Source organism: Lolium perenne, chromosome 2 (genome assembly GCF_019359855.2).
Source record: "Lolium perenne isolate Kyuss_39 chromosome 2, Kyuss_2.0, whole genome shotgun sequence".
Taxonomy (NCBI): domain Eukaryota; kingdom Viridiplantae; phylum Streptophyta; class Magnoliopsida; order Poales; family Poaceae; genus Lolium; species Lolium perenne.
The window spans coordinates 142,747,434-142,819,522 of record NC_067245.2 but is presented as its reverse complement, the minus strand read 5'-3'; the positions used below and the strand labels follow the sequence as shown (position 1 = coordinate 142,819,522).

General features: G+C 46.2%; 1 protein-coding gene and 1 long non-coding RNA gene across 2 annotated transcripts; one reads left to right on the top strand and one right to left on the bottom strand.

The window, feature by feature from the left end:
• Window positions 1-8,430: 8,430 nt before the first annotated feature.
• LOC127333397 (uncharacterized) lies at window positions 8,431-9,389 on the top strand. The gene is made up of 2 exons (XR_007871117.1): window positions 8,431-8,849; window positions 8,954-9,389. It is a non-coding gene; the product is annotated as an uncharacterized lncRNA (long non-coding RNA).
• Window positions 9,390-34,627: 25,238 nt separating this feature from the next.
• On the bottom strand, window positions 34,628-35,824 carry LOC127330154 (uncharacterized). Its single transcript, XM_051356475.2, has 3 exons — window positions 35,328-35,824; window positions 35,169-35,243; window positions 34,628-35,106 (listed from the first exon to the last, which is right to left on the bottom strand). The coding sequence occupies exons 1-3, from the start codon at window positions 35,423-35,425 to the stop codon at window positions 34,797-34,799; spliced, it is 483 nt and encodes a 160-aa protein (XP_051212435.1). The 5' UTR covers window positions 35,426-35,824; the 3' UTR covers window positions 34,628-34,796.
• Window positions 35,825-72,089: the final 36,265 nt, after the last annotated feature.

The following is a 72,089-nucleotide window of genomic DNA, read 5'->3' as shown; positions in this document are numbered from 1 at the left end:
AAAAGAGACTTACCGAGGCTCCACTTCTTGTTCTTCCGAACTTCGCCAAAACTTTTGAAATTGAATGTGATGCGAGTGGACTTGGTATTGGTGGAGTTCTTATGCAAGATGGAAAACCCGTGGCATACTATACCGAGAAGTTGGATGGCGCACGCCTCAACTATCCTATATATGACAAGGAACTTTATGCTTTGGTTCGTGTTCTTGAAGTTTGGCAACACTATCTTTGGCCAAAAGAGTTTGTTATCCACTCCGACCATGAGTCTTTGAAATATTTGAAAAGTCAACACAATTTGAACAAACGACATGCAAAGTGGGTTGAGTTCATTGAGTCCTTTCCATATGTAATCAAATACAAGAAGGGCAAGGACAATGTTGTTGCAGATGCTCTTTCTCGCAAGCTCACCCTCTTACTCACTCGTTTGGATATCCATGTTTTGGGTCTTGATGAAATCAAAGACTTATATGCTTCCGATACTTTCTTTGGCCCAATCTTTGCAAAGTGTTCTAGTGATAAGGGCATCGATGATTTCTATTTGCACCAAGGATTCTTGTTCAAGGGCAACAAACTTTGTATTCCCATGTCTTCGCTTCGCCTTTTGCTCTTACAATAATCGCATGGTGGTTGTCTCATGAGACACTTTGGACGAGACAAGATGCTCTCCATGCTATCTACCCATTACTATTGGCCAAGAATGAAGCGAGATGTGGAGCGCCTATGCAACCGTTGCACGACATGCTTACAAGCTAAGTCAACATCCAACTCCTATGGTCTTTACACCCCATTGCCTATTCCTCATGCTCCTTGGTCTGATATAAGCATGGACTTTGTGCTAGGATTGCCTCGAACTAAATATGGTCATGATTCAATTTTTGTAGTGGTTGATAGATTCTCCAAAATGGCTCATTTTATACCATGCTCTCGAACGGATGATGCTTCACACATTGCCTCCTTGTTTTTTAGGGAAATTGTGAGACTCCACGGTGTACCAAGAAGCATTGTTTCGGATCGAGATGTCAAGTTCATGAGTTACCTTTGGAAGACACTAATGGCCAAGTTCAACGTCAAGCTTTTGTTCTCGTCCTCCTCGCACCCACAAACCGATGGGCAAACCGAAGTGGTGAACCGAAGCCTATCCACTCTACTACGAGTCCTTGTCAAGAAGAATTTGAAGTCATGGGAAGATTGCATCTCGCATGCGGAGTTTGCCTACAACCGCGCCAAGCATTCTACAACAATGAGAAGCCCATTCATGGTTGTCTACGGGTTTGAACCACCTACGGCGATTTACCTCCTTCCTCTTCTGCTACATGAGCAAGTAAACATGAACATCGACAAGCGAGCACAATACATGAAGAAACTACATGAAGATACAAGGGCAACAATCGAGCAAGAAGTTCTTCGTCAAGCAACACGCCTCAACATGAAGAAAAAGGCACGGATCTTCAATGAAGGGGACCTAGTGTGGATACATCTTCGCAAGGACCGTTTCCCTCAAGAAAAAACTCCAATCTCAAGCCCCGAGGCAATGGTCCCTTCAAGGTCCTCAAGCGAATCAACGACAATGCCTACGTCATCGACATACCAACATCCAAGTACTTGGTGAGCAACACATTCAATGTGTCCGACCTCTCACCATATCATGAAGATGAAGAGACCATAGAGTCGAGGACGACTCTTTCCAAAGGGGGGAGATGATGTAGCCCTACCCAAGGTCGATACTACATCAAGACCGACAAGCCCTCCTCATGGTCCAATGACACGAGCTCGAGCCCAAGCCCTACACCAAGAGGTGAATTCGCTCCTTTCCACGTATGCTTTTGACACCCCTTTGGATGGCGTGCTACTTCATGCAAGTACCCTTTGTTCAATCAGGTACATCGACCAAGACGCGAGCCATGGAGACCAAGCCAATGGAGAGAAAGCTGGAAATGATGAAGATGGAGCTACAGCGCCCAGGCCGGAACTTCCACCCCCCAGGACCGGAACTTCCAGCCAGATGCCCTCCAGATGCCTTCCAGCGCCCAGCGAAATGGATCAGGCCGGAACTTCCGCCCCGAGGGCCCGGAACTTCCGCCCACCGGAACTTCCGCCCAAGTTCCGCTCAAGTTCCGAAATTGCGCCAAAACGCCCCTGGATGTTACTGCGAGGAAATGGGCAAATTCAGAACAAGGCCGGAACTTGACCGGAACTTCCGCCCCGACCGGAACTTCCGGCCCACAAGACCGGAACTTCCGCCCCTGACCGGAACTTCCACCCAGGACGATCGGAACTTCCGCCCCATCGAACTTCAGCAAGACAGCACTTTTCAGCGTGTAACTTATCCCTTCGCCCCCACCTATAAATAGCCTTGTTGGCTCAGATCTGATATTAGACTTGATGTAAGAGAAAACATGAGCTATGCTCCCTCCCGCGGGAAACCCTTCTAGATCTACGAATCTACGAAGTTATCTACTCTTCTAGGCGGTTGATCTCTTCCATTCTAGGAATTCTAGTGTTTTGGATCTTTTGCTTTTGCAATTCTATCTATTTACACTCTTTTCCTCTTTGGAACTCTGTCAATTGCTATTGCCAATCTTTTGTGAGGGATTCTACTCCTTGTGGGTCTTTTTCTTGCAATTCCATTGGGTTGGTGTATCGGGCCAACGAAGAACAACCGGTTGTGTGTGTGTGTTGCGTTTGTATCTTCGATCCACCCCGCCATCCACCCACGTTCTTCGTGTTCATCAACCTCCCCCACGAATCCCATCCAAATCCGTGAAGATCGGGCACATCCTTGGACTTAGTCCTCATCAAGAGGGTACACTCCTACTATTGTTGTAAGAATTACCATAACCATTACTATTATTAGAAGGATATGGCCTATAGTTGTTACCAAAATTATTCCTATAAGCATTGTTGTTGAAATTATTATTTGTAATGAAGTTCACATCAACATCCTCTTCTTGAGCAACCAATGAAGCTAAAGGAACATTATTAGGATCAACATTAGATCTACCATTAACAAGCATAGACATAATAACATCAATCTTATCACTCAAGGAGGAGGTTTCTTCAACAGAATTTACCTTCTTACCTTGTGGAGTCCTTTCAGTGTGCCATTCAGAGTAGTTGATCATCATATCATCAAGAAGCTTTGTTGCGGAACCCAAAGTGATGGACATAAAAGTACCTCCAGCAGCTGAATCCAATAGGTTCCTCGAAGAAAAATTTAATCCTGCATAAAAGGTTTGGATGATCATCCAAGTAGTTAGTCCATGGGTAGGGCAATTCTTTACCAAAGATTTCATTCTCTCCCATGCTTGGGCAACATGTTCATTATCCAATTGCTTAAACTTCATTATGATACTTCTCAAAGATATAATTTTAGCAGGAGGATAATATCTACCAATGAAAGCATCTTTACATTTAGTCCATGAATCAATACTATTCTTAGGCAAAGATAGCAACCAATCTTTAGCTCTTTCTCTTAAGGAGAAAGGAAACAATTTCAGTTTTATAATGTCCCCATCTACATCCTTATACTTTTGCATTTCACAAAGTTCAACAAAATTATTAAGATGGGCAGCAACATCATCAGTACTAACACCAGAAAATTGCTCTCTCATAACAAGATTTAGTAAAGCAGGTTTAATTTCATAAAATTCTGCTGTAGTAGCAGGTGGAGCAATAGGTGCGCATATGAAATCATTATTATTTGTGCTAGTGAAGTCACACAACTTAGTGTTCTCAGGAGTACTCATTTTAACAATAATAAAAATAAGTAAAGCAAAACCGAATTAAATAAAGTAAAACAAGTAACTAATTTTTTTGTGTTTTTGATATAAATAAAGCAAGCAAAACTAAAAAAGAAATAAAGTAAAGCAATACAATAAACAAAGTAAAGAGATTGGATGTGAGAGACTCCCCTTGCAGCGTGTCTTGATCTCCCCGGCAACGGCGCCAGAAAACAGTCTTGATGGCGCGTGATGCACACGTCCGTTGGGAACCCCAAGAGGAAGGTGTGATGCGCACAGCATCAAGTTTTCCCTCAGAAAGAAACCAAGGTTATCGAACCAGTAGGAGATGAAGGCCACGTGAAGGTTGTTGGTGAAGGAGTGTAGTGCGGCGCAACACCAGGGATTCCGGCGCCAACGTGGAACCTGCACAACACAATCAAAATACTTTGCCCCAACTTAACAGTGAGGTTGTCAATCTCACCGGCTTGCTATAAACAAAGGATTAAACGTATGGTGTGGAGAATGATGTTTTTTTGCAAAGAGCAGCAGAGAACAATGATTGCAGTAGATTGTATTTCAGATGTAAAAGAATGGATCGGGGTCCATAGTTCACTAGTGGTGTCTCTCCAATAAGATAAATAGCATGTTGGGTGAACGAATTACAGTTGGGCAATTGACAAATAGAGAGGGCATAGAAATGCACATACATATCATGATGACTAATATGAGATTTACTTAGGGCATTACGACAAAGAACATAGACCGCTATCCATCATGCATCTATGCCTAAAAAGTCCACCTTCGGGTTAGCATCTGCACCCATTCCAGTATTAAGTTGCAAACAACAGACAATTGCATTAAGTACTGTGCGTAATGTAAACAATGCAAATATCCTTAGACAAAGCATCGTTGTTTTATCCCTAGTGGCAACAGAACATCCATAACCTTAGAACTTTCTGTCACTGTCCCAGATTCAATGGAGGCATGAACCCACTATCGAGCATAAATACTCCCTCTTGGATTTACAAGTATCAACTTGGCCGGAGCCTCTACTAGCAACGGAGAGCACGCAAGATCATAAACAACACATATATGATAGATCAATAATCAACTTGACATAGTATTCCATATTCATCGGATCCCAACAAACACAACATGTAGCATTACAAATAGATGATCTCGATCATGATAGGCAGCTCACAAGATCTAAACATGATAGCACAAGAGGAGAAGACAACCATCTAGCTACTGCCATGGACCCATAGTGCAAGGATGAACTACTCACGCATCAGTCCGGAGGCGGGCATGGTGATGTAGAGCCCTCCGGTGATGATTCCCCTCTCCGGCAGGGTGCCAGAGGCAATCTCCTGAATCCCCCGAGATGGGATTGGCGGCGGCGGCGTCTCTGGAACTTTTCTCGTATCATGGCTCTCGGTAATAGGGTTTTCGCGACGGAGAGAATATATAGGCGAAGCGGCAGAGTCGGGGGACGCTCGAGGGGCCCACCCCATAGGGCGGCGCGGCCAGGGGTAGGGCCGCGCCCCCCTAGGGTGTGGCCGCCTCGACGCCCCTCTTCGTCTCCTCTTCGGACTTCTGGAAGGCTCCGTGGAAAATAAGACCATGGGCTTTTGTTTCGTCCAATTTCGAGAATATTTCCTGTGTAGGATTTCCAAAACCAAAAACAGCAGAAAACAGGAATTGGCGCTTCGGCATCTTGTTAATAGGTTAGTGCCGGAAAATGCATAAAAATGATATAAAGTGTATATAAAACATGTGAGTATTGTCATAAAACTAGCATGGAACATAAGAAATTATAGATACGTTTGAGACGTATCAGTGGCTGCAGCGACGAGGACGTCCATTGCTATGGCCTCGACTACTGGCGTCGGTCTACTTTAACTGTTCGCGCTGAGAATGGCCTCTGGCGTGAATGTCACCGACGTCCCTGCCACTGACGTGTGGGTCCTACGTAAGTTTCGGCGGTCACTTGGCGCGTCCGCGCAGCGTCCAGCGAGACGCAAACTCGACGCTGGTTTGGACTAGATTTGCATCGCCGCTGACAGTCCAGACACTATGTGTCGGGCCGCTAGGCCTGGTCCCAGATGCATTTTTCGTCCGCGCGGACGCAAATGGTCGTTCAGCGTCCTTGCAATGTCCCGTTGGAGATTCCCTAAGGAGACCTTGTTCGCGATGGTGGAGTGAGATGCGTCAAAACTTGGGCTTCATATGTGGACATTGTCGGTGGTGAGGGCTGGGGGTGCCATGCTCAGCAATGGCTAAACTTTTTGAACTCAGCCATGGCACTATGGGCGACTTGACCTCCTCGTATTGCAATTTCTAATCCTAAGTGCTAAAAAGTGCTTGGATGTTAGTTGACACATCGAGCACTCGTTTCTGAGCCGTTCGATTGATTTTGATCGACTCAATCTGCACGCGTTCGAGCCAAGAGGTTCCGACAACAGAGCATCTGGGAAAGAGTTTCTGGATTTCCCCATCCCCCTTTCGCTCACCTACAGTACCTGAGGGTTTCCTCGATGGTGCCGGGACGATCCGAAGCTCATTCGCCGGCGTCGCCGGTGGAGATGGGCGGAGGAGAGGCACCGTGGTAGGTAGTTTAGCTAGGGTTAGCGGCATTTTGCCGCTAGGGGGCTCTATGCCCAGTAGTGGAGGTGGAGGTCGAGATCTGGCCGCCTGGATCTTGGTTGTTCTAGGGTCCTACCTCCTTCTTCTTCTCCTCCGGTGGTCGGAGGGGAGAGTGATGGAAGAGGCTACCGCTTCCTTCAATAACGAAGCGGTGGAGCACCACCTGATGAAGTGCGGAAGCAGCGGGCGATATCCTTTCCTGGTCGGCCTCGGCGGCGAGGGGGAAAGCATGCGCCCATCGGTGAAAGGCGTCGTCGAAAAGCTCCTGGCCGGCTGTGGAGGCGAGGAGGAGCGCACACACGTCGCCGCCGCCAGTTCTTCGGCATCATCCAGGAGGTCTTACCTGCACTGGATTTGAGCGGTGGTGGCCAGCCATCGGCTCGGCTTCTCCCTGGCCTGCCGTGGTGGCGAGGAAGGAGAAGCTGCCGATACGCCGCCTAACGCCTATCGAAGCTAGCTATTGCCCAAGAGGTGCTTTGGAGCTGCGTCTTCTTCGTCGTCGCTGTTGCTGATGCAGCGTTCATCCAGGGAAACTCTCTAGCGGGGGACATATGCCGGCGATGCCTTGCCCCTGCATCATATGGCCGATTGGCGGCCCTTCTCCTGGAGATCTAACTTCCCAAGGACCAAGAAGTCCAAGGGGAAGAGCTACTGCTTCCACCACGATGCCGGACCAAGCGGTTCGTCCCCGGCGCCGGCGTTCGTTCTCTGGCGGTGCGGTGCAGGGCGAGGACCTGATCACGTTTTTCAAATCTTTTTAGGGTCTTTCTGTAATAGTTTGGTCCTTATCCAGAAATCCCCTGAACTGTAGGGTTTTTCTGCATTTTGTACCCACCGCCTGTTTAATACTAGCAGCTTCTAGGGTCTTTGGACCCTACCTAGCTTGTTCAAAAAAAAAGATATCTCTTTCTGAGGGCATCTCCAACGGTGCGATGGAAATGGACGCTGAGCGACCGTTTGTTTCCGCCGGGCCGAAAAGTGCGTCTGGCACCACCTCCAGCGGGGCGACGCAAAGTGACCGGGCCATCCGCGACGACGCAAACCTGGTCCAAATATGCGCCTCAGATGTGTCTCTGCGGACGCGCAAATTGTCCGCTCGCGTCTAGCGAACGTTTCGTCTGGCCCGCCTGGCAGTGACCCAACATCGATGTGCCTTCTCAACGGCGCCAGTACTGGCGCCGAGGCGTCGCTTCGGCAGTCTGCGACCGCGTAAATGGCGATGCCTCGCGTGGCGCGCAGCCATCGCCTACCTCTGCGCACGAAGTAATGGCGATTCCACGCGTGCCGCGGCCGTCGCCATGCCTCCGATCTATATAAACAGGGGCGTGAGCATCTCATCTCCTCCCCACAAAACCCTAGCCGCCGCACAACCTCCACCGTAGCGCCGCGGACGCTCAGCCTCCACCGGAGCTACCATGAGCAGCCCCGGCCGCGGCCAGGCTGCCGCGCCTCCACCTCCACCTCCAACCCCACCTTCCCCGGCCTTGAGGTTCGACGAGGAGTTTGACGACGACGACAGCACCGACGTGCTCGACCCGGTCAGGGACGCCGAGGCCCTGGATGAAGCGGAGAAGGAAGCAAAAGAGGAGCGGGCGACCCTTGCGGCGGTCGACGCCGAGATGGAACATCGCAGGGTGGCGGCCACCGCAGCCGCAGAGGACTCCGACTCCGACATATCATGGTGTTCCGATGACCCTGATGCGCCTACCCCGAAGGAGTGGGCGGCGGAGGAGAGGACTATAGTCGAGTCCTTCGAGACGCTCAAGAACGACGGCGCCAACGCGAGGCTACGGCAGTGCCTGCTAGAGGACGCGGCGGCGCACCGAGCCCTAGCGGCCGCACGGGAGGCGGTGGAGAAGCAGGCGAGGGAGCGGCGCAACGACGGGGCCGTCCTATCAGACATCAAGTAGTCTAGTCTTCTAGAACTACTTCGTATAGTTTAAATGTACTACTTTCTATGCTTTTAAATATGTTGCAAATTTAAAAATGGATCGCCCCGGTGGAAGCACATCTAGACATAAACGGTCATGCGGATAAAATATGTTCGCGAGGCGACGCAAACGGACGCTCGCGGTCACTTTTTGTCATCCATATGTCTCACCCAGTGGGAGATGCCATGATTCCCATATCCCCACTCCTTCCACCTCTGGCTAGGGTTCGATCTCGTGCAGGAGGTTGGTGGAGAGAGGGACTCGCGCGGGAGGTTGCCGAGCTCGTCCGCGGAGAGTGAGGCACGCCGGAAGACGGTGAGCTCGTCGGTGGAGAACAAGCCGCGCGCGGGAGGGCGGGAGTTCGTCGGCGGTGAGCGAGGCACACTCGAGCTTGTCGACGCGGAGCAACCAGCGCATGAGTGCGGGTAGATCGGCGATGAAGAGGGAGGATCGCTAGAGGGCATCAAGGTTGGGGACGGAGGGCAAGGTGCTGAAGAGCTCGGGGGCGGTAGATCAGAGACGGTGAGCAAATTTCACAAATCCTGAGGTCTTGAGGTAATTCCCTATGAATAAATCCCTCATATTGACCGATTTTATCAAGTATAATTGTGAATCCTTCTCCATTTAGGTGGATTTTCAGTGTTAATTTTCATCTGTAGCTCTATACACTTGATTCCCCTCGAGGTATTTCACCTTCCAAGGAAAGGAGCAATTCTGGCGTGTGGACATTCTCCGCCATGGCAGTAATCTAAAGCTTGAGATGGTCTTGTTTGTGCCTCAAGACACCGTATGTATTTCTAACTGACATCTTCTTGTCTGTCTCAATGATTGAGCCAAGGCTGCCGGCCCTCGCCATGTGAGGTCGAAGAATGACATTTATATGTCAAAATCGAGCGGTTGCTCTATATTATCGTGTAGAATACCAACTGCAGACTGGACGTGTGTTAATCACTACCAGCAACATGTTAGTTCAGTTTAATTACCGTTTTTTTCCTGATGTGCCACTTTATTTCGATTCATAGCACTTTGCATGACTAAGGCCAAATTGTATTTTTGGTTGAATGTTTTCATGGCATGTCAGTGTGCATCACTTCACACCTTAAAATTTCCCGGAGAGCTCGTGCTTCTCCAACAGATTATTGCAAGTAGTGGTGGCGCAGGGGATGTTGTATATATTCAGACCAACATACATGCACTGCCATGTGAACTGCGCAAAATAGATAGGAGCACATGTAAATATCCTGCATTTTTTTTTTTGCTTCTACGGTCTAAAGTAATTATGCCGCTGCGTAAGCTGTTATCGTGTTAGTACTTAACTAGTAAAAGTGCCCGTGCGTTGCTACGGTTTATTTTTATTACGATTTGTTTGTTCATCTCATTTCATTGACTCTCACGAGTGGGTCTGCAAAAAGCGCATTCGTTAACCAAAGTGCCTCCTTCAAGTATCCGATGCATTCAAATCTCTTCCTGAAACCGCACGAATTGTTGGACTCCGCGACAGCGTCACCATAGCGTCGGAGAAAAGAGCTAAGAAATTTGAAGGCCAAGCGCAGGTTATTCGGCTTAACAGCGCTACCGTTCAATTTCGTTGTGCAGTTTCAAAACATTTTGAAGCAGTGCACAATTAAAGAGAGGGCATATGAAAACATGCATTTGCACATCTACTATATAAGATTTTAGGGTAGCAAATTATCATAAGAAATAATTTTTTGGTAATTCTTCTTTCTTTTTGGTTGTGTGCATCCGTAATGCCGCTAGGGCAGTGCGTTGTTGCAGAGGCTGGATGTAATTGGTATCTCCGTGATATTAATATATGCTCTTTGTCGAAAAATATAATTCGAACAAACATAATGCTTCAACAATCTCGGGTCATCAAGGTTCTCTACAAAATCAAGTAACAAGGAAACTTAATTGAGCAATTTCTAATATTTAGTGTTTTCACATGGGTGACAAATGCAGTAAAGAAAATTATCATACATGTTGTAATATTGAATAGTTAAATACCAAAAAATGCTGATGGATCTAACTCTTCAAGCTTCAGACATCTGATTTAACCACTTCAATTCCTGAAGCCCTCGTCCCTCGTGCCAGTCTTCCTACTCATCCTTAGCACCTTTTAATTTTTTAATGTTGTCTGACTCTATATTCGTGCAACTGCCAAACAAATCTAAACTTGCTTGTAAAACAGTGCATCTAATCGACCTAATTTTGTTTACTGGGATGGAACTCCACCTTGCCCATCCTCCTGGGAACACTGGCAATATCTGCCACCATGCCTTGATGGCTGCCGTGCGGACTCGTTGGAGTTGGTCTCAGCGGTGTTGGATTGGACGGAGGCCGTGGCACCGCGTCAAACTCCTCTAGTACTCCAATTCCCTGCCGTCGTCCCAGTGAAAGGCGCGCGTCCTTGTGTCGCCATCGCTCACGTCCTAGTCTTGGAACCCTAAGATTGGTCGCGGTAGTAGCACCTCCTGCACGCCTTGCGGTGCCAGCCTAGCGTCCACCATGGTTTGTTCGAACACTCGGCAACGGCACGCGATGTGTACACCACTGGTGCTTCCGCATATCGATCGCGCGCCATGGTGATCCTCCCCTTCCACTACCATGTGGTCGTGCTGATCTTCATCGCGCGCCCTCTTGCCGCTGTGATGCCGTCAAGGACGACCCTCTTGTTCGATCGTCACCTCGGCACCTCCGCCGACTCCATCGTGTAGCACTGTAATGATGCACTCGACAGGGCATTGCACTTCGTGAAGGTAGCATTAGCCCAGTCCGAGACCTCCACAAGCACCTACACATCGGGCGTGATGGTCTGGCTCTTGGTGATTGATGATGGTAGCCGATTCACAGCGTCAGTCATGCAAGGTAACCATTCACTTCTGCACGGTGTCCCATAGTGGCAGGCAATCACCCAAGATGTGAGCCTCAGAGGAGTCAGCGCAGGCCTCGCCACGGACATGCATCATAGACGGGAAGCACACCCATCTGACAGGAAACCTTTCGCGACTTGCCGACCACCCAGTCTCCGCATGTCGCGAGTGTTTCTCGGCTTCGCGTGGGCGTCTCCGACACCCATCCGGACGCGCTCCGGCGACAGCTCGTGTCTTCTGCTACTATCAGCACGAGAAAGAAGGGGACGTCGAGCATGGTACATGAGGCTTTGAGACCAGCGAGCGGGACAATCACGGTCAACGTCTGTCTAGATAAAATTTCTTGCACACAGCAAAGCTAGACTTCAATAGAGCCTTGAATCGTTCAGTGGAGGATTGATGGCTCACGCTCACTACCTGCATAGCACAGCAGCAACGCAATGCTCCTTGCCGATTCAGCGGAGGTTTGGGAAGCCAGCGTCCCCTGACCACAGCAAATATTCGATGATGTCCACCGTTCTCACGAGGCCGCACCTATCGTTGTGCTCAATGACGCGTCTTCCCGGGCAACGGTGTTGTCTCAGACCGCTGCGTGGGTCAGCCCAGATGCAGTAATTATTCATGGAGGACGGGGCCTGGACGCTGGCGTCGATGCATGGTCAAGGTGTCCATGGCTCCATGGCTCCATGCCTTGGCGGGCGAATCCGTTGAGGTCTAGGCCCCCATCCCCGCCGCCAACACGCCGCACACACCGGTGTCCGGATCGCTGGTTCTCATGGTGATGGTAGCCAACGCTTTGTTGTCGAATACTCCTCGCGCCAGAAAATCAGTGAAGCGTCCGTCAGGTAGTCTCCGGTTTCCCGTTTCCCTCGGCCGGTGGTGGCGCCGGTTGCCGGGATCAAGCGGGTGGTTAGCGGTGAGGAGCGACGAAATTGGGCCAGGCCAGGGTACGCCGAAGCCAGTTTCGTCTCGATCGGATCCTCCATATATGTCGATTTTCTTACAAAATTTGATTGATTTCTACCATCGCTCAATCAGGAAAATTTGATTGATTTCTACCATCGCTCGATCAGGATGTGTATATATGCACGAGCGTTCAGGTCGAGCAAGCGTGTGCACATCGGACCAGGACTCCTTTTGGAAGGAGATCCAGAGACCCACGGTGGTTGACGTACGGACAAAATTGATTTGTTCGATTCCTACCCTGGATCGAGAGATTGGCGCGGTAACTGCTGGTACGGACGGACGAAAAAGATTTAGAACGGACCAAACCACGGAAACGTTATTTTCTTTATTATTAGGTATAGATGGATGCAAGTTAATATTGAACAAGTATAGAAAAAATGTCCCTGGAAACGACCAAAATCAAATATCCAGCATAGTTCGGCGAATTTGACCAGTTTTGCCAATATTTGGCTTATTTTTAGAAATAAACATTACAGTTCAACAAAACAAGACAAGTTTTTAAACAAATCAAATGGAAACTAGTTGGTGTTGCCTCGAAGCGTCCATGTGTGCTCCACCAGATCATCCCTCCACCAGATCATCCTGCAGCTGTTGATGCATTGTGGAGTCTCGAATCTCCTAACACATAACTATGAATGCAGCCCATGATGCCGGCACCTGGTGGTTAGGCTGTGTAAGAGGACCCTCTCTGTCATATGGTGCAGCTTGCTCGCTCGGAGGAACCAGATACTTCCGCTCATTCTCGATAATCATGTTGTGTAAGCACATACAACAGTTTATCACCTCCCACATCTGATGATGAGGACATCCCTACCACATTACTACCTCCTTCATTGCAAGATGAAGATGAAGCTGCTGTGAAGCTCAAGTCCAATGAAGTTCGGATTGGACCTATTACAAGGGCTCGTGCGAATCTACTTAAACAACATATGAACTTGTTCCTAAACGATAATTTGATTAATAAGAACTTTATACTGCCTAAGTCTTGTTACTTATGTATAATCAGGTATGAAGAGGAGACAAGCATCACACGAGGAGGAGAGGAGCAGCTGGTCAAGGTAGTCAAAGTCGGGATTCGGAGTCGGATCGATTTTTGTCAGGAAGAATCGAGTCGTAGTATCGAATCGTAGAATCTGGGATCCTAACATACTCAGAGAAGATCTTCTTATCACACAGAAAGTTTATGTAATAGTATAATGAAGATAAAAATTATAATACATAAAGTTTCTAGCAATAATGTTCTAGCAATAGATCATTTGAGATTTGGTAGGTAATAAAGGGTAGTAAAGCAAGTAAAAAGGGGGTGGAGTATTTTAGTAGTATCCTTGTATGGTTTTGCGGATGGGAAAATAATGAGTTTGTAGAATCGGAAAAATCCATAAAAGGGATCGAGATTCTACATTATTCTAAAGGATTCTATGATTTGGATCGGGACTCAACATGGATTCTATGCGATTGGGATTCGTAGTGGGATTTGGATCGATACGGTGATGTAAGATCGTCAAATCGTAGGATTCCAGTAGTAGGATCGGGATTCTGACTACCTGGCTGGACGTGAAGATGGACGTGAAACTGGACATGGAGTTGGACATGAAGATATTCCATGGACGCGCGAGGGAGGAGCGGGAGGCATGCGCGAGAGGAGACATCACAGTCCAGGTCGGCCCAGCATCCGGTTAGACCGGTCGCCACGCCGGCGCGGCCGGTCCCTGGCCCGGTCCGACCGGGCGGTACGCCGGATCCGACATGGCGCCAACCGGACGCTCAGTTGATGCCAACCGCATCGGACGGGCTACTGCAGAGCAATTACTTCGCCCGGTCAGCACCCGGTCAAAGGCCTGGTTTGAACCGGCATGCCCGGTCCCAGGCCCGGTCGACCGGCCCTAGACCGGCCGAGTCCGAGTCTGTCTCGATCAGATCTATCTTCGGTCGGTTATTTTCGTACTATTTTGATTTGAGGTCATCCCGGGCGCCCATATAAGTGCCCAGGACGCCCCCAAAGTTACTTTAGACCACGTTTAAGATAAACCCTAGTTCTTAGTTGTTTGCTATGCAAAACTATTGAATCCCAACTCTCCAATTCGTTGCGATCTGGAGTTTTATGCTACTGAAAGTTTGTGTGATCTGCTGTTCCATTGGGGATTAGAAGATTGCAATCTACCGCTTCGTGGTCGGCGGCTACGTGCGCAAGTGTGTGGAGTTGCAAATATCTTGCAGGGTTGAGAGCTGTTGTATTGGCGACAGGAATCAATCGAGAGACTTCGTCGGCGTCATACAAGTTATCCTCCTCATATCATCGATTCCATCCGCTGCTACCATCGCGTGTTCATCACCACCCGCCGCTTACCGAGAAGATCGGGCAACCCCTTATCATCTTGTTATCAGATTTCAGCGTTTCCTCGGTAAGCCATCCACATTCCACCCCATAGTTGAGTTGTGAGTGTTTCCTATCCAGAAAAAGCCATAAAAAGTTAGGGTTAGGGTTTGCCATAACCTTAGATTGCACTAATTTCGAGTTTTAGTTGCTTTTCGTAGTTGTTTTTGCGTATCTTTTTCTTCCATCTAGTTGTTAGGGTTTGTATTTCCACTATCATTGGTGTCAGTTTTTGGTTACTCCGAGTCCACATAGCGTACAATGTGCTTGTTCCCAACCATAGACACAGCCTATCGATATAAGTGACTAGGAACTTTCCCAGAAGAGACTAGTTTTACCGCTCGACAGGCTGCTCGTTAGGTTATTGGTGCTTTGCAATTTCTATTGGCCGTGTTATCAAGGAGTTGAGTCATAACATCAAAAAAAAAAAAAGAAGCAAAAAGAGCTACATAGCTGCGTGTTATACAAAAAGAAAATCCAAAAAGAAAAGTGAAGTGCTAGTACAATCAAGTGAAGGCCTAACTTTGCTTTACTGCACCTGTAGTTGAGAAATCTTGTGCCTGTCTCGTTGAGCTTTGCTAGTGTCTCTCGAGTGCATTGCAACCTTTTCTACATATAGTTGCATTGCCACATTTATCGCCTTGGGTGAGTATCTTTGGTTGCCTACGGTCAGCGCTAGAGCTTGTTATTGGTGCAAATAGGTAGCCCACCTACAGCCCCACATATATCCTGCTTTGTCGTGTGATTGTTCTTATACCCTTGATATTCGCTTCGCTACATCCGTGCACTAGTCCGTCAATCCAAGTTGGTGAGCAATACTAATTCACTTTGGAGCGGTAAGATTTACCTATCTTATCAGTTTTGAGTGAGTTGTGAGAGTACAACCAAAGATTTTTGTTTAGTGCACTAACCTACTAATCATGTCTTTTGAGGATGTTGATGTGATGCAGAAAAAGGATCCAACTGCAATAGTTACTTGGCTGGAGTATGAGGCACTTCCTGATCATCTACAGCGTGAAATCCGTGTTGCTACTGAAGCGTTGGACAAGGATATTCAGGGTGTCCACTTGAAGGTCGATGAAGCTACTACTGCTGTTACCAACGTTCAAACATCAATGACGACTCTTCAAGCGTCTATACAAACTTTGACTAACGCCGTTGGTGAGATACATACAATGGTACAACCACAACAACCCCCACCTGATGAAGATGGCAGTGTGCAAGGTGACAATGCAGAAGCTGCTAATGCTCAAGGACGTGGTATGGGTCGTGGTATTGGCCGTGGCGTTGGTGATGGTCTCCGTGGTCGTGGTTTTGTCCCCGTCGGAGCCCAGCATATTCTTCCACAACAACAAGAAGATGGTTTGGGTAAGCCCAAGTTCTCAATTCCCAGATTTGAAGGAGATACTGATGTTGAAGAATGTCTTACATGGGAACTGAAGATTGAGAGATTATGGCGTTTACATGAATATACTGAAGATAGGAAGATCAAGCTTGATTCCTCTGAATTTGATGGCTACGCTTTGCGTTGGTGGGATGGACTTGTTCGTGCTCGAGAAGAAGATGGTGAGCTGCCTATTATCACATGGCGTGCTATGAAGGCGGCAATGAGAGCCCGTTTTGTTCCTACCAATTACTTGGGTTCAGTATTTGACAAGTTGACCCAGTTGAAGCAAGGTGCTATGACGGTTGATGCTTACTACATGGAGATGGAGATGCTTATGCAGCGTGCCCATGTCTGTGAGTCTCTTGAGATGACACTACAACGTTTTCTGAATGGTCTCAAGTTTAACATCAACGGCATTGTGCGTCATCACAATTATACTACTATGAATGAGCTACTACATCATGCAAGAGAAGCTGAATCACAGTTGGTTGAAGAACTGCAAATGAAGGCTCGTGCTACGGGAGCTGGGTGTTACATGCTGACATAGGCATGCCAAATGGGCCTGCCGAAGATAGTACCCGGGGTTTACTGGAGGCCCAATACCTGAAGAATAAGAAGATTCGGGAGCCCAAGATTTACTAAGGAAAGATAGAGTTGTAATAGGGAGTGTTGTTTGTAATCTGGCGGGATGAGTTAGAAACCGTCCCGGACTCTGTAAATTTGTATAGCACGAATCCCTCGGCTCCACCTCCTATATAAAGGGGGAGTCGAGGGACGAAGAATCAATGGAATCATTGTCTGCAAACCCTAGTTTTCATAATCGTCGAGTACTTTTCGGCTGAAACCTTCGAGATCTACTTGCCCTCTACTTCTAACTAAACCCTAGCCTACAATCCATAGGCATTGACAAGTTAATCCCTTGTCAATTGGCGCCGTCTGTGGGAATTAGAGGCGTAAGGAGCTGATCTCGATGGCACGCTCAAGATCTTCGACATCGTCAACCGCAAGCAACACAATGGATCGAGGTAAACAGATCGCTACTGGTCTTGTCGATTTTGTTCCTCACCCACCCTCCCGTTTGGATGCATATGCGTATCTGGCGGAACCCATGGAGATGACGTTCGGAAGGTTCCACTTTCGCGTCGAGAAGGAAGGATCGTATCGTGTCGAGATTCCGATTTCGTCGGGATTGTCGGTGGTCGATTCCGATTTTTCAAACTATGCATCGTCAATCGAGTCAGGAGAAGAAGAAACCTCGGCGACACGCTACGTCAGCACCAGAGCAAGAGAGAAACTCGCCAAGATCTTCAACGACATGTCGTTTGAGTCATCTGCGGATTCATATATAAGCGATGGTTCAAGCAATGTCGACAGTTACGACTTCATCGACAAATCTTTGACAGTGGGCAAGGTCTTCATCAATCTCAACGACGATGTCACCAAACCCAACATAGATCTGAGTACAAAGTATCATCAGATTTACGCCATTGAAGATCAAGAAGAGACATCTGAGGCTTTCGACAGTTTGGGAAATCCATACGTCGATCCCTCCAATCTGCGACAAGGCTTGGGCAACAAATACGTCGGGCCAGAGCCGCGAGATAGAGTTCAACTTTCACAAGCAGCGTGGGACGAGGCTGCGAGAGCTATGAACGGCACAGAACCAATGGCTACCACAGCCACACCGGAAGAATTGCAAGCATATCAATATAGGCTCGCACGAGCTGCCAGGGAATTGGAAAAACAGATGAGTTGAACGGGAGAAAGGAGGCAGCTTCGCATCCCGGCGGGAGAAGGGCAGATCTAAGTCGACAATCTAGAACTACGGGTGATAGCCATCGGGAGGCGCGGAACAGAGCAAGGTCAAGACTGCAACACATACCCGAAGCGGAAAGAGAACACTTGGTTCAAAACCTCGACATGTCCTTTATGTCGATAGATACAAGAGGAAACATCATCCCTAAGACACCAGAGGCTGGGTATATGGCGACACATGCTTTTATCCTTGCATCTAAACCACCTCCGGGTGATCCAAGGGAAACATTGTACAATATGGCGGTAGCAGGAGTTGGAGCTATGGGGACAGCGTTTGTATCAACGCCTCCCGAAGGAGCGGCAAGGCAAAATAGTCCACGACCCGCAGCAGCAACGACGGCGGCTTTGAAGGGCCAAGTGGAGCAAGAGACACAGCAGCACAAGCAAGAGTCGACAGAGCGCGGCAGAGCAGAAGGGATCATCGGCAATCCCCAGAACTTAATGACGAAGATATGTGTGGCTTACCATGCTTCACGAGAAGAGTCCGAAAAACTCGAGTCCCTTCAGGATTCAAACTACCCGATAATTTCAAGAAATTCGACGGCCTTCAAGATCCAGAGGATTGGCTAGTCGACTATCTGGAGACGGTGAAGCTGACAGGAGGAACTAGGGCAACAGCCATGCAAAGCATCCAGGTGCACCTGAGTGGTGCCGCACGATCATGGATAAAGAAACTCGCTCCAGGATCCATCGACAGCTGGGAAAGTTTCGAGGACGTGTTCGTCAAGAACTTCAGATCCACGTGCAAAAAACCCGCATCGTTAGAGGAGTTGAGAGCGTGTCGACAAAAGCCAGATGAGCCAATGAGAAAGTACATCCAGAGGTGGAATATCATCAAAAACTCGGCAGAAAACATATCTGACGAGAGAGCAATAGATGCGTTTGTCGCAGGAGTCAGGCGTGGAGACTTTGTCGAGGATTTGGGAAGGACCAATCCAAAGACAGTATCCGCGTTAATGGAGATAGCAAATAAATGGGCAGATGGAGAAGACGCTGTCCACAACAAACGACACAGGTCGCCAGAGGAGGACCGTGGTCGAAACTATCAACCGAGGCGAAGATTTCCTCGGACGTACCAAAACTACGACGCTCCAGGACAAATTTCGGCAGGTTTTCGGACAAATACAGGAGGCAACAGAGATGATTACCAGAGAAGCAGTGAACAGCGAGGTGATAATAGGGATGATTCACGCAACAGGCAAAATAGTGGGCCGAGGTTTCCAAGACCTTTCGTGTCCCCCGAGGAAATGCTGAACGGACCGTGCCAGATGCACTTTTTCCTCGACAGCAACGGGAAAAGACAGTCAGGGCACCTGCAAAAAGACTGTCGAAATTTTCAGGCAATGTTCAGATACGCAGAAAATGCTCACGCTCGAGCAGCACAGAGAAACCCTCGGGAGCCTAGGAGCGAAGTTCATCTACCGCCACCTCCCGCGATTACAGAGGACAATCGACACCAGCTAAGAATAGCGGCAGCACCTGCACCACCACCCTATGTTGATCCTAACTCCAACGGAGCAGTGTCGATGATTCAGAAGGGAAGGCCGTCCAATAGAGCTCAAAAAGTAATCTCACGACAGGTGTTTATGGCAGAGAAAATGCCTCCACCAACAGTTGAGTACCTTAATTGGTCAGGACAAGATATCGGCTTCACAATAGCAGATCATCCGCAGCAAGTTCCTAGACCAGGGCAGTCAGCACTTATCCTGCCAGCAGTTATCGCAGGATTTGATGTCTCTCGAGTGTTCATAGACGGCGGCAGCAGCTTGAACCTCATGTATGCAGACACATTGAGGAAGATGAACATATCCTTAGCAAACTTGAAACCAACAGACACAAGGTTCCACGGCATCACACCGGAGAAACCAAGTTATCCATTGGGAAAGATCAATCTTGACGTTCAGTTTGGGACCCGAGAAAATTATAGAATCGAAAGGCTCGAGTTCGAAGTTGTCGATTTTCCATCACAATATCATGCTCTGTTGGGACGACCAGCATATGCTCGATTTATGGCAGTGCCACACTATACATACCTGTTGTGGAGGTTGCCCGGACCAAAAGGACCAATCACAGTCAGGGGAAGCTTTGCCTTAGCCGATAAGTGCGACAAGGATTTTCACAGGTTGGCAGAAACTTTCGGGATGCAAGCTGAGTACTTGGCGTCAAAAAGCATGACTGATTACGACGTACTGCCAGACGTTGGAAGACCAAATAAAGAATCAACTTTCAACACAGAGAAAAATTCTAAGGAGGTGCAGATTCACCCGACAGATCCAAAAAAGACGACATCTATAGCAAACGACATGGATATCGCATAGGAAAGCGCGCTCGTCAAGTTCCTCCGTGAGAACTGGAAAATCTTTGCATGGTGTCCAGCTGACATGCCAGGAGTACCCAGGGAACTTGCCGAGCACCACCTAAATTTGGATCCAACGGCGAAACCAATCAGACAACCTCTGCGGCGTTTTTCGGAACCAAACCGCAAAGCCATGCTTTCAGAAATAAATCGACTCGAAGAGGCTGGTTTTATCAGAGAAATATCTACAGAAGCCACATGGGTAGCTAACCCAGTGATGGTGCCGAAGAAAAACACGACAGTCCTTCGCATGTGCGTCGACTTTACGTGTCTCAATAAACATTGTCCTAAGGATCACTTTCCCCTCCCAAGGATCGATCAAATTATCGACTCCACGGCAGGTTGTGAACGTCTTTCCTTCTTGGATGCATACTCTGGTTATAACCAGATCAGATTAAAAGAAGATGATGAAGCCAAGACAGCGTTTATTACACCTTACGGCGTGTTTTGCTACAAGACAATGCCCTTTGGTCTAAAAAATGCGGGAGCAACATATCAGAGGATGATGCAGAAGTGTTTAGCAACACAGATCGGGAAAAACGTGCAAGTATACATCGATGATGTCGTCATAACATCAAAAAAGGGGACACCGCTGATCGAGGATCTCAAAGAAACTTTTGACAACCTCGACAAATTCTGCCTCAAACTGAACCCGACGAAGTGTTCTTTTGGCGTCCCAATGGAGAACTTACGGGGTTTCTAGTTTCGGCAAGAGGGATTGAAGCAAATCCCGACAAAATACAAGCCATAGTAACAATGAGAAAGCCAACAAAGTTGAAAGAAATACAGCAGCTAACTGGGCGAGTCGCAGCTTTGAGCAGGTTCGTCGCCAGGTTAGGAGAAAAAGCGTTACCATTTTATGCGCTGATAAAACAAGGAGATAAATTCCAGTGGAACGAAGAGGCCGACAGAGCTTTCGAGGATCTGAAGCGAAAAATCTCGACACCACCAATCCTGGTGGCTCCAAAGGAAAAGGAACCTCTCTGCTGTATATTGCAGCCACGCCCCAAGTGGTTAGCACGGTATTAGTTGTCGAAAGAGAGGAAGAAGGGAAAATCCATGGAGTGCGGCGGCCGGTATACTTCGTGAGCGAAGTCTTGTCACCTTCAAAACAAAGGTACCCTCAGTACCAAAAGCTAGCATATGGAGTGTTCACGACAGCACGAAAATTGCGCCACTATTTTTCGGCACACCCGATCATAGTGGTCAATGAAGCTCCCTTGTCAAATATCTTGAATAACCCCGAAGCTACGGGTCGTGTCTCCCTTTGGGGAATAGAACTTTCCCTCGGGACATCACGTATGAAAAAAGAAAAGCAATAAAGTCGCAAATACTGCCGGACTTCATCGCGAGAATGGATGGAGTTGCAAAATACAGGACCTCCAGTATTTATCGAGAACTTGGACCATGAACTTTGATGGGTCCAAGAGACTAGAAGGAGCTGGCGCAGGAGTAGTACTCATATCACCTGAAGGCGACAAATTGAAGTACATCCTCCGGATGACGTTCCTTAACGCATCTAACAATGAAGCAGAATATGAGGCTCTCATACACGGGATGAAGATGGCGAAAGCCTGCGGAGCAACTCGATTAAAAATCTTTGGCGACTCACAGTTGGTGGCTCAGCAAGTTATGAACCAATGTGATGCAATCAATGATAGCATGATGGCATACAAGGAGGTGTACAACGAGCTTGAGAAGTTATTCGATGGATGCGAAGTAAATCATATTAGCAGGTTGAGCAACGACGAAGCCGACGTTCTTGCAAACATCGGGTCACAGTGCCTTCCGGTCCCGCGGGTGTATTACGGGAAGAGATAACAGAGAGATCCACTAAGCCAACAAAGTCAAAAAAGAAGGAGAAGAAACCCTCGGGGGCTGCCAAGGAAAAGCAAGAGGACGAAGAAGAGGATCAGGACTTGGTCATGGTGATACAGATACCGTGGATGCAGCCGTACATATCATACATCATGAGGAAAGAAATACCCGATGATCCAGTTGAAGCAAGGCGAGTAATTCGACGCTCCAAAGCTTTTACGGTGGTCAAGGGAGAATTGTATAAGCGAAGTATTTCAGGCGTCTTGCAAAGGTGCGTTACACCCGAAGAAGGAAGAATAATCCTGAAGGATGTACACGAAGGAATATGTGGCCACCACGCAAGTAGTCGAGCTATCGCAGCCAAGGTTTTTCGGGCAGGATTCTACTGGTTGACAGCAATCGAGGACGCCAAGGACATAGTAAGAACTTGCGACGCATGTCAAAGGTTCGCCGCAAAACCTCACTCTCCAGCAGCAGAGCTAGCACCAATACCATTGTCTTGGCCCTTTGCTCAATGGGGACTTGATATGGTGGGTAAGTTACACAAATCCTGGCCAGGAGGAAAGGAGTACATGCTCGTAGCCGTCGATAAGTTTACAAAGTGGATAGAAGCAAAGCCGATAAATTCACCAGATGGAGCATCCGCAGTAAAATTCGTAAAAGGCCTCGTCTTCAGATTTGGAGTGCCCCATAGCATCGTCACAGACAACGGCAGTAACTTCACATCCCATGAATTCAAAGATTATTGCGAAGAGGTGGGTATCAAGCTGAACTTTGCGTCAGTTGCACATCCTCAAACCAATGGGCAAGTCGAGAAAGCCAATGGTATCATCTGCAATGGCATCAAGAAGCGCTTGTTAGGACCACTGGAAAAAGCTCGACATACCTGGCCAGAAGAACTACCAAGCGTGTTGTGGAGCATCCGAACAACACCAAACACAGCAACGCAGGAAACTCCGTTTTTCCTGGTTCACGGAGCAGAGGCAGTATTACCAATCGAGATAGAGCACAACTCTCCACGTGTCGCCGAATATGATGAAGAAACGTCGAGAAGAGCGCTAGAAGATGACGTCGATGCACTTGATGAAGCTCGAGATGAAGTATTATCTCGGGTAACTAAATATCAGCAGGACTTGAAAAATTACCACAGCCGACGATTGCGGCCAAGATCTTTTCAGGTGGGAGACCTAGTCCTTCGACTCACGCAAAAAAGTCATGAAAAACTCGAGTCACCGTGGCTTGGCCCTTACATCGTCACGGAAGTAATCGGAGGAGGAGCATACAGAATAAAGGACAAGAAGACAGGGGTGGAGGAGCCAAACCCACGGAACGTGGCGCAACTTAGGCGTTTTTACGCCTAGAGTCAAAATATAGTCTTTGTAAAGCTTCAATGTACTGAAACGCCCGCGAGTTTTCAGACGCACTCTTTTCCTTTTTCGGGGCACCGAGTGGGGCCGGAGAAGGTTTTTAATGAGGCGGGCTCGCGGTGCTGCAATATAATAAAGATAGTGACAATATAACTTTTCTTCTTTATCGACATGACCAAAGTCTTCGCTCCGACGAATTTCAATATAGTTCATCGACAAAAGAAAAACCTTGCCTTGGTATTCAGATACCTCGTGAGTAAACAAAAATACAAAATAGTACTCAATAAAAAGCTCGGGGGATCATATTCGCCTTAAAAATATAAATGCCTTGGTTCAAAACCTCGCAAACATACAAATATAGTAAAGAGTCACCGAAACACTCGGGGGCTAAACAAACAGAGAAATATAATGATTGCTTTACAATATAGTCATGGATTACAAAGAAGAAATATCTACAAGAAGAAAATAACTAGTCTTGATTCAATATGTCATCAAGAGTAATTCTGTTTTCCTCAGGAGCGGCACCAAGGAAATCGGCATAATGGCCATCGGCAAAAAAGTCGGCATCCATCCGAAGCAGGTCCTCAATCATTTCTTCGGCTATAGGCGTAACCTTTGTGTTAATCCTGTCAATACCAACTCTCCGACGTTTTACCTTTTGATGAACCTTCTCGACAACCTGGGTAAGGTCAAGCTTCGAGTGGCAGATCTGGAGCATGATAAGAGCAAATCTGGCGCCAGCTACCAATTGGGCTTTGACAAAATCATGGATACTGCGCGCATCCTTGAACCTTTCCATCAATTCAGGAAGAGCTTTTGGTTGGACGTTCCGAGGAAACATGGAGTTGTAAACCATGGACAAGGACTTGGTACAGAAGTCAAGGAAATCGCGAGTTTGAGAGGCGCGATCTTGAAATCTGACAATTTGGCGGGTCCTCTCCGGGGTAGCCCAAAACAAAGAACCATGGTCCAGGGAAAGATTAACAAGGAGGGTTGTCCTAGCATTTACCCTCTCTTCTTCGGCAGCAGCATCAGTAAAGGCACCTATCAAAACAAAGAAGTGGAAACCTTTAAAAGACAGTAGCATGAAGATGGAAGATATCAGAGGATGAAACAGGCATACCCGACATATCTACACTGGCTTCATTCATTAATTCGAGCATGAAATTTTCTCGAGTAGTCGCCTTTTCAGCTTCAGAAGCAGCAATTTCTTTGGCAGCCACGGCTTCGCGAGCTTCTTTGAAGCGCAACTTTTCGGCTTCAGATGACTTACGAGATTGCTCCATCATCACAAGTGTTTGTTTCTTCGCATACTGAAGTTGCTGCCGAAGTTCATCCAGTTCTTGCGACAAGGTATCGTCGACAGGAGCGGTATCAACAAAAGCCCTCCTCGCGTGGGAAGAAGAAGGCGAAACATTCGAAGGAGCGGAAGATGGAGTATAATTATCAAATATCAACTGAAATTTAAACAAGACAACATCAAACAACAAGCAAGGATAGAAGTTTTCATTAATTTCTTGGAGTAATTACAAGGGCATTACAGTGGAGCTAAGGAAGTACGTGTCGCCAAAATGACTACTTTGGCGACAAGATCAAAAGAAACAGAAAGAAAAACAGAGGCATGCAACTAGACCTCCGGCCTTGACGAGCTAGGAGTCGAAGCTGGCTTGATCCCCAGATAGGCCAAGATCTTCTTTGTGTTGGGCTTGGCTGCCTTAATCAGCGACCTCCACCGTGATTGTTCTATCTGCTCGGTGTCGCCAACTTTCATCCAGTCAATAGATCGTTGTTGTCAGCAACCAACGCGACAGTGCTCTCAACGGCAACCTTCATATTCTCTTGGCGCACCTTTAGTCCAAGGTCTTCCGACGTATTGAACATCTTGGCAAGATTAAGGAAAGTCGCGGGTTCTTCTTTCTTCGGGAAGAAGTAAGGGAACAACGCTGACAATCCTGCATTAGCATTCGCCACGCCTTCACGAATTTCGCGCCCGTGAAACTCCAGAAGAGAAAGTGCGTCAACGAGAGGATCGTTGACGGGATTATCCAGATCAAAATCCTGGTTTGTTTGGGCTGCCACACGAGACAAGACATTAGTCAACAACCAAGAAACAGGAAGTGCAATAAAATAAAAGGGATTGATAATATTACTCAGAGTACGTCGACTTTGCGACTTCAGACGCTTGAGGATTCCTTCTTCACGAGAAGCTTGTGCGATTTTGTGCTCATCTAAGGCAGCTGTCGCATCCTCAAGTTTCTTCTGCAGTTCCTCGACACCAGCAGCTTTCGCCTTAGCTTCATCAGCTTCGACCTTGGCTTTGCTAGCAGCGAGTTCGGCTTTCTTGCGAGCCGCCTCACTTTGCCCAAGTTTTTGAGCAAGTGCGTCGGCGCGTTTGTTGGCCTCTGCAAGTTTCTCTGTCGAGATATGGAAAAGAGAGAGAAAAAAGATCAAAAATAGCGACAAGCAACAGGAGTGACAAATCAAGGAAAAATAGCAAGTATGAAAGTCGTTACCTTCGACTCTATTAGCATATTCACGGTACTCAATAAATTGGGAACCGATGCGGAGAAGATCCTTGATCATAGGCTGTTCAACGTGACCACAGTAAGAGAAACATCGGCAAGAAAAAGAGACAAGGTGTGAAAAAATAAAATAATGAAAATGTAGATGTCGACAGACTTACATCATCTAAGAGCAGAGTCGATGAACTGCCCAACTGAGGGGCAGGATCAACAATCTTTTCAACCCGTGCCCTTTTGGGTGAAGGGGCACGGGGGCTCGAAGGAGGAGTAGATGTATCAGCATTTTGTTGAGGAGGCAACGATTCCTCCCCTTCAACTGGTTTTTCTGAAATAACTAAAGTATGTGACGTGCTCGTTCGAGCAGCCACATCTAAAGTTGGTGTTTCTTCATCATCACTGTGACAAAATAGTGGCAGCATAAAAAGCAAGGCAAAATAAAATTCTTCAAATAAAAAAGGAAAAGAGCAAGGAACCTACGAGCTGATGATACTCTCGATGTATGGATCATAAGCTGCTTTTCGAGGTACAGGAGCAGTTTCTTCGGGTTTCGAGGTCCCGGAATCTTCGGCATTGCTCCTTTTCCTTTTGCTCTTCGGAGAAACAGCAGGAGGAGGAGATTGCGCTGATGTTGTATCTTCAGAGGCAGCATCCTTCTCAGTAGATCCCGCAGATTTTCGAGAATCTGCGGGTTCATTCACAAAAGAGGGGGTCTCCTGGTTGACATCATCGACAACGGCTCTTTCTTCGACCTCTCCATCCTCTGGAAGAGGAGGAAGGGAAGCCATAGTAGGATGATTCTACTAGGAAATAGTGACAAAAGTGAATAAGTGAGATACCACTGCAATAAGATACGAGGAACAGTTCTGAACAAGATAGAACTTCGAGAAGACAAAATACCTCGGGAAGAGGATTGGAAGCACTGTATGGTTCCACTCGACAGGAGGAGGGAATAGGATCCTTCTTGCCTAATCGAGAAATTCTTCGAACCAATTTTTCCAAGTCCTTTACAGAAAGATCACTGGAGATTCTGTTGGCGTCATTTTCACCAGAATACGTCCAAAGGGGATTTTTGCGAGCCTGAAGAGGCTGCACTCTAATCCTAAGGAAGTAGGCAGTAATTTGAACACCAGATAGCTCTTTGCCTCGAGTGTTTTGAAGATGACGGATACGAGCCATGAGCGCCTCTGTCGCCTTTTCTCTTCTTCGAAGCTTCGGCATCCCAGAACGGCGACGCTGTATCCTGGCACTTCCGTCGAAAGGAACTATGTTGTGCTCCACAGAATTGGCGCTTTCTTCGTGGATGTAGAGCCACTTTTTGCGCCATCCTTGGACAGAATCAGGAAACTTGACGTCGAACAAATCGCCAGCAGTCCGAACACAGATAACAACGCCACCTATGTTATAAGTGACGTTGTGGGAGCCATTACGGCGGAGGCAGAAAATGCGCTTCCACGAGCCCAATTGGGAGGGATTCCGAGGAAGCATTCGCAAAGTGTGATAAAAATAGAAATGTGAAGGATGGAATTGGGAGTCAACCGGTGCGGTTGAATCCCATAAACGAAAAGAAGGCCGCGGAGGAAATCGTGGATTGGGGTTGAAAGGCCGCGGATCAGGTGATCAACAAAACTAACCCGATACTCCATTGGAGGCTTGGGGTAGCTTTCTTCGCTAGGAAAGCGGATGGCGTCCTCCTTCGTCATGAGGCCGAGCCTCTTCGAGCGTGTTGATGTCTTGATTGGAGATTTTGGATCTCTCCCACTCAAGATCCTCGGCGGCCATCTTGGATTCCGGCGTCTTTGTGGCGAGTCGAGACGCGTGCGCGGTGGCATCAACGGCGGTGGGCGTGAGCAATGTATGTGCGTACGGAAGATTGGAGAGAGTTGGGCGCAGGGGAAGTTTTGCGAAGAGGAACAGGTAAGCGGCGCAAGCAAGGGGATGAACGGAGGTTGAAGAAGGGTTTATATAAGAATTGGGTGAAGCAGTGTGCCGTTGGATGAAGAAATCGTGTGGTGAGAATGGATCTTCTAGACACAAGGGCAAAACAGTATTTTTACTGAGATAGGCGTTACCGTACGTGCGCCAGGAAAAGCGGAGGACGTGTGTCCCCCACTTGCACGACGTGTCAACATGGTCGAAGCAATGGACCCACAGGGCAGAGAACTCACGACTATTCGAGAAGGATGAAGTAAATTTGATTAAGGGAAGTATGTCGACAAGAAAAATAAAAGAAAAGTGGCGACAGAAAGAATTATTCAATACTTCGGGAGCCTTTGATCAAATACAAGTTTTTGCCCAAATGCTCGGGGGCTACTTCAGAAAAAAGTAAATTTTCGAGTATGACAAATATAGAAATTGCGGGAGCCTACAACCAAGCACAAGTCCTTGGCTGTAGCCTCGGGGGCTACTCCCATCGGGAGCGCTGTTCGCGCACCCGAGAGATAAAGAAAGAGATCATATCGAAGTAATGAAAATATAGCGACAAGGTGGACTAAAATATTGAGCCTACAACCAAGCACAAGTTCTTGGTTGTAGCCTCGGGGGCTACTCCCATCGGGAACGCTGTTCGCGTACCCGATGAAATTACCAAAGGAAAAAATAAAAAAGCAAGAGAGTATATTTCGAGTTATAATTAACTCTACATATACTCCCATCGGGAGAGCAATATAAGTCATATTTGACTCGATAAAATGTGCCATTCCAACAGCCAGAAAAGCACTCGACAATATATTCTCAGAACGCCGAAGTTGCGATCAATTTCTGAATGCCGCAAATTTGCGAAGGTAAGACCCCAGATCCGTTCATTGGCGTGGCATCGCCAAAGACTGAGCTCTGCTATATTTATCCGTATCAACAGATACGAAGAAAAATCCTAACGGACGCGTTAGGTACCCGATAAATTCGACTGGGACTCGACAGAATGGTAAGACCTTAAGCGGCACCTGTCGAAGTTTACACCAGTATCCCGAGATCATGTCCAGGGACGTGATTTTGAAGTAGGTTTTTGCGGATTGCCACTAGAGCAGTTAACTAGTACCTGATCCGTCAGATGAACTAGCCCCAATTACCATTATCCCTGTACAATATAGAATTTTATGTGAAGAAGTATAAAAAGTTAAAGCTTCCGAATAAAAATAAACAGTGGAGATTTTCCCTGACTCTACGATTCAAGAAAATCTCGGGGGCTACTGACATAGGCATGCCAAATGGGCCTGCCGAAGATAGTACCCGGGGTTTACTGGAGGCCCAATACCTGAAGAATAAGAAGATTCGGGAGCCCAAGATTTACTAAGGAAAGATAGAGTTGTAATAGGGAGTGTTGTTTGTAATCTGGCGGGATGAGTTAGAAACCGTCCCGGACTCTGTAAATTTGTATAGCACGAATCCCTCGGCTCCACCTCCTATATAAAGGGGGAGTCGAGGGACGAAGAATCAATGGAATCATTGTCTGCAAACCCTAGTTTTCATAATCGTCGAGTACTTTTCGGCTGAAACCTTCGAGATCTACTTGCCCTCTACTTCTAACTAAACCCTAGCCTACAATCCATAGGCATTGACAAGTTAATCCCTTGTCACATGCCTCGGACGACACCCTCCATGGCGCCATCTTTGCGCCCCGCGGATGTTTCTACGTCGTCTAGCAAGCCGGTCTCAAATGTGTCTAACACAAAGAAGCCCGTTCCTGCAGCAAGTAGAACTAGTTCTAACATGTCAACGGCGCGCAACCGCGATATGGCTTGTCATACATGTGGTGGAAAGGGTCACTTTAAGAGAGATTGTCCTAACCGTAAAGTGATGATTATTAATGAGGACAATGAGTATGAAACTGGAGATGATGTTGATCCAAATGCTCCAGATGAAGATGATTATGACATTGATGGTTTTGATGCTTATCCTTCTGAAGCTCAAACTATTGTTGTGTCACCGCGTGTTCTTAATGTGCAGTCAAGTGCATCTACACAGCGCTGCAATTTGTTCCAAACAAAGGCAGTCAAGTTTGGCGTTGTTTGGTGCAGTTTGGAGGTCGTCCATGGCTGTTTTGGAGGTCCAAATCGCAAAATTTCACGTCTGGAATCGGGAAGAAGACGGAGGTTCGCGACGCGCCCCGGTGCCAGGGGCCAGCCTACCGGCTCCAGAACCGGGCGGGCCGGTCAACCGCCCGGTCAACCGGGCTCCAGACCGGGTCCACCCGGCCTGGACCGGACCAGGTGCTGACGCCAACCGGCGCCGTTATTGGGCCGCTCAGCTGCGCGGCCGGCCACCTGGCCGGTCTGACCGGGCCCCAGGCCGGTCGTGCCGTCGCCCAGGCCGGTTTGACCGGGCTCTGGGCCGGTCCAGCCGGTTCCCAGGCCGGTTCGGCCGGGTGCTGGGCCGGGAAGCCTGCTGCTATTTCTGATGTTTCTCCGGCGTTTTCCCCTGTTGTTGCGGTCGTTTCTCCGGCGAAGCTGGCTACTGCTGATGTTGTTCCTGAAAGAACATCTCTCATATTATGTTTTGTGTGTTTGATGTCAATGTATGTGATACACTAATGTTTGTTTAAGTGGTACAGGGATTATATAGATACATTTGTATGTGTGATGGATGTGGTTAGTCGTGTAAAAAAGAAGCTGTAACAGGATCACCAGGCCGGATAATCCGGGCCGGATATTTCCAAAATATCCGGCCCCCATTTTTCGGCTAAGGACTTGAGGGGTTGTGGCTCACTATACCCCTGGACAGGGGCCGAACATTTGCCCGGATTTGTCCCAGGGCCGGATTATCCGCTAAGGACCAGAAGAAAAGCAGCTCAGTACAGGGGCCCGACATTTGGCCGGATATTTACCAGGTTCTGTCCCTGAGGCCGGATTTTCCGGGGGGCCGGATTATCCGGCCCTTACTTAGGCCGGATTATCCGGCCCCCCGGAAGCCCCAACGGCTGGATTTTGGAGAGGGGTATTTATACCCCCTTCTTCTACCTTGCTCCTTGCTCAATCATTGCACAAAATTCTGCCAAGTCTCACCTCCATTAGAGCCACCTCAAGAACACAAGATTTGCAAGATCTCCTTCCTCCCCCAACCAAAGCTCTTGATCTTTGGAGATTCGAAGGAGAAGACACCGATCTACATCCTCACCGAAGCGATTTACATTTCCCCCTCATTTGTTTGACGGCCCTCTTGCTAGTGTTCCTCTTTGGATCCCTAGTTGATTGTTGTTGATGTGTTGTTGTTGATTGTTGTATTGCTACATATTTGGGAGCCTCCAATTCGGTTGTGGATGTGTGCCCCAAGAACCTTGTAAAGGCCCGGTTTCCGCCTCGAGGAAATCCTTTAGTGGAAGTGGGCTAGGCCTTCGTGGCGTTGCTCACAGGAGATCTGAGTGAAGCCTTCGTGGCTATTGGTTTGGCTTTCGTAGCAACCACACTCCTCCAAACGTAGACGTACCTTCTTGCAAAGGAAGGGAACTACAGGAATCATCTCCGTGTCATCGCGTGCTCCACTCTCTGTTACCTCTATCCTATTCTATCTCTTATATTGTGTAGCTATATCTTGCGTAGTTGATTACCTTGTCATATAGGTAAATTCACGTAGTTGCATATCTAGAGAATTTACCTTTGTATCAAGCCTAAATTGAAAAAGAACTAAAAATTGGGTAGCACCTATTCACCCCCCCTCTAGGTGCGGCATACGATCCTTTCAGTTCCGTCTGCACTTACATTACGTGTGCGTGCTATGGGTTGGATGTCAGACATATACTATGACTATCTCGGTATAAGGTCGCATATACCATTTGACGCATCTACAATCAAATGGAGGTTAGCAAGTTCTGCGACACCGATGGAATACCAATTTTGGGAGTCAAATATTGACGGTGGTTTTGAGAGATGCAAGGACTTGGAAAGTACATTCCGTGACCAATTTGAATTTGATGTTGCATACAGGCGTGTTGATGATGTTCTGGCTGCTTGGTACCGTGATTTTCTGATTGTCCAGGGTGTCATTGGACTACGGTCTAATTGGGCAGATTTCAAGCAGTTTCTGCGTAAGTACTTTAAGTTTCCACTCTTGAATAAAACGGCGGCATGTTCTAACACTACCGTGAAGGAGGTTGTTTCAGTACAGGCAGTCACTGAGGAGAGGAAACCTGGCTCTGATACCAAGAGCACTATTGTGACTGTTGAGGAGGATGTACCATTGAGCGGGCTGAATATGCAACTCAAGAAGGTACAAGATGATGCTTGCAAGACAGTTGACAAGAGTCAGCGGTGGAGTTTGTTTCAGACTCAGTGCATTATCAAGGGCAAGGCTTGCAAGTTGATGATTGATGGTGGTAGCTGTACTAATGGCATTAGCAAGGCGATGGTGGCAGCATTGGGGTTGTCTACATGGCGTTTTCCTGAACCTAAACGTCTTGAGTGGTTGAATAGCTGTGGTATGCTGAAGATTACTCACAAGGTGCGTGTGCCATTTACAGTTGATGATTATATTGATGAGATAAAGTGCGATGTGTTGCCACTGGAGGTGTGTGGATTGCTACTTGGGCGTCCTTGGCAGTATGATCGCAATGTGACACATGCTGGCCGAGCAAATACATATTCTTTTATGCATGGTGGCAAAAAGTGGACTTTGAAGCCTTTGGGTGATGATATCAAGTCCGATGTGGAGTTAGTGGTGCGTAAGGAGAAGTTGCACAGGCCTAAAGTGCAGCTAAATGTGCATGATGTTCCGACCATTGATGTTGGTGATGTTTCAGCCATGCCTGTAGATGACAAGTTAGTTCTTGTTGGTGACAAGCTGGATGAAGCTACACTTGTTGTTGATGTGGATGTTGCAGCATGTGCTACAGTTCCAGTTTGTGTTGATGCTAGTATGCAAACTGATGATGTTTGTGTTGATGATGTTCCAGTACATATGGCGCAGATGCGCGTGGGAGGAGTGGGAGGCGAGAAGGTTAGAGAAGCCAGTGCTGATGGTGTTTCAGCCCGGCCACAGGCCCGGTCCAACCGGACCAGGCGCCGGGTGAGCCCGGTTCAGACCGTCTTATGCGCTGATGCCAACCGCAGCATGTTCTGTGAGACGTCGTGACGTCCCGGTCAGGATCCGGTCCCAGACCCGGTCACAACCGGACCGACCGGTCGTATATCCGGTCAACCGGCGTCTAGACCGGCTGTGGCGCATCGCGTCAGTGGAGTGGGCAGCGGCACTACCGTGCTAGGAGTACTGCAGTCCAGTTTTCCGCGACACCGCGGATGCATCGAGGCAAGGATGGATGTGTGAGACATTTATGTGGCCCAGGCATTACACATCTTATGTAGGGTCATGTACATCGACACAGGGTTCCATCAAAACCTCGCAAGAAGAAGGAATTGGCGCCGAAGTCCAAGCTCATATGGAGAAGAAAGGAGGCGCCAAGTGCTGTATCAAGTCGAGAAGGCCGCGAGGGAGGATGTGGTGTGGAAGGCAAGCAAGACTTGAGGACGGCGAGGACGTGTCATGTTCATATCACGTCACCTTTTTCCAGAAGACCCTCACGCGTTGGGGACAACGCTTCTTGAAGAAGGGGAGAGATGATATGGATATCCGGGCCTGGTACTCTAGGACAGCCATTGATATGATATTTGGGTCTAAGGTTGTACCAATACTTTATTATAATCTTATTATTAGGAGATAATAATGTAGCCAGGTCATGTGGTGGGCCAAATTAGGGTTATTAGTGAGTCAGTTGGATTTGGGCCTGTCCAATCCAACTAGGGTTAGGCCCATAGAGGGGCGCCCCAGCCCAGCAAGGGCTGGCCGGCCACCTCCCCCTCATATAAGGAGGTGGGGCGGCTAGGGTTTAGGATAGAACAAGTTTAATCTAAATATTAGGGTTTCCCCCATTGTGTGTGTTCACGTGTATCATCCCTCCGGGGGTACGGCGATGCCGTTTATCTATACTATCCGCTGCGAAGGTTTTTGTGTTCATCAAGGATTGTCTAGCTCTTGGTTTGAGGCATATCGTTCATCGATCCGTTGCTTGCTGGATTCGTTCCCTCTTCTCCAGGCTGCGTTCATCGCGTTGTTGGGAGGATTCTCTACCCCAGGTTCTCGCTGTGAAAGATCGGGCATCAACAAAGGAGGATACCACATGATAAGAGAGCGACCCACTGGATCTACTTGCCCTCTACTTCCACGAAAACCCAAGTCTACAACCTGTAGGCATTGACAATTTAATCCCTTGTCACCTAGGGCGAGCAGATCAGGGGTGACGCCATCGCTCTCTGTTCGCACTCGGAGGAGATAGAGCGAGGAGTGCGGCGCGATGGGGGATTGGGGGCTCGTTTATGCGTGCGGTTAGGGCACCGACAGTCCTACCTAAGTTGGGCCTCTACTGGACTGATTCAGGCAAATGGTGGAATAGATGGTCGGGCCAGGCCGAGCCAAATTCGGGCTTAAAATGGTACCCAGGCCCAGCCTGATTTACCATTCGGGCTGAATTTCCAGCCCAGACCCGGCCCAGTGGTCACGCCAGGAGCTGCCTAGCCCGGGAATTTCGGGCCGAGCCGGGCCGTTCGGGCCGGGCTGCCCATGGCTAGATATGCCTCTATGTATGCCATTTTGTGCACTTGAAAGGAATAACGGTTCAAATAATACATGTATTTTAGTGTGTACATACATATTTACCATAATGCCACCATTTTTAACTTTTGGCAGCATATTTGACATTTTCGGGCGCCAAAAATTTCAAAAAAGTTCAAATTTTGGCCAAAATTTGAATTTCTTAGAAAAATCTGAAAAAAATACAGAAAATCAAAAACCGTGATTTAAGTCTGTTGTTCAAGTTTCAGACATGCAAATTTCTGTCCAGAAACTTAACACCAGATTGCGCAAAACTTCGACAGCATTTCAGCACAAGTTTTCATAGATTAACAGTCATAGTAGTTTACATAATAGGTTCACAAGAATGATTTAACAGACAGGTTCACAAGCACGATTCAATACTGATCCATAGCAAATAGTTAACATATCTAGTATCAAAAGCAATTTCAAGCGGAACAATTGAATGAACAACCATTAGCCACCAAGCCAGTAAAGAAGGCTAATTTTTGCACCAAACGTAGGCTGCACTGTTGAAGGTGGAGGTGGAGGTAAAATAGGCGCAAATGGAACATTCTTCTTGCTATTCTTCACCGGTGTCTTTTTCTTCGCCTTCTCTTGCGTGGTAGGTTTCCTTACAGGTGTCTTCTTCTTGACCTTTTCTTGTGATGAACCTTTCTTCACATGAGTTTTATTCTTGGCCTTCTCTTGTGTTGTAGCTCTCTTGATAGGTGTCTTCTTCTTGGCTGGTGTGTTGGGCTTTTGCGGAGTTGTTCTAGCCTTTTTCCTGCAACGAAAACATGTGGTTTAGATTGAGTAATGAAAGATTAGACAAGTGCATCAATTTACCTTATGAGGTTGATAAGAATTTCATCATCTGATACATGACCATCCATGGTAGCAGCTGTTTCATCATCTTTCTTCCTACAACAAGGAAAAGAGAAATCATTTTTACATATATAAGTTATGAAAAAAAAGATTCAGAAACATAACTAACTACTGAATCACCTTTTTGTTGTCGGTGTAGATGGATCTGGTACACCTTCATGTATATCATCATCTACAGCCACATACTTAGGATCAGGAACTTTGCATGTCTTTTTCATGTGGCCAGGCTCCTTGCATCTCTTACACTTGACTATTTTCCTACCAGGTTCTAGCCACCCTCTAATTATTTGAACTCTTGGTCTACCAGCCACTGCCTTCTGCAAAGGAGGGTGCACCTTGAATCCCAAATCCACAGTTATCCATTGTCACTTGTCGGTCATGGATGGAATTCTCCCAACATATGTTGCCTTGAACTTCTCCACGGAATAGTAATCATCTACATATTTCTGAATCTCAGCACCATTGATGCTACAAATGAAAGAAAGTACATGCATGCACGACTTTTCAGAAACTTGCCAAACTCTACAAGTACATGTGCGATTTTGTAAGTTGACAATGTGCCTTTTGACAAATTTTAGATCTAGCAAAGTAACATCTGCCTCATGTTCAGTGCTCCAAAGAATCATGTTAAAATACCACACGGCTACAGTTAATCCATCCATAAGCATATCCATCGTGAAATCATCCGAGGTTACATTCCATCTAATTGTTTTTCACATATGATTTTCTACCGTTTGGTTCCGTCAGCACAAACCCTTGAATAACAAGGTCTAAGCTAAAATTATTCGTCAATTCAAGCCTACAAATTCAGGAAAAATTGCATAGAACATAGTCAATTTGAGCCTACAACTATCTGTACATTCAAGAAACATAGAGTTGAGACAGAGAAGCCATGCACTTACTCCTATGGTGACTCCGGGATTGGCAACTCCATGGGCAGGCACACTGGGGTCAGCTTCATCCTACTGTTGCGCCCTCTCCTTTGGCCGCGTCGAGCGCGCCACCAGCCACGGCGACGCACACCTCAAGCCACAATGGCGGCGCCCAGCACAACTCCGTCGGGAGGCGTGGCCACCAGACACCAGCGTGGCTCGTCTCCGCCAGCAACCGCCGTCGTTCGCCTTCTTCTGGCGGCGCACACCTCAAGCTGGGGCGGCCCTCCACAGCCGCATCTGGAAGCGACGGCGGCGGCGCTCAGCACAAGTCTGTCGGGGGGCACGGCCACCAGACACCGGCGTGGGTCGCCTCCGCTAGCAACCGCCGTCACTCGCCTTCGTCCGGCCGCCGCTGCTGCCGGTAGTTAGGGTTCGTCACCTATGTAGTTTTGGGAATTGGGGGGCGGGGTGAGTTTTGCGGGCGAGCTGGCTAGGTTGCGTGGTATTTGACCAGGAGAAGTAAACAAAGAAACTATTGGCATAAACATGTACACATCCGCATATAGACTGGATACATCCATGTATTGGAGGAAATGACACGTGTAGAGGTATCTGAGAGTTGGAGTGGCATATACCCAAGTTCAATTTTTGTAATGGCATTTCTCCAAGTGGTAAAAATTAGAGTGACATAGATCCAATTAACCCTTTAATTTTTGGTTAAACAACTAATGGCCTTCCTGAGCTTAACAATGAATTTTAATTAGAAACATGCTTTTTAAGCTTGAAATCTGGTAACGTGGAAATAACTGCATTTACGAGAAGTTCATGCGGTAGCGGGGAACCATCCTTATCCTCGCCCAAAAACTTGTCAGCATTTACATGTTTAAGGATGAGTGACAATTCCGGGGAACTCTTAGCTATTACGAGTTTGGAAACTGAAGACATTGAATTCATGAATAAGGAGTATGGAATAGAGAGCGCCTCGGCTCCTTATGTTACTCACCACTACCTAGTTGTTCTGATTGTAATAGGCAAATTGGACATATTGTAGGTATCTATAGGGGTAGTTTTAATTCTTCTGATTCCTTTTTGAGCTATATGGATTAGTTGTCTAGCAATTTACCTAAGTTGTTTTATCACTATGGTTAAGTTGTGTACTGAAATCAATTAAGTTGATTCTGCGAGCATGCTTAAGTTGTTGGGTTTGGTACAATCTATATATGTGTCCTCTTGAGCATCATACATAAGTTGTCCACTGGTTTATTTAGTTGTCTTGCCAACATGCTTAAGTTAAGTAGTGATATTAATTGATTTGATTCCTCGAGCATGCTTAAGTTTTTGAGTATTGGTACAATCTATCTAGGTATTCCTTTCGAGCAACGTGCATAAGTATTGTCAACTAGTTTAATTAGTTGCCTTGTGAACGTACTTAAGTTGAGTATTGAAGATTAATTAAGTTGATTCTTCTCGGTATGCTTAATTATTGGGTATTGGTACAATCTATCTATGTTTTCGTTTCCAAGCAACATACATAAGTTGGTCACTATTCTGATGAAGTTTCCTTGACAACATGCTTAAAGTGTTTGTCTAGGGCCGCACAACCAGTACCATCTCGAGTGCGGTGATAGAGAATACCATGGCGCCTAGCTCGAGCAGGTGGCGATGCCGACGACGCCTAGCGCGAGCGCAATCCTACGCCCCTTACCAATGTAATTTTCTTATCCATTTTAATTAACTTACTACTTCTTTGTTAAGGTGATTTCTGGTAATGTTTAACTTGGGCGTACATTGATGCTAAGTTGCTTTCTAGGTAGCTTCTAAGTCGCTCACTATTTACTGTTAAGTCGCCCCCCTAAGGACAATTAAATTTTGTAGCCATGAAGCTGTTAAATTGCCTATTTTTAGGTTGCTACTAAGTTGCTCCATAAAATCTGCCAAGCTGCTCCCCAATTCGTACCAAGTTGCTCCTAGTTCTAATAAATTATGTACAAAGTAGCTGAATTTTCTGGGTCTAACACATCAGTTATACCCAGTGTGTTGGGGATGGATCTAATATGCACGGAAATTTACGTAAATTTGATTTTGATAGTTGTCTTCTAGGAATAGGATTGCTCTAGAACTCGAGAGACATGTGGATCCTAATCCAAGAGATACGGGGCGACTTTCGGTCTTCACCGCATCATGTGTTTCATCGCTAAGACGGCACACAAAGATGAATCTTCTCCTTTACGCGTGCCTCGAATCGCCTATTTGGAATGATATACTACTTCATACTCCGTCACTTCTTGATGATAGGAACTCGACGACAAGTACGGAGGGAAGAGAAAATGCCACGGAGACCCGAGGACGCAAGGCAGATGTCACGGAGGCATGGAAGAGAAGGAGGAAAAGGAGCTGGGAGCTCCAGGGCCGGCACAGCTGCCCACCCCAGGCCGGCACTGCCGCCGAGCATCGCACCGGAGTGGAGTGCATCGCCGCCAAGCCACCAGCTCGACGCCCACGCTGGCACTGCCGCCCTGCCTCCACCGGCACTGTTGCCCAACAAGTCAGCATCGCATCTAGACCGTCCATCTGCCCATCAGTGGCCCTGGCTGTTTGTACCCAATTACCAAACTGCCCCTCCTTAGTGGTTCCCTATAAATAGGCACCCACCCCCACTTTCATTAGGTTAGAGATGATGTTTAGATGAATTGGCTTATGCCTCTATTATCCCTTTGTGGATTTGGGAAACCCCCACCTTAGATTAACCATCTATTGTATCCCTCCTTATCGAACCTTGGTGATCTCTTTGGTGACTTCTACCGTTTGTTGATCTTTTGCTTGCACTTCTACCTTATTTGGTATTTTGCTTGCATGTCCATCAACCTTCCGGTATTTTCACCCTTCTAGATCTCTCGGGTTCGATTCGTCGATCTCTTTGCGGGACTTCTACCGGAAGGTCTTTTGTTGCAACCTCTATCGAGTTGGTGGTTCGGGCCAACGAGAATAACCGATTTGTGTGTGTGCGTGTGTTTGTATCGAGTTCTTCGCGTTCATCCACTTCCCCGCGAACCCCCCTGCGCAATCACACTCACCCGAGTCAATTCGTGAGATCGGGCAACCCACACGGGCTCAGCCCGCATCATATGGTATCAGAGCAAAGGCTGCCACGAATTTGACCCTCCAATTTCACCAATTTCGCCCAAAAAATTTCTCAAAAATTTTGCCCCAAAAAATAGCTCGAATTTCGATCTCTGGATTTGTTGAGTTTTTTATGGTTTTGGTCCATAGATCTGTTGTCTCTAGTGTTGATCTACATCCTCTCCAAATTCGCGGTCAAATTCCTTCTAAATCTCTTAGAATCGACGAATTTTTGGCTCAATTCCCGCTCAGTTCATCCCCAGCTCGTCGAGTTCGTGCACTGCCGGCCCGTTCATACCGGCACTGCCGCCGGCCACCTCCGCTGCTCCTCCGCCCAGCTCAGGCCACCACCGCCATCCGCTGCCCCCGCCTGGACGCCCACTCCCCCGCTCACGCCGCCTGCCGACAGCTCCGGCCAGGCCTCACCTCCACGCGCCTTGCACGCCTCCACTCGTGCGAGACCAAGCCAACACATCGCCACGCGGCCGCCAGCTCCCTCCATGCGCGGGCGCACCCAGGCCCAAGCCGCCCCGCTCAGCTCGGCCGCCCCAGCTCACTCTGCATCGCGCGCACCTGCTGCCCCTGGCCCCGCTCCTCCGGTCGACGCCACCACCTCACAGGCTCGGCAGAGGCCGCACCACCGCGCGCGCCCGCCTCACCTCCTCCACGCTCGCCCCAGGCCACTGCCCCGCCGGCCACCAACCTCCCGTACCCCACGCGCCTGCTCCGCTCGAGCTGCTCCACGCACGCGCTCCAGATCGAATCCAGGCGGCCAAGCAGCTCCAATCCACTCGCGCACGTCCGATTCAGCTCAGGCAAAATTTACGCAAGCACCACTAGATCTCCACCAAACTACACTCACCGGCAGTTCCGGCAAGACCCAAGCGGCACTACCGTCCGCATCACCCCGGCAGTGCCGGCCTTTTCACACGGGCAGTGTCGGCCATGTATATGTGCTGTGCAGTTTCGGTCAATTCTGACCCATCTTTTTGCCCAAATTTTGACAACTTTCCGGCGCCCGTTTGACTCCAAATTTTAACAACATCCTTCAAATATTCTACATAGCCCACCTCTAATTTTTGACGATTTTTGGAGGAGCCCAACATTTGACCGCTCGTTTTGACCCAACTTTTCAGGGATTAACTCAATTTGCTCGGTTTCTGATTTGGAGTGCATCGGTTGTCTATTCCGCTTCCGCGCCTACATCAACACCGCGACGACACCGTTGACACCCCAGATTCTGGCGCAACTTCGACATCGTCATCGACACCACCACTTCGCCATCACAAGTTCGTGTGCTTGACACCGCCTAACATCAATAGGTATAACTTGCCTCACCTTGTATCCAACTTTTCTTCCTTTGCGTACCTATCCCATTGAGAGTGGATTTTCGAGTGTTGCGGAGCATTGCACAAGTGTCACGACCGTGAGAGGGTGTGTGTGCGTTGTGTTGAGCAAACCTCCGAAGCAAGCTCGGTGAGAAAGATACACAAAAGAAGAAAAAGTGTGACATAGAGAAAAATAAAGCTTCTAAGCATAGAAAAAAAGTGAAAAGAAAAAGAGAAAAAGAAAAGAAATATAAAAAGACTGTGTGTCCACCGATACAAAGGAGTGCAAAGCTTGTAAGCACTAAGAGAGAAAAGAGAAGAGTGACATTTGTGCAAATCTTGTTGCTTCTCTCATATGCAACCGAGCTACGGTCTCTCTTGTGTTGGCGCGACACCGAGCTAATAGTCTTCGTTAGGACCATCTTGTTACTTGCTCACTTCCTTGGTCGCGCTAACCCCATTGTTCTTCCTTGTGTGTGTTTCCGTGTTTCCTTGACATAGATCATCAGTTTTGACATTTGACTTTGGATCTTACCCACATTTGACAATAGACATTTTCTTTGGTTCTTTTCGTTTGCTATCCACTTTCTCACCTACCACCATATAGAGTTTTTAGCATTTTACGTGTGCTTTGAGTGTGTGTGTGAGTACATATCGGTTATTCTCTAACTTGAACCATTTTCTCGATTTTGTTTTGCTAGATTTGACCTTTTGGTAGTTTTCCTTCCACCACATACATATACACCATTCCTAGTGAGAGCTATACAATATGACCCCACAAGAAAAGGCCGAGATGAGAGCCTACTTCGCCGATTTAGAGGCTCCTGAAGCCAAGATGTCCTCCCAAGACAAAGCCGAGTGCAAATCCTACTTCAAACACCTTGAGAGCAAGAGTGACACACCACATGAGTTGAGTGAAGACGTTTTGATTTCTAACACATTAACCTCTACTCCTCTTGTGTTGTCTTCCTCTTTGCTAGGTTGCTCGGACATCGACGACGTCATTGCCATGGAGATGAGGGACTCCACTATATATGACATGAGGGACTCCACTATATGTGAGATGAGCGATTCCACTATATGTGAGATGAGCGACTCCACTATATGTGAGATGAGTGCATCCACTATATGTGAGCTTGAGTGCATACACTTGGAGAGCATGAGTGATACACCACGTGAGATGAGAGTGGTAGTTGATAGGTCATGTGAGGCCATTTCGAATTCTAACAACTTACCCTCTACCTCTAGTGTGTTTCCTTGTGTCTCATTAGGTCCCATGGATGACGAGACGCCGATCATGGAAAAGAAGATGTACATGGTGCATGAAGATGATGCTATCACACCATGCTTGATTGAAGATGAACATGGAGGCCACATGGAGCCTACCTCTTCCACAACACCCACTTCAAATGAGTCGGACGACAAAGGTACATATATGGGTGTTGATGATACCATGATCCCACTAGTGGACATGATGATTTGTGTGTGCATGCATGATGATGATGATGATACTATTGCTATGTCATTGTTATCACCAGATTTTGGCCAAATCAGGAGGTGGGCCGTAAGAGAGATGGGCTTGGAAGATTACACGTGGAAGATCTCTGAAGCGGCCTTGCATGAAGAGTTTGGGCTAGATTGCCCGTGTATCTTTAATTATGGTAGATTATATCTTAGATTAAAGGTTAGAGTTTGTATCGTGCACGGTGGGGATTACCCCCCACGTTAGAAAGTCCCCTGGACTATAAATATGTATCTAGGGTTTATGGGATAAACAACAACCAACGTTCAACCAACCAAATCAATCTCGGCGCATCGCCAACTCCTTCATCTCGAGGGTTTCTACCGGTAAGCAACATGCTGCCTAGATCGCATCTTGCGATCTAGGCAGCACAAGCTTTATGTTGTTCATGCGTTGCTCGTACTGAAGCCTTTTTGATGGCGAGCAACGTAGTTATCATAGATGTGATAGGGTTAGCATAGTTCTTCGCGTAACATGCTATCGTAGTGCAACCCTTGCATATCTAGCCGCCCTTACACCTATCTTAGGTGTAGGGGCGGCACCCCGCTTGATCATTATTTAGTAGATCCGATCCGTTACGATTGCTCCTTGTTCATCAAGGATTAGTTTAATATCTGCAATAGTTAGGCCTTACAAAGGGCTGGAGGATCCAGCGGCACGTAGGGTGTCGTTTGCTAGTCCTAGACAGGATGTTCCGAGGATCAACCTCGTGTTGGTTTTTAGGCCTTGTCTAGGGTCGGCTTACGATCACCGTGCGTGCCCGCGAGGCCCAATCCTGAGTAGGATGATCCGATTATGCGGTGAAAACCCTAAATCGTCGTAGATCTCATTAGCTTTATCTTGATCAAGCAGGACCACCATATATTCGTGCACCCCGTACGAATCATGGGTGGATCGGCTCCTTGAGCCGATTCACAGGATAACCTGAGAGCCGATCGAGGCTCGTATTTAATGTTTACGTGTATGCCATGCAGGAAACTAAGCGAGGCATCTCCATCACCTTCCTGACCAGGTATAGGTCAGGTGGCACGCCCTTGCGATCAGCATCGGACGTGTGACCAGAAGGCTTTGCGGGCCGTCGCTCGGAGGGACCTCGGCCAGCCGCAGCCCTAGGTTGTTCCCGGCTCTACGGTGTTGCCCGTCGCTGCCCGCCGGTGGGTTTTGACAGCAACACATTCTGGCACGCCCGGTGGGACAAGCGTCTACATCAACCACATCGCCATCTACATCTGAGATGGCGGACGGCACGCCAGTCACGTACGAGGATCTGACCGACGAGCTCAAGAAGAAGTATGACGAGATCAAAGTCATCCTCGAAGCCGACCTCATCGGCTCTTTCCACAGAACCCGTTCACATGGCATCAGGTGGAAGGGGTTCTCGCCTAATGGTGCACTAGATGGGATAGACCTCTCTGCCCCGTCGGAAGAACGCACCAGGTCCTGCGGCGGAGATCAACTACTTGGTGGCTCACTCGCTACACCGCCACTCTGAGAACCTGGTCAACACGTTGGAGCGTGTCGCTCTTCGCGTGATCCAGGAGATCATGAGGCACCAGTACTCGCCGTCAGGACCAGCTCTCGGGACACATCAAGGAGAGTTGCCACTCCAGTCCCGTCCACCGCTGCCATTTGCATTGGCGGCACCAGAAGTGCCGAATTCACCGGCATTCGTCGTCTACAAGATCGGTGGTGACCCTAGTGACTACCAGTTCTTGCTTGAGGCGCCTAAGGAGATCCCTCACGGGTACACGTGCACGTATGTGCGGATTGCGATGGCGGGCGCTCACAAACCAGGCCACAACATCAGGGACTTCTGGGAAAACAGAAGGGACGTCAGCGACAGATCTTGAGAAGCAGACGTGGCTAACTAAGTACGCCACCCCGACGAACCTCCTGAGCTCAGCTCCTGCAGTTGGCTCAGAGCTGGAAAAGCAAACATGGCTGGCTAAGTACGCCACCCCGGCGAATCTTCAGAGTTCAACTCCTGCGGCCCGGCCACGACGGATCAGATCAGTACCATACTGAGAGACCAGTTCGGCATGGTGCCTAAAAGGAGGGCAATCGGCTATTCCAAGCCGTACCCCGACGACTACGAGATGATCCCGCTACCACCTAAATATCGGCTTCCTGATTTCTCCAAATTCAGTGGATCAGATGGTTCCAGCTCCATCGAGCACGTGGGCCGATATTTAGCACAGCTAGGACCGGCCTCAGTGTCGGATCAACTACGCGTGAGGCTCTTTTCACAGTCCCTCACGGGATCGGCTTTCGGGTGCTACACCTCGTTGCCACCGGACTCCATCCGGACTTGGAAGCAGTTGGAAGAGCAGTTCCATATGCAGTACCATTCAGAGGCTTCCGAGTCCGGCATTGCCGATCTAGCACAACTACGTCAGAAGCATGGAGAAACTGTAACATAATACATCCAGCGCTTCAGGAATCTTAGGAACCGATGTTATTCGGTTCGTATAACTGAAAAGGAAGCAGTCGAGTTGGCAGTAGCGGGCCTCGCAACACCGCTCAAGGACATGGCCTCCCAAGCAGACTACCCCTCACTGGCGCACATGGTTCGAAGCAGCCGGCATATGAACAGCGCCACCGGACTGTGCAGGACAAATTCAAGCGTGCGGTAGTCCTGGTCGATGCGAGAGGAAGACGAAGTTTCTGCGGGAGATCAAGAGGTAGCGGTGGCTGAATGGACTCGGGGAACCCCCGTGTCCTGCAAATGGGTAAAGCCACCAGGCCCGCCCAGGGGATTTGATTTTGACGTGACCAAGACTGAGCAAATCTTCGACCTCCTGCTCAAGGAGAAGCAGTTGACGATTCCCGAAGGTCTCAAATTCCCCACGGTGCAAGAGCTGAACGGAAAGCCATACTGCAAATGGCATAACTCGCTCTCCCATGCCACCAACGACTGCAGGGTGTGGCGTCAGCACATCCAAGCGGCGATAGAAAAAGGGCGTCTAATTTTCAACCAGTACGCCATGAAGGTCGACACCCAGCCCTTCCCCGCCGTTAACATGGTAGAATGCACTTACCCTGAAGGTTGCCAGCCAGGATCCTCGTTCGGCATCAACATGGTAGGACCTGGGCACCACTCTGGCAAAGATGTAGACGAGGGCAGCTGCTCTCGTAGCAAGGACACAGAGGAGGCCGCTCCACGCGATCGGCTCCATCATGATGGCAGGCGCTACGTCACAGAGGGAGAAGTGAAGAACATAAGATATCAGCGACCCCTCTCTGATCACCTCCTCAACAAATATGTAAGTCAGTATGACCAACGCCGACGGTCCAGCTATGATGATGAAAGAGATTGTCTGGCTAGAGAAGCCAGAAGATATCGTCGGCATGATCGCGATGAGGAGGAGCACGAGCGCCGTGCCAAAGAAAAATCAAGGGAGCAAGACGACAACGACAGGCACTGGGACTGCCCCTTCTTCAGACACTGCTGGGATTCAGGAATGAGCCGATTGCCCACAATCGGCAATTGCCCAGAATGCAACCAGAAGAAGAAGGAGGCAGCCAACGTGTCTGTGTTCAGGCGCTTAGGGCCTCTCCCGCCACAAAGCAAACGCGCGGAGTCCCCTCGGTGGGCAGATCTCGAGGATTCAGAGGACGAGGGACAAGAAGAAGAAGAAGACAGGTACCACCGGCCAAGGTGGTGCCCTGATGGACTCAGCCGTTCACAAAAGCGCAGGGTTCAGCGATTGCGCGGCCTGGAGGAAGCCGAAAGGTTATACTTGCATACGCTAAGGAAGGCACGACCTGATCTAGCCGTGAAAGTTCAGCGAACCCTGGACGAAGAGGGTCGTCCACGGAAAATGGAGTGGCGCCCCAAGCAAAGGAAAGCCGATGATGAAACATCGGCTGGCACAAACATGGTGCTCGTCCTTCCGACGGAGCTTAGTGCTCCACGATTACACGGTGCACTCAACGTGGACGACAGCAAGCGCATCAACAGGATAAAATCAGAGGTTGGGCTAGTTTTATCCACTGGCCTGACCATATAGCTGAAGCAAAGCGATGAGCAAACGTGGCGAGGCTGATCCTTGTGATCGGCCCCAAAAATGATGAAGGAGCATTACAGAACCTTCAATCAGCGCTTCAATTGATATGGAGGCCGATTCCAGCAATCGGCCAGAATTATCTTCACCACATATTCTGCTTGTGTTCAACATCGATCTATTGGGCAGCGGTCACGTCGGCGGATGAAAGTCAACACAAATCCTCGCAGAGCCGACGTGCAAGTACAGTGCCTTGGCTAAACCACAAAGCCGGCAGATTCGGCTCGGGGGGCATATAGTCAGATGAACATGTGCAGTAAACATGTGTACAATGAAACATTAGGGGCCGATAGGAGAAAATCGGCCAGTATAAAATTTTTTTTTTTCATAACAGACAGCCGATGCAAGGGCATCGACTTTAGAATTGAGAAGCAGCCGATGCGCAGCCATCGACTCTAGTACAGTTACACAAGTCCAAGACCTACTGGTTATGTGCTCAGGGCTCACATTGTCGCCAAGATGGTTTTCGGTTTGGTGTTTCATTTACAACATCGGCGTTCAGCGGAAGAAAGCTGATCAATGACCTGTGCATCCTCGCCGGTATTCTCGCCTTGATTAAGGCTCGGGGGGCAGTTAACTTGATAGATGTTATGATTTGGGAGCCGATTGGAGTCACATCGACTGACCCTGCATCGTGATCTTCTCTGAAAGCAGTTCAGGTATTGCAACAGAAAACTGCTAAAGCTATGGAGAGGAGCCGGAAAAGGAAGCCGTCGGCTTTATAGGTTTTGGACCGTCCTGTTGCTGCAAGGAAAGGAAAGGGGCCGGATTCTCAAAATAGCCGATGAGTAGTCATCGGCTAAAGGATTGCGAAAAATTATGATCAGATATCAAATCGCAGTCTGAATTTGAGAAGTACTTGACTGACGGTCTAATCGACATTTGAGTCCGGCTTCACGGGCGTCCAAAGGAAAAGGAATCCGATACGTTGCTATCGGACTTGGTATGACAAGCGGAAGGGGTGAAACTGGATTAATTGAAAGAACAATTTTCATTAATTCAAAGGAGCGGCTTTACAAGAAAGAGCCGATGGCTCTCAAAAGAGGGATCTGGTGCCTAGTGCACTGCTACTACTAGTCCTATTCTACTAGTCGTCGTTGTCCTCGTCATCACCGCCGTCGATGTCGTCGGCGCTGCTCCCAGGAAGCTCCTCGTCGCTGCTGCCCCAGCCCTTGGCCGGAGCCTCGTCTTCCTCGTCATCATCATCATCCTCGCTGTCCGCCCAGGAGCGGAAGCGCTTGGTCGGCGGATACCCGATGGAGGAGGAGGATTCATCCTCCTCCTCTTCCTCCTCGTCATCATCATCGTCTTTGCTGTCCGCCCAAGCGCGGAATCGCTTGGCCGGCAGGAGCTTAGCGGGGGAAGAGGGGCCGCCCTCCTCTTTTTCTTCTTCTTCCTCTACTTCTTCCCCCTTCCCGTCGGGGGAGGTGGGTTTCGCCCAGGGGTGGAGGTCATCTTCACTTTCGCTTATCAGCTCCCCATCGATGAGGAACTTGAGGTCCTCTTCCCCATCGGTCAGAGGCAGGTCGCCCTCTGGCGCGTGATCGGAGTTCCACTCCGGCTCGCTCGAAGAGAAGGACTGGAGGGAGAGGCCGGAGGAGACAGAGGAAGGGGAAGACATCGCTACAAGGGAAGAGGGTTTTTTGGTGCCGATGGCTGGAACAGAGGAAGAGGATGAAGAGGGCTAATCGATCGGCACAGTTAAATAATGAGAAGCCTGGTGGAAATTTAATGCCATTGCAGTTTCCGAGGAAGTGATGCCAAAGCTATCGAATTTTGAAGAGAAGCTGGAAAGACAGGGCATCATGAGGAAGAATACTGCAACAGGTCTGCTCTGCCACGACATGACCCTTCGAAGGAAAAACAGAGTGGTTTTGAAATTATCATTGCCAAAACCAGGGGGGCATGTGTTATCACCAGATTTTGGCCAAATCAGGAGGTGGGCCGTAAGAGAGATGGGCTTGGAAGATTACACGTGGAAGATCTCTGAAGCGGCCTTGCATGAAGTGTTTGGGCTAGATTGCCCGTGTATCTTTAATTATGGTAGATTATATCTTAGATTAAAGGTTAGAGTTTGTATCGTGCACGGTGGGGATTACCCCCCACGTTAGAAAGTCCCCTGGACTATAAATATGTATCTAGGGTTTATGGGATAAACAACAACCAACGTTCAACCAACCAAATCAATCTCGGCGCATCGCCAACTCCTTCGTCTCGAGGGTTTCTACCGGTAAGCAACATGCTGCCTAGATCGCATCTTGCGATCTAGGCAGCACAAGCTTTATGTTGTTCATGCGTTGCTCGTACTGAAGCCTTTTTGATGGCGAGCAACGTAGTTATCATAGATGTGTTAGGGTTAGCATAGTTCTTCGCGTAACATGCTATCGTAGTGGAACCCTTGCATATCTAGCCGCCCTTACACCTATCTTAGGTGTAGGGGCGGCACCCCGCTTGATCATTATTTAGTAGATCCGATCCGTTACGATTGCTCCTTGTTCATCAAGGATTAGTTTAATATTTGCAGCGTACTGAAGCCTTTTTGATGGTGAGCAACGTAGTTATCATAGATGTGTTAGGGTTAGCATAGTTCTTCGCGTAACATGCTATCGTAGTGGAACCCTTGCATATGTAGCCGCCCTTACACCTATCTTAGGTGTAGGGGCGGCACCCCGCTTGATCATTATTTAGTAGATCCGATCCGTTACGATTGCTCCTTGTTCATCAAGGATTAGTTTAATATCTGCAATAGTTAGGCCTTACAAAGGGCTGGAGGATCCAGCGGCACGTAGGGTGTCGTTTGCTAGTCCTAGACAGGATGTTCCGGGGATCAACCTCGTGTTGGTTTTTAGGCCTTGTCTAGGGTCGGCTTACGATCACCGTGCGTGGCCGCGAGGCCCAATCCTGAGTAGGATGATCCGATTATGCGGTGAAAACCCTAAATCGTCGTAGATCTCATTAGCTTTATCTTGATCAAGCAGGACCAGCCCCGAGTGCTCATTTCCCCCCCCCCACCAGCTCTCGACTTGCTACAGTATCTGGTCGCTCCTCGTTCTTATCCGGGCCGATCCGAAGCCCCTCCGCCGGAGTAGCCGGCCGGAGACGGTGGAGGTGGTGCGCCGGCGTGTATAGATGTAGTATAGGTCCTCTCCTTTTCTAGTTTTTAGGATTACCCTTGTGGATCTTGGCGTGATGCCAGTAGTTAGGAGATGGGGGCTCGATCTGATCGGCCAGATCGAGCTCAGGCTAGGGTTCCTCTTCTCTAGCTGGATCTTCCAGTGGCCGGAGGTGCTGGCAAGGAAGAGGAGCACCATCTTCGTCAATAAAGCCGTCTACTTCCTCCCCTGTCATCTGGTTTGGTTGTGTTGGAGCAACAACCAAACCCCAGATCTTCGGCTTCTCCGAGCTTCTCCATGGTGGAAGGGCGAAGGGAGAAGAGGACCTGAGGATGGCTTCGTCAATAAGCTCCTTCGGGTTTGCTGCAGCCGCCATCATCTACGCCTTCCTCACCGCGTCCGTGGCAGGTTCATCGGGTTTGATGGTAGGCCGATTTCTTCGATTTGGCTTTGGTACGCCCGTGCTACTCCCTCGACTCGGTCTCCTCTGCTACTCTCTCTGGTCCCGAGCGTCATGGTGGCGACGGAATCAAGAGCATGCAAGGTGGTGGTGAAGAGGAGGTGGCGCCGGAGTTCTTCAGAAGCGATCTTCTTGAGCAACACATCAGCGGCATTTTTGCCGTTCGTCATCCACGCCGGTGAAGTCCGGCCATTTCTCAACCTCCACTGGAGGCCCTATTCGAGGTCTACAGTCGCGTTCATCGCTGGCTTTGAAGCAAGTGGTGTCGTCCCCGCTTTGGAGTCCGACGGCGACTTCGCTGACCTCCAGCTCATCGGAGGGGAAAGAGAAGGACCCGATTGCTTTTGTATATTTTTAGTAGGGTCTTTTCTGCAAATACCAGGGGCCTATGTTATATTTTATCTTTATATGGGGTCCTTTGTAATAACTTGTACACCCACCGAGTGGAATATATGAAGCTTCTACGCCCTTCGGGGAAAAAAAAAAGATCAAGCAGGACCACCATATATTCGTGCACCCCGTACGAATCATGGGTGGATCGGCTCCTTGAGCCGATTCACAGGATAACCTGAGAGCCGATCGAGGCTCGTATTTAATGTTTACGTGTATGCCATGCAGGAAACTAAGCGAGGCATCTCCATCACCTTCCTGACCAGGTATAGGTCAGGTGGCACGCCCTTGCGATCAGCATCGGACGTGTGACCAGAAGGCTTTGCGGGCCGTCGCTCGGAGGGACCTCGGCCAGCCGCAGCCCTAGGTTGTTCCCGGCTCTACGGTGTTGCCCGTCGCTGCCCGCCGGTGGGTTTTGACAGCAACAGTCATATGCTTTGTTCATTCCTCCATGTGATGCTTTGCTTGATAACATTGTTGATCATGTGGAATTACTTGCTTGTGACAATATGATCATGCCATGCTATGAGTGTTTCAATATATCTCCCATTGCATGCAACTTGTTGAACAATTTCTCTTTCCCATGTGTTGCTTGCGATGACGATAATGATGATGCTAATTCTTGTGTTGTGACAACCTTGATGAACAATTTCTCTTTTCCTAGGTTTGTCGACAACCATGATATAATGTTGAACATGTTTTGTGCTAGATGCTTGTAATACTCTCCCATTAATGCAACCAAAATGTTGAACACTTTCTCTTTCCAATGCTTGGTTTGCAATGATGTTAATATGCTTGTAAATGGGATTGCCCCCATAGCTCTCTCAAATTTTGGAGACTTTGCCTATATCCATGATGAGCATGTTCATGTGTTTACCCCGCATATTCACCAAATCTATTATGATTCTTTGCTTAACGCTAATGGTGATGTGCAAAAGAAATGGAACATCATGATGGATGATGTGTTCATATACCATGCACACACGTTCTTTGCTTTGCCTATTGTGTGTGTAGGTACAAGAATGCCAATGTCAACCTCGATTGAGCACGAGTTGACAAAGAGAGATCTTGAGAGCATAATACAAATGAGTTCAAGATCGAACCCGGCTCTAATACCCTTCCCATGCTTTGCATTGAACATGCCGAACAATTTCTCTTTCTCTTGGTTCTTTTGCAAGCATGATGCTGTGATTCTTACCGTTGGTGTTGCCTCAAACAAGTCGACCAATTTCTCTTTTATTTGGTTTGTTGGCACGCACGGTTGTGCAAATGTTGTTTTGGTGAAATTTTTGGAAGATATGTTGTGTGTTGCACCAAATATGAGGACCAATTTCTCTTTCCAATGGTTTGAGTGCACACATGTTGATGATATTTTGGACACTCTTCAGTATGTGTTTTTGCCAAATTCTACGCTTATTGCTTCAAGGATGTTGAAAATTTTCTCTTTCTGATGCCTTGAGTGCAACAATGAAAATGGATTTCTACATGAGATGGACATCATGGTCGTCTGCTGTCTACTGTTGGCTTCTTTTCCTGTAGACAGTGTTGGGCCTCCAAGAGCAGAGGTTTGTAGAACAACAGCAAGTTTTCCCTTAAGTGGATCACCCAAGGTTTATCGAACTCAGGGAGGAAGAGGTCAAAGATATCCCTCTCAAGCAACCCTGAAATCACGATACAAGAAGTCTCTTGTGTCCCCAACACACCTCATACACTTGTCAGATGTATAGGTGCACTAGTTCGGCGAAGAGATAGTGAAATACAAGTGGTATGAATGAATAGGAGTGGTAATGGCAATCTAAAATAAATATGGCAGCGAGTAAACATGCAGTGGAACAGTAAATAAACGGAGATTCGATGTTCGGAAACAAGGCCTAGGGATCATACTTTCACTAGTGGACACTCTCAACATTGATCACATAACTGAAACTACTCTACACTCTCTTGTTGGATGACAAACACCATTCATTATGTAGGGCTACAAGGGCACCTCAATGCCGGAATTAACAAGCTCCACAACATTCGATGTTCATATTTAAGTAACCTTAGAGTGCATGATAGACCATTGCAATTATACCGAGTACTAACATAGCATGCACACCATCACCGACAGACTATGAAAGGGGGAATAGATCACATCAATACTATCATAGTAATAGTTAACTTCATAATCTACAAGAGATCACAATCATAACCTACACCAAGTACTTCATGATGCACACACTGTCAACATTACATCATGGAGGAGGAATAGAGTACTTTAATAACATTAATAACATCACTAGAGTAGCACATAGATGATATTCAACTAGATCACAAAGAGAGAGATGAACCATATAGCTACGGTAGAGCCCTCAGCCCCGGGGAAGAACTACTCCCTCCTCATCATAGGAGACAGCAGCGGCAATGAAGATGGCGGTGGTGTCGATGGAGATGCCTTCCAGGGGCACTTCCCCGTCCCGGCGGCGTGCCGGAACAGAGACTTCTGTCCCCCGAATCTTGGCTTCGCGATGGCGGCGGCTCTGGAAGGTTTCTCGTACCGTGGCTTATTCTTATCGAAGTATTAGGTCACGACGACTTATATAGGCGAAGAAACGGAGTCGGAAGGGGTCTGGGGGTCCCACACACCAGGGGGGCGCGCCCCCCCTCTGGCCGCGCCGCCACCATGTGTGGGGGACCTGGGCCTCCCCTCTGGTCCCTCTTCGGTGTTCTGGAAGCTTCGTGGAAATATAAGATCGTGGGCCTTGATTTTGTCCAATTCCGAGAATATTTCCTGTGTAAGATTTCTGAAACCAAAAACAGCAGAAAACAGGAACTGGCACTTCGGCATCTTGTTAATAGGTTAGTTCCGGAAAATGCATAAAATCATCATAAAGTGTGAACAAAACATGTAGGTATTGTCATAAAACAAGCATGGAACATCAGAAATTATAGATACGTTGGAGACGTATCAGCATCCCCAAGCTTAGTTCCTACTCGCCCTCGAGTAGGTAAATGATAACAAAGATAATTTCTGAAGTGACATGCTACTTACATAATCTTGATCATACTATTGCAAAGCATATGAGATGAATGAAGTGGTTCAAAGCAATGGTAAAGACAATGAGTAAACAACTGAACCATATAGCAAAGACTTTTCATGAATAGTACTTTCAAGACAAGCATCAATAAGTCCTGCATAAGAGTTAACTCATAAAGCAATAGATTCAAAGTAAAGGCATTGAAGCAACACAAAGGAAGATAGTTTCAGCAGTTGCTTTCAACTTGTAACATGTATATCTCATGGATAGTTCTCATCATAAAGCAATATAACAAGTGCAATAGGTAAACATGTAAGAATCAATGCACATAGTTGACAAAAGTGTTTGCTTCTAAGATAGAAAGAAGTAGGTAAACTGACTCAACATAAAAGTAAAAGAATGGCCCTTCGTAGAGGGAAGCAGGGATAAAATCATGTGCTAGAGCTTTTCAGGTTTTGAAATCATAAAGAGAGCAGAAAAGTAAAGTTTTGAGAGGTGTTTGTTGTTGTCAACGAATGGTAGTGGGCACTCTAACCCCCTTGCCAGACAGACTTTCAAAGAGCGGCTCCCATGAAATTTTTATTTTTGGGTGACACTCCTTCCAACCTTTGCTTTCACAAACCATGGCTAACCGAATCCTCGGGTGCCTTCCATCAATCACATACCATGAAGGAGAGTCTATTTATTTTAGTTTTATTTAGAGATGACACTCCTCCCCACCTTTGCTTTCTCAAGCCATGGCTAACCGAATCCCCGGGTGCCTTCCAACAATCACATACCATGGAGGAGTGTCTATTTGCAAAATTAAGAAGGTTAATTAATTGGGGCTGGGAACCCCATTGCCAGCTCTTTTTGCAAAATTATTGGATAAGCGATGAAGCCACTAGTCCATTGGTGAAAGTTGCCCAACAAGATTGAAAGATAAACACCACATACTTCCTCATGAGCTATAAAACATTGACACAAATAAGAGGTAATAACTTTTGAATTGTTTAAAGGTAGCACACAAAGTATTTACTTGGAATGGCAGAAAATACCATGTAGTAGGTAGGTATGGTGGACACAAATGGCATAGTTTTTGGCTCAAGGATTTGGATGCACGAGAAGCATTCCCTCTCAGTACAAGGCTTAGGCTAGCAAGGTTATTTGAAGCAAACACAAGTATGAACCGGTACAGCAAAACTTACATAAGAACATATTGCAAGCATTATAAGACTCTACACTGTCTTCCTTGTTGTTCAAACCCTCACCAGAAAATAACTAGACTTTAGAGAGACCAATCATGCAAACCAAATTTTAACAAGCTCTATGCAGTTCATCATTAATAGGTGCAAAGTACATAATGCAAGAGCTTAAACATGATCTATATGAGCACAAAAATTGCCAAGCATCAAATTATTCAAGACATTATACCATTTACCACATGAAGCATTTTCTGTTTCCAACCAAATAGCAATGAACGAAGCAGTTTTAGCCTTCGCCATGAACATTAAAAGTAAAGCTAAGAACACATGTGTTCATATGAACGAGCGGAGCGTGTCTCTCTCCCACACAAGCATGAATTTATTCAGAGAATGAAAATAAAAAACGAAAATAAAACACACAGACACTCCAAGTAAAGCACATAAGATGTGACGGAATAAAAATATAGTTTCACTAGAGGTGACCTGATAAGTTGTCGATGAAGAAGGGGATGCCTTGGGCATCCCCAAGCTTAGATGCTTGAGTCTTTTTGAAATATGCAGGGATGAACCACGGGGGCATCCCCAAGCTTAAACTTTTCACTCTTCTTGATCATATTGTATCATCCTCCTCTCTTGACCCTTGAAAACTTCCTCCACACCAAACTCAAAACAAACTCATTAGAGGGTTAGTGCATAATCAAAAATTCACATGTTCAGAGGTGACACAATCATTCTTAACACTTCTGGACATTGCACAAAGCTACTGAAAGTTAATGGAATAAAGAAATCCATCAAACATAGCAAAACAGGCAATGCGAAATAAAAGGCAGAATCTGTCAAAACAGAACAGTCCGTAAAGACGAATTTTTCTGGGGCACTAAACTTGCTCAGATGAAAATGCTCAAATTGAATGAAAGTTGCGTAAATATCTGAGGATCACTCACATAAATTGGCAGATTTTTCTGAGTTACCTACAGAGAACCCTGCCCAAATTCGTGACAGCAAGAAATCTGTTTCTGCGCAGTAATCTAAATCTAGTATCATCTTTACTATCAAAGACTTTACTTGGCACAACAATGCAATAAATAAAGATAAGGAGAGGTTGCTACAGTAGTAAAAACTTCCAAGACTCAAATATAAAACAAAATTGCTGTAGTAAAATAAAAACATGGGTTATCTCCCAAGAAGTGCTTTCTTTATAGCCAAGATGGGCTCAGTAATTTTAATGATGCACTACCAAGAAATAAGAGTTGAAGCAAAAGAGAGCATCAAAAAGCAAGTATGAAACAAATTTAAGCCTAACCCACTTCCTATGAAAAGGAATCTTGTAAATAAACAAGTCAATGAAGAACAAAGTGAATAGCATAGGAAGACAAAACAAGTGTAACTTCAAAAATTTCAGCATATAGAGAGGTGTTTTAGTAACATGAAAACTTCTACAACCATATTTTCCTCTCTCATATAGATTTTCAGTAGCATCATGAACAAACTCAACAATATAACTATCACATGAAATATTCTTATCATGAGCTACATGCATAAAATTATTACTACTCCCAACAGAAGCATAGTCATTCTTATTAATTGTAGTGGGAGCAAATTCAACAAAGTAGCTATCATTATTATTCTCATCAAGTGTAGGAGGCATAGTATAATCATAATAAAATTTATCCTCTATAGTAGGCGGCACCAAAAGACCACTATCGTTATAATCATCATAAATAGGAGGCAAAGTATCATCAAAGAAAATTTTCTCCTCAATGCTTGGGGGACTAAAAATATCATGCTCATCAAAACCAGCTTCCCCAAGCTTAGAATTTTCCATAGCATTATCAACAATGGTGTTCAAAGAGTTCATACTAATATTTTTGCTACTAGCATGCAAATAAGGTTCCATAGGTTTTTTTAATTTTCGCATCAAACAATCCATGTCTTAACTCAGGAAATAGATTAAAAAGCTCACTGTTGTTTTCCATTATGCCTAACTAGTAAAAAATAAAAACAAAAAACAAACAGATGCAATTGCAGGATCTAAAGGAAATAGCTTCGAGCACTCACACACCGGCAACAGTGCTAGGAAATAGCTTAGTAGTCGGAAGATGTGAATACCTTTTACCTTACCTCCCCGGCAACGGCGCCAGAAAATAGCTTACTGTCTACTGTTGGCTTCTTTTCCTGTAGACAGTGTTGGGCCTCCAAGAGCAAAGGTTTGTAGAACAGCATCAAGTTTTCCCTTAAGTGGATCACCCAAGGTTTATCGAACTCGGGGAGGAAGAGGTCAAAGATATCCCTCTCATGCAACCCTACAATCGCGATACAAGAAGTCTCTTGTGTCCCCAACACACCTAATACACTTGTCAGATGTATAGGTGCACTAGTTCGGCCAAGAGATAGTGAAATACAAGTGGTATGAATGAATATGAGTGGTAATAGCAATCTGAAATAAATATGGCAGCGAGTAAACATGCAGTGGAACAGTAAATAAACGGAGATTCGATGTTCGGAAACAAGGCATAGGGATCATACTTTCACTAGTGGACACTCTCAACATTGATCACATAACTGAAACTACACTACACTCTCTTGTTGGATGACAAACACCATTCATTGTGTAGGGCTACAAGAGCACCTCAATGCCGGAGTTAAAAATCTCCACAACATTCGATGTTCATATTTAAGTAACCTTAGAGTGCATGATAGACCATTGCAATTATACCGAGTACTAACATAGCATGCACACCGTCACCGACAGACTATGAAAGGGGGAATAGATCACATCAATACTATCATAGTAATAGTTAACTTCATAATCTACAAGAGATCACAATCATAACCTACACCAAGTACTTCATGATGCACACACTGTCAACATTACATCATGGAGGAGGAATAGAGTACTTTAATAACATCACTAGAGTAGCACATAGATGATATTCAACTAGATCACAAAGAGAGAAATGAACCACATAGCTACGGTAGAGCCCTCAGCCCCGGGGAAGAACTACTCCATCCTCATCATAGGAGACAGCAGCGGCGATGAAGATGGCGGTGGTGTCTGATGTCTACGCACACTCCTTTTCCTGTAGACAGTGTTGGGCCTCCAAGAGCAGAGGTTTGTAGAACAGCAGCATGTTTTCCCTTAAGTGGATCACCCAAGGTTTATCGAACTCAGGGAGGAAGAGGTCAAAGATATCCCTCTCAAGCAACCCTGCGATCACAATGCAAGAAGTCTCTTGTGTCCCCAACACACCCAATACACTTGTCAGATGTATAGGTGCACTAGTTCGGCGAAGAGATAGTGAGATGCAAATGATATGGATGACTATGAGTGGCAATAGCAATCTGAATAAAATATGGCAGCGAGTAAACATGCAACGGAACAGTAAACAAACGGAGATTCGATGTTTAGAAACAAGGCCTAGGGATCCTACTTTCACTAGTGGACACTCTCAACATTGATCACATAATAAAACCACTCTACACTCTCTTATTGGATGATGAACACCACTAATTGTGTAGGGCTACAAGAGCACCTCAATGCCGGAGTTAACAAGCTCCACAACATTCGATATTCATATTTAAATAACCTTAGAGTGCATGATAGATCAACACAACTATACAAAGTACTAACATAGCATGCACACTGTTACCATCACACTATGAGAGGAATTGATCACATCAATACCATCATAGTAATAGTTAACTTCATAATCTACAAGAGATCACAATCATAGCATATACCAAGTACTTCATGATGCACACACTGTCAACATTACATCATGGAGGAGGAATAGACTACTTTAATAACATCACTAGAGTAGCACATAGATGATATTCAGCTAGATCACAAAGAGAGAGATGAACCACATAGCTACAGCAGAGCCCTCAGCCCCGGGGGTGAACTACTCCCTCCTCATCATGGAGGCAGCGATGGCGGTGAAGATGGCGGTGGAGACGGCTTTCGGGGGCAATTCCCCATCCCGGCAGGGTGCCGGAACAGAGACTTCTATCCCCCGAATTGGAGTTTCGCGATGGCGGCGGCTCTGGAAGGTTTTCTCGGGTTTCGTCAATCGGTGTCGATGTTTTAGGTCAGGGAGGCCTAAATAGGCGAAGATGCGGAGTCGGAGGGGCTGCGGGGCAGCCACACGGTAGGGGGGCGCCCCCCTGGGCCGCGCCGCCCACACGTGTGGTGGCCCTGGGCCTCTCCTCTGGTGTCTCTCCGGTGTTCTGGAAGGTTCCGGGAAAAATAAGATGTTGGCCATTGATTTCGTCCGATTCCGAGAATATTTCCTTTGTAGGATTTCTGAAACCCAAAACAGCAGAAAACAGCAACTGGCACTTCGGCATCTCGTCAATAGGTTAGTTCCGGAAAACGCATCAAAATGATATAAAGTGTGAACAAAACATGTAGGTATTGTCATAAAACAAGCATGGAACATCAGAAATTATAGATTCGTTGGAGACGTATCAGCATCCCCAAGCTTAGTTCCTACTCGTCCTCGAGTAGGTAAACGATAAAAGATAATTTCTGAAGTGACATGCTACCAACATAATCTTGATCATACTATTGTAAAGCATATGAGATGAATGAAGTGATTCAAAGCAATGGTAAAGACAATGATTAAACAACTGAATCATATAGCAAAGACTTTTCATGAATAGTACTTTCAAGACAAGCATCAATAAGTCTTGCATAAGAGTTAACTCATAAAGCAATAAATTCAAAGTAAAGGTATTGAAGCAACACAAAGGAAGATTAAGTTTCAGCGGTTGCTTTCAACTTCTAACATGTATATCTCATGGATATTGTCAACATAAAGTAATATAATAAGTTCAAATAAGCAAGTATGTAAGAATCAATGCACAGTTAACACAAGTGTTTGCTTCTAAAGATGGAAGGAAGTAGGTAAACTGACTCAACATAAAAGTAAAAGAATGGCCCTTCGCAGAGGGAAGCATGGATAGCTATATTTGTGCTAGAGCTTTTATTTTTAAAACATAAAGAGAGCATAAAAGTGAAGTTTTGAGAGGTGTTTGTTGTTGTCAACGAATGGTAATGGGCACTCTAACCCCCTTGCCAGACAGTCTTTCAAAGAGCGGCTCCCATGAATTTTATTTTTGGGTGGCACTCCTTCCAACCTTGCTTTCACAAACCATGGCTAACCGAATCCTCGGGTGCCTGCCAACAATCTCATACCACGAAGGAGTGCCTTTTATTTTAGTTTTATTTAGATGACACTCCTCCCCACCTTCGCTTTCTCAAGCCATGGCTAACCGAATCCTCGGGTGCCGTCCAACAATCACATACCATGGAGGAGTGTCTATTTGTAAAATTATGAAAGTTAATTAATTTGGGGCTGGGAACCCCATTGCTAGCTCTTTTTGCAAAGTTATTGGATAAGCGGATGAAGCCACTAGTCCATTGGTGAAAGTTGCCCAACAAGATTGAAAGATAAACATCACATAGTTCCTCATGAGCTATAAAACATTAACACAAATAAGAGGTAATAACTTTTGAAGTGTTTAAACATAGCACTCAAGCAATTTACTTTGGAATGGCGGAGAAATACCATGTAGTAGGTAGGCATGGTGGACACAGATGGCATAGTTTTTGGCTCAAGAATTTTGGATGCACGAGAAGTAATCCCTCTCAATACAAGGCTTAGGCTAGCAAGGTTGTTTGAAGCAAACACAAGTATGAACCGGTACAGCAAAACTCACATAAGAACATATTGCAAACATTATAAGACTCTACACTGTCTTCCTTGTTGTTCAAACCCTTACTAGAAAATATCTAGACCTTAGAGAGACCAATCATGCAAACCAAATTTTAGCAAGCTCTATGTATTTCTTCACTAATAGGTGCAAAGTATATGATGCAAGAGCTTAAACATGACCACAACAATTGCCAAGTATCAAATTATTCAAGACATTATACCATTTACCACATGTAGCATTTTCCGTTTCCAACCATATAACAATTAACGAAGCAGTTTCAACCTTTGCCATGAATATTAAAAGCTAAGAACACATGTGTTCATATGAACCAGTGGAGCGTGTCTCTCTCCCACACATGCATTTATTCAGAGAATGAAAATAACAAAACAAAAATAAAACACACAGACGCTCCAAGTAAAGTGCATAAGATGTGACCGAATAAAAATATAGTTTCAAGAGAAGTGACCTGATAATTTTGTCGATGAAGAAGGGGATGCCTTGGGCATCCCCAAGCTTAGATGCTTGAGTCTTCTTGAAATATGCAGGGATGAACCACGGGGGCATCCCCAAGCTTAGACCTTTCACTCTTCTTGATCATATTATATCATCCTCCTCTCTTGACCCTTGAAAACTTCCTCCACACCAAACTCAAAACAAACTCATTAGAGGGTTAGTGCATAATCAAAAATTCACATGTTCAGAGGTGACACAATCATTCTTAACACTTCTGGACATTTCCCAAAGCTACTAGAAGTTAATGGAACAAAAAAATCCATTCAACACAGCAAAAGAGGCAATGCGAAATAAAAGGCAGAATCTGTCAAAACAAAATAGTTCGTAAAGACGAATTTTTTAGAGGCACCAGACTTGCTCAAATGAAAATGCTCAAATTGAATGAAAGTTGCGTACATATCTGAGGATCACTCACGTAAATTGGCAGATTTTTCTGAGTTACCTACAGAGACTATTGCTCAAATTCGTGACAGCAAGAAATCTGTTTCTGCGCAGCAATCCAAATCTAGTATGAACCTTACTATCAAAGACTTTACTTGGCAGAACAATGCAAAAAAATAAAGATAAGGAGAGGTTGCTACAGTAGTAACAACTTCCAAGACTCAAATATAAAACAAAAGTACTGTAGTAAAATAAACACATGGGTTATCTCCCAAGAAGTGCTTTCTTTATAGCCATTAAGATGGGCTCAGCAGTTTTAATGATGCACTCGCAAGAAATAAGCGTTGAAGCAAAAGAGAGCATCAAGAAGCAAATTCAAAACACATTTAAGTCTAACCCACTTCCTATGAAAAGGAATCTTGTAAATAAACAAGTCATTTAGGCATAATGCAATAAGCATAGGAAAACTAGACAAGTGCAACTTCAAGATTTTCAGCAAAAAGAGAGGTTTTTTTAGTAACATGAAAATTTCTACAACCATATTTTCCTCTCTCATAATGATTTTCAGTAGCATCATGAACAAACTCAACAATATAACTATCAAATGAAACATTCTTATCATGAGTCTCATGCATAAAATTATTACTACTCCCAACATAAGCATAGACATTCTTATTAATTGTAGTGGGAGCAAATTCAACAAAGTAGCTATCATCAAATATAGGAGGCATATTGTAATCATAATTAAATTTATCCTCCATAGTAGGCGGCACCAAAAGACTACTATCATTATAATCATCATAAATAGGAGGCAAAGTATCATCAAAGAAAATTTTCTCCTCAATGCTTGGGGGACTAAAAATATCATGCTCATCAAAGCCAGCTTCCCCTAGCTTAGAATTTTCCATAGCATGAGCAATAGTGGTGTTCAAAGTATTCATACTAATAACATTGCCATTAGCATGCAAATGAGGTTCCATAGGTTTTTAAATTTTTGCAACACACCATTTATGTCTTAACTCAGGAAATAGATTAAAGAGCTCACAGTTGTTTTCCATTATGCCTTACTAGTGTAAAACAAGAAACAAAAAGATGCAATTGCAGGATCTAAAGGAAATAGCTTCGAGCACTCACCCAGAAAATAGCTTAGTTGCCGAGATCCGGAGTGTGAGTACCTTTTACCTTTCCTCCCCGGCAACGGTGCCAGAAAATAGCTTAGTAGCCGAGATCCGGAGTGTGAGTACCATTTACCTTTCCTCCCCGGCAACGGCGCCAGAAAATAGCTTGATGACTACGCACACTCCTTTTCCTGTAGACAGTGTTGGGCCTCCAAGAGCAGAGGTTTGTAGAACAGCAGCATGTTTTCCCTTAAGTGGATCACCCAAGGTTTATCAAACTCAGGGAGGAAGAGGTGAAAGATATCCCTCTCAAGCAACCCTGCGATCACAATGCAAGAAGTCTCTTGTGTCCCCAACACACCCAATACACTTGTCAGATGTATAGGTGCACTAGTTCGGCGAAGAGATAGTGAGATGCAAATGATATGGATGACTATGAGTGGCAATAGCAATCTGAATAAAATATGGCAACGAGTAAACATGCAACGGAACAGTAAACAAACGGAGATTCGATGTTTAGAAACAAGGCCTAGGGATCCTACTTTCACTAGTGGACACTCTCAACATTGATCACATAATAAAACCACTCTACACTCTCTTATTGGATGATGAACACCACTAATTGTGTAGGGCTACAAGAGCACCTCAATGCCGGAGTTAACAAGCTCCACAACATTCGATATTCATATTTAAATAACCTTAGAGTGCATGATAGATCAACACAACTATACAAAGTACTAACATAGCATGCACACTGTTACCATCACACTATGAGAGGAATTGATCACATCAATACCATCATAGTAATAGTTAACTTCATAATCTACAAGAGATCACAATCATAGCATATACCAAGTACTTCATGATGCACACACTGTCAACATTACATCATGGAGGAGGAATAGACTACTTTAATAACATCACTAGAGTAGCACATAGATGATATTCAACTAGATCACAAAGAGAGAGATGAACCACATAGCTACAGCAGAGCCCTCAGCCCCGGGGGTGAACTACTCCCTCCTCATCATGGAGGCAGCGATGGCAGTGAAGATGGCGGTGGAGACGGCTTCCGGGGGCAATTCCCCATCCCGGTAGGGTGCCAGAACAGAGACTTCTGTCCCCCGAATTGGAGTTTCGCGATGGCGGCAGCTCTGGAAGGTTTTCTCGGGTTTCGTCAATCGGTGTCGATGTTTTAGGTCAGGGAGGCCTAAATAGGCGAAGATGCGGAGTCGGAGGGGCTGCGGGGCAGCCACACAGTAGGGGGGCGCCCCCCCTGGGCCGCGCCGCCCACACGTGTGGTGGCCCTAGGCCTCTCCTCTGGTGTCTCTCCGGTGTTCTGGAAGGTTCCGAGAAAAATAAGATGTTGGCCATTGATTTCGTCCGATTCCGAGAATATTTCCTTTGTAGGATTTCTGAAACCAAAAACAGCAGAAAACAGCAACTGGCACTTCGGCATCTCGTCAATAGGTTAGTTCCGGAAAACGCATCAAAACGATATAAAGTGTGAACAAAACATGTAGGTATTGTCATAAAACAAGCATGGAACATCAGAAATTATAGATACGTTGGAGACGTATCAGCATCCCCAAGCTTAGTTCCTACTCGTCCTCGAGTAGGTAAATGATAAAAGATAATTTCTGAAGTGACATGCTACCAACATAATCTTGATCATACTATTGTAAAGCATATGAGATGAATGAAGTGATTCAAAGCAATGGTAAAGACAATGATTAAACAACTGAATCATATAGCAAAGACTTTTCATGAATAGTACTTTCAAGACAAGCATCAATAAGTCTTGCATAAGAGTTAACTCATAAAGCAATAAATTCAAAGTAAAGGTATTGAAGCAACACAAAGGAAGATTAAGTTTCAGCGGTTGCTTTCAACTTCTAACATGTATATCTCATGGATATTGTCAACATAAAGTAATATAATAAGTTCAAATAAGCAAGTATGTAAGAATCAATGCACAGTTAACACAAGTGTTTGCTTCTAAAGATGGAAGGAAGTAGGTAAACTGACTCAACATAAAAGTAAAAGAATGGCCCTTCGCAGAGGGAAGCATGGATAGCTATATTTGTGCTAGAGCTTTTATTTTGAAAACATAAAGAGAGCATAAAAGTAAAGTTTTGAGAGGTGTTTGTTGTTGTCAACGAATGGTAATGGGCACTCTAACTCCCTTGCCAGACAGTCTTTCAAAGAGAGGCTCCCATGAATTTTATTTTGGGTGGCACTCCTTCCAACCTTGCTTTCACAAACCATGGCTAACCGAATCCTCGGGTGCCTGCCAACAATCTCATACCACGAAGGAGTGCCTTTTATTTTAGTTTTATTTAGATGACACACCTCCCCACCTTCGCTTTCTCAAGCCATGGCTAACCGAATCCTCGGGTGCCGTCCAACAATCACATACCATGGAGGAGTGTCTATTTGTAAAATTATGAAAGTTAATTAATTTGGGGCTGGGAGCCCCATTGCTAGCTCTTTTTGCAAAGTTATTGGATAAGCGGATGAAGCCACTAGTCCATTGGTGAAAGTTGCCCAACAAGATTGAAAGATAAACACCACATAGTTCCTCATGAGCTATAAAACATTGACGCAAATAAGAGGTAATAACTTTTGAAGTGTTTAAAGATAGCACTCAAGCAATTTACTTTGGAATGGCAGAGAAATACCATGTAGTAGGTAGGCATGGTGGACACAGATGGCATAGTTTTTGGCTCAAGAATTTTGGATGCACGAGAAGTAATCCCTCTCAATACAAGGCTTAGGCTAGCAAGGTTGTTTGAAGCAAACACAAGTATGAACCGGTACAGCAAAACTCACATAAGAACATATTGCAAGGATTATAAGACTCTACACTGTCTTCCTTGTTGTTCAAACCCTTACTAGAAAATATCTAGACCTTAGAGAGACCAATCATGCAAACCAAATTTTAGCAAGCTCTATGTATTTCTTCACTAATAGGTGCAAAGTATATGATGCAAGAGCTTAAACATGACCACAACAATTGCCAAGTATCAAATTATTCAAGACATTATACCATTTACCACATGTAGCATTTTCCGTTTCCAACCATATAACAATTAACGAAGCAGTTTCAACCTTTGCCATGAATATTAAAAGCTAAGAACACATGTGTTCATATGAACCAGCGGAGCGTGTCTCTCTCCCACACATGCATTTATTCAGAGAATGAAAATAACAAAACAAAAATAAAACACACAGACGCTCCAAGTAAAGTACATAAGATGTGACCGAATAAAAATATAGTTTCAAGAGAAGTGACCTGATAATTTTGTCGATGAAGAAGGGGATGCCTTGGGCATCCCCAAGCTTAGATGCTTGAGTCTTCTTGAAATATGCAGGGATGAACCACGGGGGCATCCCCAATCTTAGACCTTTCACTCTTCTTGATCATATTATATCATCCTCCTCTCTTGACCCTTGAAAACTTTCTCCACACCAAACTCAAAACAAACTCATTAGAGGGTTAGTGCATAATCAAAAATTCACATGTTCAGAGGTGACACAATCATTCTTAACACTTCTGGACATTTCCCAAAGCTACTAGAAGTTAATGGAACAAAAAAATCCATTCAACACAGCAAAAGAGGCAATGCGAAATAAAAGGCAGAATCTGTCAAAACAGAACAGTCCGTAAAGACGAATTTTTTAGAGGCACCAGACTTGCTCAAATGAAAATGCTCAAATTGAATGAAAGTTGCGTACATATCTGAGGATCACTCACGTAAATTGGCAGATTTTTCTGAGTTACCTACAGAGACTATTGCTCAAATTCGTGACAGCAAGAAATCTGTTTCTGCGCAGCAATCCAAATCTAGTATGAACCTTACTATCAAAGACTTTACTTGGCACAACAATGCAACAAAATAAAGATAAGGAGAGGTTGCTACAGTAGTAACAACTTCCAAGACTCAAATATAAAACAAAAGTACTGTAGTAAAATAAACACATGGGTTATCTCCCAAGAAGTGCTTTCTTTATAGCCATTAAGATGGGCTCAGCAGTTTTAATGATGCACTCGCAAGAAATAAGCGTTGAAGCAAAAGAGAGCATCAAGAAGCAAATTCAAAACACATTTAAGTCTAACCCACTTCCTATGAAAAGGAATCTTGTAAATAAACAAGTCATTTAGGCATAATGCAATAAGCATAGGAAAACTAGACAAGTGCAACTTCAAGATTTTCAGCAAAAAGAGAGGGTTTTTTAGTAACATGAAAATTTCTACAACCATATTTTCCTCTCTCATAATGATTTTCAGTAGCATCATGAACAAACTCAACAATATAACTATCAAATGAAACATTCTTATCATGAGTCTCATGCATAAAATTATTACTACTCCCAACATAAGCATAGTCATTCTTATTAATTGTAGTGGGAGCAAATTCAACAAAGTAGCTATCATCAAATATAGGAGGCATATTGTAATCATAATTAAATTTATCCTCCATAGTAGGTGGCACCAAAAGACTACTATCATTATAATCATCATAAATAGGAGGCAAAGTATCATCAAAGAAAATTTTCTCCTCAATGCTTGGGGGACTAAAAATATCATGCTCATCAAAGCCAGCTTCCCCTAGCTTAGAATTTTCCATAGCATTAGCAATAGTGGTGTTCAAAGTATTCATACTAATAACATTGCCATTAGCATGCAAATGAGGTTCCATAGGTTTTTAAATTTTTGCAACACACCATTTATGTCTTAACTCAGGAAATAGATTAAAGAGCTCACAGTTGTTTTCCATTATGCCTTACTAGTGTAAAACAAGAAACAAAAAGATGCAATTGCAGGATCTAAAGGAAATAGCTTCGAGCACTCACCCAGAAAATAGCTTAGTTGCCGAGATCCGGAGTGTGAGTACCTTTTACCTTTCCTCCCCGGCAACGGCGCCAGAAAATAGCTTAGTAGCCGAGATCCGGAGTGTGAGTACCATTTACCTTTCCTCCCCGGCAACGGCGCCAGAAAATAGCTTGATGTCTACGCACACTCCTTTTCCTGTAGACAGTGTTGGGCCTCCAAGAGCAGAGGTTTGTAGAACAGCAGCATGTTTTCCCTTAAGTGGATCACCCAAGGTTTATCGAACTCAGGGAGGAAGAGGTCAAAGATATCCCTCTCAAGCAACCCTGCGATCACAATGCAAGAAGTCTCTTGTGTCCCCAGCACACCCAATACACTTGTCAGATGTATAGGTGCACTAGTTCGGCGAAGAGATAGTGAGATGCAAATGATATGGATGACTATGAGTGGCAATAGCAATCTGAATAAAATATGGCAACGAGTAAACATGCAACGGAACAGTAAACAAACGGAGATTCGATGTTTAGAAACAAGGCCTAGGGATCCTACTTTCACTAGTGGACACTCTCAACATTGATCACATAATAAAACCACTCTACACTCTCTTATTGGATGATGAACACCACTAATTGTGTAGGGCTACAAGAGCACCTCAATGCCGGAGTTAACAAGCTCCACAACATTCGATATTCATATTTAAATAACCTTAGAGTGCATGATAGATCAACACAACTATACCAAGTACTAACATAGCATGCACACTGTTACCATCACATTATGAGAGGAATAGATCACATCAATACCATCATAGTAATAGTTAACTTCATAATCTACAAGAGATCACAATCATAGCATATACCAAGTACTTCATGATGCACACACTATCAACATTACATCATGGAGGAGGAATAGACTACTTTAATAACATCACTAGAGGAGCACATAGATGATATTCAACTAGATCACACAGAGAGAGATGAACCACATAGCTACAACAGAGCGCTTAGCCCCGGGGGTGAACTACTCCCTCCTCATCATGGAGGCAGCGATGGCGGTGAAGATGGCGGTGGAGACGGCTTCCGGGGGCAATTCCCCATCCCGGCAGGGTGCCGGAACAGAAACTTCTGTCCCCCGAATTGGAGTTTCGCGATAGCGGCGGCTCTGGAAGGTTTTCTCGGGTTTCGTCAATCGGTGTCGATGTTTTAGGTCAAGGAGGCCTAAATAGGCGAAGAGGCGGAGTCGGAGGGGCTGCGGGGCAGCCACACAGTTGGGGGGCGCGCCCCCCTGGGCCGCGCTGCCCACACGTGTGGTGGCCCTGGGCCTCTCCTCTGGTGTCTCTCCGGTGTTCTGGAAGGTTTCGGGAAAAATAAGATGTTGGGCATTGATTTCGTCCGATTCCGAGAATATTTCCTTCGTAGGATTTCTGAAACCAAAAACAGCAGAAAACAGCAACTGGCACTTCGGCATCTCGTCAATAGGTTAGTTCCGGAAAACGCATCAAAACGATATAAAGTGTGAACAAAACATGTAGGTATTGTCATAAAACAAGCATGGAACATCAGAAACTATAGATACGTTGGAGACGTATCAGTGTCGATGGAGATGCCTTCCGGGGGCACTTCCCCGTCCCGGCGGCGTGCCGGAGCAGAGACTTCTGTCCCCCGAATCTTGGCTTCGCGACGGCGGCGGCTCTGGAAGATTTCTCGTACCGTGGCTTATTCTTATCGAAGTTTTAGGTCACGACGACTTATATAGGCGAAGAAACGGAGTCGGAAGGGGTCTGGGGGTCCCACACACCAGGGGGGCGCGCCCCCCCTCTTGCCGCGTCGCCACCATGTGTGGGGGCCCTGGGCCTCCTCTCTGGTCCTCTTCGGTGTTCTGGAAGCTTCGTGGAAATATAAGATCGTGGGCCTTGATTTCGTCCAATTCAGAGAATATTTCCTGTGTAAGATTTCTGAAACCAAAAACAATGAAAACAGAAGCGGCACTTCGGCATCTTGTTAATAGGTTAGTTCCGGAAAACGCATAAAATCATCATAAAGTGTGAACAAAACATGTAGGTATTGTCATAAAAGAAGCATGGAACATCAGAAATTATAGATACGTTGGAGACGTATCATCGTGTCACAATTTGGAGTTTTTGTGTTTCCGCATTTGGAAGATGTTCATACGGAGTTCTTACACATTGACCTTGCACATGCATTATTCTTGATAAATTTGTGTTGTGCTAACGGTGTTGTGAACATGAAAGGACATGTCATCGATGATGTGCTCCAATATCACACACAAACATACTTGCTTGGTCTTTGTTGTGTGAAGGTACACGTGACTTGAGAATGAGCATCAACGAATGGGTTCAACCCCATACATCTACTACACAAGATCTCTCAATGAGAGCACACCGACATTATGCTAAGGTGACCTCCTTCTACTTGCGCTCTCTTGCTAAACCCGTGGAACATTGGCTATGCTTTGAGTGTTGCTTGGCTTTTCTTGTGCTATTCATAGGGCTCTTGACAAGTGAAGCAACATTCAAGCGTTCGTGTCATCTACCTCCTCTACACGTTCATGATGAGTTATCGTCGTGGACGACTCTTTTTCAAGTGGGGGGAGATGATACGGGGCGACTTTCGGTCTTCACCGCATCATGTGCTTCATCGCCAAGACGACACGCAAAGGTGAATCTTCTCCTTTACGCGTGCCTCGAATCGCCTATTTTGAATAATATACTACTTCATACTCCGTCACTTCTTGATGATAGAAACTCGACGACAAGTACGAAGGGAAGAGAAGATGCCACAGAGACCCGAGGACGCAAGGCAGATGTCACGGAGGCATGGAAGAGAAGGAGGAAAAGGAGCTGGGAGCTCCAGGGCCGACACAGCTGCCCACCACAGGCCGGCACTACCGCCGACCCCGGCACTGCCGGCTGGAGTGCCCGGCACTGCCGCCAAGCCACCAGCTCGACGCCCACGCCGACACTGCCGCCCTGCCTCCACCGGCACTGTCGCCCAACAAGTCAGCATCGCATCTAGACCGTCCATCTGCCCATCAGTGGCCCTGGCTGTTTATACCCAATTACCAAACTGCCCCTCCTTAGTGGTTCCCTATAAATAGGCACCCACCCCCACCTTCATTAGGTTAGAGATGATGTTTAGATGAATTGGCTTATGCCTCTATTATCCCTTTGTGGATTTGGGAAACCCCCACCTTAGATTAACCATCTATTGTATCCCTACTTATCGAACCTTGGTGATCTCTTTGGTGACTTCTACCGTTTGTTGATCTTTTGCTTGCACTTCTACCTTATTTGGTCTTTTTCTTGCTTCCATCAACCTTCCGGTCTTTTCACCCTTCTAGATCTCTCGGGTTCGATTCGTCGATCTCTTTGCGGGACTTCTACCGGAAGGTCTTTTCTCGCAACCTCTATCGAGTTGGTGATTCGGGCCAACGAGGATAACCGAGTGAGTGTGTTTGTATCGAGTTCTTCGCGTTCATCCACTTCCCCGCGAATCCCCCTCCGCAATCACACTCACCAGGGTCAATTCGTGAGACCGGGCAACCCACACGGGCTCAGCCCGCATCACCAAGATTAAAAGAAGAGGAGAAATAAAGGGAGATAGGGGAAGTTTGGTTCTTGTGATGAGATTACCTCCTTCGTTTTGTTTTCCTTTTTACCTAAGCTGTGAATCACTAATGAATTGCAGGTTTAATGGAGATCTGCGGGAGAGGAAGAAGAGAGAAGGGGCACCACGTGGTCCTGGGCTTGGGCCTGGTTGGTGCTTGTGTGCTGTGGGGCTACACCAGCACGTGAGGGCTGGTCCATCGTTCGGGAACCATGTGGAGGGATGGGGACGCACGGTTGTATGTTGTTTTTTGGACGAGTGCTAGCCAGGACAAACCAGCACGTGGATGCTGGGCCGGACAAAGTAGCACAAGGATGCTAGCTAGACACGTCCATTTCTAATACATTACCAGCCGATGTTGTTTGTGAAGTTTTTAAATGAAACCAAAGACCGTGAGGCAGAAATTCCCACAAAAAAAATTTATACTCAACCTCAACCAAAGTTATGTACAAACTCAGAAAAAGATGAACCTATGTACAATAGGATAAGATCATGGCACTAAGGCAGAGACCTAATCCAACTTAGCAAGTTGTCCTTATGATTTGCTTTGATGTGGTATTGTAGAAGTGATATATCATGTACATACTTACTCTTCCACCTAGTGAAAGAGCATTTCTCTTGCCTAATTTTTTTACCATTCTCGATTAGCCACATGTTCCAATAAGCCATGACAAGAACTTGCATGAAGAAGGGATGTGGAAAACTTCTCTTTGCATGCTCCAAACCAATTGCAAATCATCATAAGGATGATGCCACTCAACCTGAAGATAATTCCAAATCCACGCACTAAAATTGCACTCAAGGAACAGCTGAATGCGATCCTCACAAACCCATAAGATACAAAGCTGGCAATGGGTATCATCTGTGACCTTCCAATGCCGGCGCTGAAGTAAGTCCCTAGTATTCAACCTATCTGATAGTAACAACCATCCAAGCATCTAAGTTTTCATCATACAACTTGACTTCCATAGCCATTTAAAAAACTTAGGCACTTGAATATGAGCATAAACATGATCATAAAAGCTTGTCGCAGAATATTTGTCACCCCAAAACTAATTCCACATATCATTATGCTCAGGTAGAGGGTTATCATGCATAATCTCCTAAGTTCCCCCTACTCTTGAAAAGCTTGCCTGGATAAAGGTCTATAGAACAAACTCACCAGGTCCTCAACGTGAAAAAACTCGGAAACCGATATAGTATTACTGAGTACAAATGAAAAGAGTCTAGGGTATCTGCTACACATTGGCTATGAAGAACCATCGATATTCCAGTTGTCAGTTCAAAAGAACATAGTATCTCCCCTACCATGCAATATCGAAGCCACACCTCTGAAGTTACCCACTTGTTTTAAAACATCTCTCCACCAAAAAGAGCCATATAGCTTTTCCTTATGTGGATTTTTCCTTGATAATGACCAAACCAACTTAAGTACATGCAAGGAACATCCTTTTTATTATAAAATTTATCTTGAAACTTGATCAACAACGCCACATTTTTGTTTTAGAAATTCACTACACCGAGCCCATCCTTTGAGCTTCGGCTTACAGATCATGTCCCATGAAACCAAGGATTGCTTAGGTTCCCCATCCTTGTCATGCCATAAAGACTGCCTGAGT

Bases quoted from the DNA above. Each gene is read 5' to 3' on its own strand.
- LOC127330154 (XM_051356475.2), bottom strand. From the start codon at position 35,425: ATGAAAAAGACATGCAAAGTTCCTGATCCTAAGTATGTGGCTGTAGAT. The intron at 35,244-35,327 runs GTGATTCAGTAG...TCCTTGTTGTAG, and splicing joins TCTACACCGACAACAAAAAG to GAAGAAAGATGATGAAACAG. The intron at 35,107-35,168 runs GTAAATTGATGC...TTTTCGTTGCAG, and splicing joins ATTCTTATCAACCTCATAAG to GAAAAAGGCTAGAACAACTC.